The sequence below is a fragment of the Mesoplodon densirostris genome, chromosome 19 (assembly GCF_025265405.1).
Source record: "Mesoplodon densirostris isolate mMesDen1 chromosome 19, mMesDen1 primary haplotype, whole genome shotgun sequence".
NCBI lineage: Eukaryota > Metazoa > Chordata > Mammalia > Artiodactyla > Ziphiidae > Mesoplodon > Mesoplodon densirostris.
The window spans coordinates 6,414,670-6,480,229 of NC_082679.1; the positions used below are offsets into that span (position 1 = coordinate 6,414,670).

At 56.4% G+C, this 65,560-nt stretch overlaps 3 protein-coding genes across 7 annotated transcripts in view; 1 reads left to right on the forward strand and 2 right to left on the reverse strand.

Annotated features, from left to right (window-relative positions):
- Positions 1 to 8,610: 8,610 nt before the first annotated feature.
- CLEC11A (C-type lectin domain containing 11A) lies at positions 8,611 to 11,367 on the reverse strand. Of its 2 annotated transcripts, XM_060084251.1 has the most exons (4): positions 10,604 to 11,364; positions 10,161 to 10,350; positions 9,659 to 9,850; positions 8,611 to 9,280 (listed from the first exon to the last, which is right to left on the reverse strand). In XM_060084251.1, exons 1-4 carry the CDS (start codon positions 10,748 to 10,750, stop codon positions 8,835 to 8,837), a joined length of 975 nt encoding a protein of 324 aa, XP_059940234.1. In that variant the 5' UTR covers positions 10,751 to 11,364; the 3' UTR covers positions 8,611 to 8,834. The 2 variants fall into 2 exon arrangements, with proteins under 2 accessions (XP_059940234.1, XP_059940235.1); XM_060084252.1 differs by lacking the exon at positions 9,659 to 9,850 and having other exon boundaries at positions 10,604 to 11,367.
- Positions 11,368 to 14,402: 3,035 nt separating this feature from the next.
- On the forward strand, positions 14,403 to 60,735 carry SHANK1 (SH3 and multiple ankyrin repeat domains 1). Of its 4 annotated transcripts, XM_060083360.1 has the most exons (25): positions 14,403 to 14,814; positions 17,368 to 17,665; positions 17,869 to 18,072; positions 18,563 to 18,634; positions 19,546 to 19,611; positions 19,932 to 20,040; positions 20,142 to 20,293; positions 21,972 to 22,139; positions 22,601 to 22,717; positions 27,723 to 27,800; positions 28,044 to 28,110; positions 28,360 to 28,690; positions 29,590 to 29,783; positions 33,580 to 33,693; positions 33,872 to 33,947; positions 41,870 to 41,952; positions 42,168 to 42,292; positions 42,897 to 43,032; positions 43,317 to 43,397; positions 43,940 to 43,963; positions 44,172 to 44,240; positions 44,691 to 44,809; positions 52,961 to 53,057; positions 54,728 to 57,833; positions 59,795 to 60,735. In XM_060083360.1, the coding sequence occupies exons 2-25, from the start codon at positions 17,408 to 17,410 to the stop codon at positions 60,510 to 60,512; spliced, it is 6,564 nt and encodes a 2,187-aa protein (XP_059939343.1). In that variant the 5' UTR covers positions 14,403 to 14,814; positions 17,368 to 17,407; the 3' UTR covers positions 60,513 to 60,735. The 4 variants fall into 4 exon arrangements, with proteins under 4 accessions (XP_059939343.1, XP_059939344.1, XP_059939345.1 ...); XM_060083361.1 differs by lacking the exon at positions 43,940 to 43,963; XM_060083362.1 differs by lacking the exon at positions 19,546 to 19,611.
- A 2,543-nt stretch (positions 60,736 to 63,278) lies between these two features.
- The window catches only part of C19H19orf81 (chromosome 19 C19orf81 homolog), a 9,084-nt gene continuing 6,802 nt past the window's right edge, over positions 63,279 to 65,560 (reverse strand). The window contains exons 4-5 of the mRNA XM_060083093.1: positions 64,334 to 64,473; positions 63,279 to 63,474 (exon numbers count right to left, since the gene is read on the reverse strand). Of these exons, the coding sequence (XP_059939076.1) occupies positions 63,279 to 63,474; positions 64,334 to 64,473 (336 nt within the window). The remainder of the gene's footprint in view (positions 63,475 to 64,333; positions 64,474 to 65,560) is intronic.

The following is a 65,560-nucleotide window of genomic DNA, read 5'->3' on the forward strand; positions in this document are numbered from 1 at the left end:
TCTATTTTTACATTTGGTAGTATATATAAGTCCAAGCTTTATTTTCCATTATGGTTTATCCCAGGAGATTGGATATAGTTCCTTGTGCTATACAGTAGGACCTTGTTGTTTATCCATAATAGCACAATTTTTTTAATATGGCAAATGATCTGAATGGACATTTCCCCAAAGTACAAAAAATGGCCAAAAGTACATGAAAATATTAACATCATTAGTCATCAGACAAATACAAATCAAAACTGCAATGGGGAAACCATACCATTAGGACGGCTAGAAGTAAAGGTCAAATAGTAACAAGTGCTGACAAGGTTATGGAGAAACTGAAACACTCATACACTGCTGATGGGAATGTAAACTGGTGCAACCGCTTTGGAAAACAGCTTGGCAGTTCCTCAGACAGTTAAACATAGAGGGACCATGTGATTCAGCAATTCCCCTCCTAGGTATAGATCCAAGAGACATGAATACAAATGGTCACAGAGAAACTTGTAGACTTGTTCATAGCAGTATTATTCATAATAGCCAAAAGTGGGAAGCAACCCAAATGTCCATCAAATGATGAATGGATAAACAAAATGTGCTATGTCCATACAATCAAGTGTTATTCATCATTAAAAGGAATGAGGTACCTTACATACCACAACCTGGGTAAATCTTGAAAACATGCTAAGTGAAAGAAGCCAGTCACAAAAGACCACATATTTATATGATTCCTTTCATATAAATGGAAATGTCCATAATAGGCAAATCTATAGAGGTAGGAAATAGATTAGTGGTTTCTTAGGTCTGGGAGTGGATGGGGAGATAGGGAGGTGATTGCTGAATGGTATAGGGATTGAGATAGTGAAAATCCAATTCACTGTGGTGATGGTTGTACAGATCTCAATATACTAAGAACCATTGAATTGTACACTTTAATTGTGTGAATTGTATGGTATGTGAATCTCAATAAACCTGTTTAAATAATCCAAGTAGAAATTTATTTGCAATTGTATTAAATCTATAAATTATTTGTGAGGTATTGACATTAGAATAATATATACTCACCCCAACCAAGAGTGTAGTATGTCTTTGCTTTCATTCAATTCATTTTGGGGTCCTTTATTAGATTTTAAGTTTTTTCCACAGAATCTTATGTTTTCTTATTTGCCAGTTCCTAGATGGTTTCTAGATTTTGTTGGGATGGTGAATAGTATCTTTAATTACATTGTATGTTTGTTTATTGTTGGTGAAAATCAAAGGAATTGATTTTTGTAGATTAATCTTGTAACTGGGGACCTTGTGATATTTCCTATTATTTGTTCTCATAGTTTGTTCATTCCACTGGTTTTACTGGGTATGTAATTATATCATGTTCAAATAATGACAGCTTTCTCTATTCCCTTTTAGTCTTTACACCTTTCTTTTTCTATTTGACTATAACTTTGTATACTTCAGTAATTATTGGTTTACTCAAGTTCTCTATTTCTGTGTAATTTTTAGCATTTTATATTTTTCTAGTAATTTAACTGTTTCATCTAGATTTTAAATGTTAGCCCATTGTTAATCATAATCACTATTTTGTTCTTTTTTATATCTCTGCCTTGGTCAATATTATTTACTCTTTTACAGTTTGTATTTTATCTGCAGCCAGTCTCTTCTTTTCCTATTTGATTTTGCTAAAAGTCAGTTTATCTTAGTAACTTTTTCAAAAATTAAACTAGTTTTTGGTTTTGTTAATCTTCTTTTCTTCCCCCATTCATTTCATTGATTTCTGCCCATATCTTTAAAATCATTTCTTTTGCATTTGTTTCTGTGGTTTTGCTTTATTGCTTATTTTCCCACTGTTTGAGTTAGATGCTTAACCCATTGCAGAAAAATATATCTGTTGAATAAAGTTTTTATCAAATGCTTTTTCTCCATCTATGAAGACTGTCATCTGTCCATTAATCTGTCAAAGTGGTGAATTAATTAATTAATAGATTTTTCTAACACTAAACAACCTTGCACATCTGGTATAACCTCATCAAATATCATATTTTTAATATATTGATGAAATCAAATGGTAATATTTTTATTTAGGATTTTTTTGATTCATGTGAGAAATAGAAATAGCTTTTCCTTATTCATGTTGTTCTTGACTTTTTGTATTAACACTGTATCACCTTGGGGCAGGGAAGGATTTTTTAAATGATCCCCCAAAAGTACCAAGTGAAAACACTTGGAAATTTGACTACATTAAATCTAAGAACTTCTAATCAATAGACGACACTATCAAGAAAGTAAAAGAACAAGTCACATATTTGCAATGCATAATTGACAAAGCATTAGTATGCAGAATACATAAAGACTACCAAATAGTAAGAAGGAGACACCCGAATAAAAATGTTTCCAAATGTATTTAAATTTTTTCTTCCAGTTTTATTGAGATATAATTGACATACAGCACTGCATAAGTTTAAGGTGTACAGCATAATGACTTGGCTTATATTATGAAATGACTACCACAATAAGCGTAGTGAACATCCATAATCTCATATAGATACAAAATTAAAGAAATAGAAAAAAATTCCCCTGTGATAACTCTTAGGATTTACTCTTTTAACAGCTTTCATGTGTAACATATAGCAATGTTAATTATATTTATCATGTGTACTTTTAAATAGAGTGGTGGGTTAGTGGGTGGTCTTTTTAATGCCTCAATATTTACATATATGTTATTTTACACGTATCAGATATTACAAAATTGCCAAAGAGATTGTTTTTAAGGCAGAGCTGGTGTTCCTCTTCCTGTCATCTTTGTCCCCCGACTCCACCCCAGCTGTGGCTTCCTGCCCACAAGGCTGCCAGGAGCTGTCACTGCTCAGGATCAGAAACCAAAGTCCAGTTGTGTTTGGATCGGTGGAGAGATTCAGAGGGGAAGTTTACTTGCCTCCCCAAAGGAATTTCCAAAGCCCAAGCTCACGCCCACTATCTGGCCTGGCTCACACAAACCACCTGTACTTTGAAAAGAAGCACTTTGCTCCTGGAAATGATGAGGCTGGCATTCTAGGAGGAGGTGGTGGCTTGGGGCTGGAGGAGAGGAGAGGTTGTTCAAATGAATGAATGAAGAACAGGGGGCTAGCACAGGAAAGACCTGAGGAAGCCAGGAAGGAGTCATGTCCATGGAGAACCACTGACAACAGAAAAATAACTTAAAATAAGCCATCCCGTGCTTTGCACACTTCTCTCAACTGACCCTAAAATGGAAGGATACACTGACCTCATATATTCTGGTAGAGAACAAGCAACCTGAATCTAATCCTCATAAGGAAACATCAGGCAAACTCAAGTGAAGAACTTCTATTTTTTTTAAAAAGGAGAGAGTTGTTCTTCCAAATTGTCAATCTCATAAATACAGAAATGTTCCAGATTCAAGGAGACACGACAACTAAAGGCTTGATCCTGAACTGGATGGGGAAAGTGCTAGGAAGGACAGCATTTGGGTCAAGGGACAAAATTGGCAAATCACCAGTAGATTAGACAAGTATTATGTAAATGGTGTATTTACTGAGGTTGATCACAGGTGATTAGGTAAGAGAATATCTCTATTCTTAAGAAATACACACTGAAGTATTTAAAGGTAAAGGGCCATGATGTGTGTAACTAATCCTTACACGCTTTAGAAAATATATGTATATTGAGAAATGAAAACCAGCTGGGATTAAAACTCTGCCCCACCATCCATCTATGGACACAGATAAAGCCAGCTGTAGAGTTAAGAGGAAACATCTCTCCCGGGGCTATGCTGCAGCTGTAGTGTTCCAATAACTCCCTTTATGGGTGACTAGGGCTATTTTACTCACTGAGAAGCTTAGTTCTCAAAAATCATAGGCTTTTGGAAACTTTGTTATTTGAAATTATATCCATAAGAATTCAACAGGGAATTCCCTGGCGGTCCAGTGGTTAGGACTTGGTGCTTTCATTGCCATGGCCTGGGTTCAATCCCTGGTTGGGGAACTAAGATCCTGCAAGCCAGTGCCACGCGGCCACACACACACAAAAAAATTAAATATCCTACTCTTGCCTGTAAGATGTAAGTCACTTTGACACAGACAAGGAGCCTCCATTTCCAGCCCTGATACAGAGCTTTAGATAGAGTTTCTAGACACAACGTGCCACATTTGTCTTAACTTTGTAGTTTCCAAGGAAACAGGACCCTAAGTCCACTTTGCAGTCCAGACCTGATGTTGACTCATTTATACAAATCCCTGCTTTGCTCCCAAGCTATTAAAACACAGATTCACTTAAATTTCATTCAAATTCCTCTCCTCCTCCAAATTCTATAGCTCGATCCAGCTCCTTTTTTGGGATGTGGTCTCTTTCATTGCAGTGAGTCAATAAACCTGACTTTGGTTTGTCCCTGGTGACTGGGTTAGGATGGAGTGGTGGGTGATGAGTAGATGGATGGATGGTTGAATGGATAGACAGATAGAGTGAAAATAGAGGAAAACTTTACTTTAAATGAATTCAGAAAGCCCAGAAGAGAGAGCTCTCATGCATATAACCACACATTGCAGCCTGCATAAGCAGAAGGAAGAAAGAAGATAAAAATTATTTTAACAAGGTCTGCTCATATAGAATTCTTTGTACAAAGTTCTCTTGGTCTCAACGTCTTATGCATGATGATAAGAAAGTTACTTTTTTCCTTCTGGGACAGGAGAGTACATTTTTTCACATGGGAATTTCACCTCCTGGTTTTAAGAAAAGGGAGGAGGATTCCTCCTCGCCCCAGCAAGAACCACTAACCACTGCTTGCAGTCAACAAGAAACCACCACAGGGACTTCCCTGGCAGTCCAGTGGTTAAGACTCTGTGCTTTCAATGCAGGGCGCGTGGGTTCGATCCTGGCTGGGGGACTAAGATCCCACATGCCGTGTGGCAGAGCCAAAAAAAGAAAAGAAAGAAACCACCACAACCTCAAAGTCTTGTTCTTCTCCAATAAACTTTTATTCAAAACAACCCTCCCCAATTTCCTCCTGAAACTTAATAAAAGCTGACCTGCTGTCCACCTCTTCGGACTTGCCTGTGGTTCACCACAGCTTTCTCTGCTCGAACTGTAATTCTTCTGCTATTCCTGAATAAACTCATTTTGCTGGTAAAATAACTTGCTACTTTATTTTTTTCAGGTTGACAATAGATTGAGGATGATAAAGCTAAAGCAATGGGGTGAACTGTTAACAATAAATAAATCTGGGTAAAGGGCATATACAAAATATTATTTTTATTTGTGCAAGTTATTTGTAAGTTTGAAATTATTTCCAAATAAAAAGTTTTGGTTCTTTTAAAAGGGGCTAAATTGGTTTGGACTAGTTTTTAGCAAATCTTTTGCAGGCCAAGGAAGAACTTTTTAAAAAATAATTTATTTATTTTATTTTTGGCTGCGTTGGGTCTTCGTTGCTGCACGCGGGCTTTCTCTAGTTGCGGCGAGCGGGGTCTGCTCTTCGTTGCGGTGCATGGGCTTCTCATTGCAATGGCTTCTCCTGTTGCAGAGCACGGGCTCTAGGCGCACAGGCGTCCTGGCGTGCGGGCGTGCGGGCTTCAGTAGTTGCGGGTCGCGGGTTGCGGGCTCTAGAGCGCAGGCTCAGTAGTTGTGGCGCACGGGCTTAGTTGTCTGCGGCATGTGGGATCTTCCTGGACCAGGGCTCAAACCTGTGTCCCCTGAGTTGGCAGGCGGATTCTTAACCACTGCGCCACCAGGGAATCCCCCAAAGGGAGAATTTTCATGTTGTGTTTTATATTGTAATTCAGTACATACTCAAGAACTCAAGTTATGAGAACTCTTTCCACTTTCTCTTCATTCTGATATTTTCTATGATTTCACTTTTTAAAAAATGGTTATGATACATCCATGGAAATTCACTCATATTTTGAAACACTCTCGTAGTAAAGATCTGAGCACCCATTACACTCTAAGCCTAATGGACTGTTAGACTCCGCCGATTCATGTTTTCTCTCCGTTGACTCGGGACCGGACTACATTTCCCAAAGTACCTCGGGGTGAGACCTGGTGGGTGGGGAGCCAGGGTCTGAGCTCTGATTGGAGACTGGGTGTGATCCTCCAACTTGCAGGGAAATGTAGGCGATCCCCACGTGGAGGAGGGGGCGGGGCTTGAGAGAGGATCTGCATGAAGCCCCCGATGGCTGCTGGGAAATGTTGTTCTGGGCAGGAGGTGGAGGGCCTGCCGCTCAGCCTCCTGGGATTCATAGTCCTGGCAGGCCGGTGGAGCCCTGGTTCTTTATCTTCCCGCTGGGTCATTTCAGGCTTTGCGCCCTTCCTCCATCACTTCCCTGGGATCCCTTAACTCGCCTATCCCGACCAACTGCCGAGGCCTTCTCCGGTCCGCGGCTCAGAGCTCTCAAACGGCAGGGGCTCCACAGAGAGCCAAAAGAGGTGGCATTGGCAAACGCTGGCCCTTGAGAGGCCTGGGAGGGCTTCTTGGAGAAGGCAGCGGGGTTCCCATATGCAGACCGGAATCAGCCCAGAAAGCAGCGTACAGGCGAGCTGATCTGATGCGTTAACAGTCCTTGCAAATGCCCTCCACTCCCCACCCCGAACGTCTCTGTGTCCACAACTCTTTGTCCCTGGGCTAGTATGACAGATACTGACCAAACAGTGGCACCTAGAGTGACGGAAGGCTTGATGAGGAAAGCCCCCGACCCAGTGGGAGCCCAGGTGAGTCGCCCGACTGAGGCCTGGAGGACGCCAGGGAGGAAGAGAAGCAGGTAGAAATCCAGTTCATCTCAGGGTTCCCAACATGGCCCCACACAGGCATTTTCCTTCATTCAAAGAACTCCCACGTGCCAGGGATGCTGGGGACGCGGAGCTGGTCATACCCAGCCCTGCCCCACAAGGGTCCCCAGTCTGGCTGATCAGGGTTAGCTAGGTCATGAGAGGAGTCAGAGGTTCTGGAGCACCAAAGGCAGCACCTAACCCTGCCGTGGGAGCTAGGGGGTAGGCAGGTTGTTCAGGGTGACACATTAGCCAATTCTTGGAGGGACTTTTGCATATGCGAAGACAGTGACTGGAGAGAGCAAGCAGAGGTGAAGGTGAGGTTCAAATAGCCGAGTAAGGATCAGAGCCGATGTTACAAAGGCCCCCCTGTGTCTGGCAGTATTCTAGGAGGCAGATGTTATCACCCCCATTATACAGATGGGGACACTGAGGAACAGCAAAGTTATGTCTCCCTCAAGTTGCACAGTAGGTTAAGGGGCTGAGGTAGGATTAGAACCTGGGCCATCTGGCTCCAGAATCTAGGCAGGAAACCATTGAACTGCCCCCATCCACTGACTTCCCAGAATGTCAGGTCTGTGAGGGTGGACCTCTCCCAAGCAATAGCAGACATTCATCAATGTCTGCCTAATCTGCCCTTTGATTTTCTGTAAGACATCCTGCCGCCCCACTGCAACCCCGGGAAACAAGCTTAGAGGGGGGTTGAATTTTGAGCAAAGTCTTCAGTCCCCTGATCAAAGCCTTCCTGACCAGAGGCCACCCCCCTTCTTCTGTACCTCCTATGGGGCCTGTGGGGCTGAGAAGTGACTCCTAAAGGGAGTGGGTGGCTTGTGCTCCCCCCTTCTGGAGATGACGGAGTGGTTCATTCCTCCCACTGGAAGATCCAATGGTGAGACTTTAGGTGGGTGGTGCCATGGCTGATGAAGGCGAAGGGACAGAGATGTAAGGACAGACAGGGTCCCACTCCGATTCCTGGGCACTCTGAGGGTATCAGGGTCCCATCCCTGATGCCAGTATGTGGGGAGACACTGGGTGTTTCCAAAAGAGCTCTTCCCCCAGAGCGCTGTCCACAGTGCTGAGTCCAAGATGGGTCTGGGTGTCCTCACTGCCCCAGGGGATTAAGGTACGAAGAATGGTGAGGAAGAAAATGTAGTGTGTGGCTTATGCTCCACCATTTCCCAAATGCTCACTTTCCTGGGATCATGGGAACATCCCAAGAGCCATACAAGGTAGGGGTAATGTACCCACGTTCAGATGAGGAAACTGAGCCTCAGAGGGAGGGAGGGACTGGCTCATGCCCTCACAGGCAGGGAGAGGAGGATGGATCAATTGGGAGGGAGCCTAAGCTTCCAGGCTAGGTAGGTCCTCATGTTTGTGTCTAAACACATGCTCTGGAGTTGGGGGAAGGGGAAGGGGAAGGGAGTAGTCGTGACCATAATGTCATGACTTTACATGACATTATGGTACCATCTGGTGAAACAAGTTTGAGACACACTAAAAAAAAAAATTAAATGAGGGTCTTTCCTGCAGGACTTGTCAGAGCCTTTAGCTCCTTTGTGCCTCCCAGATCTCTTTGATCAGGACCAAGGCCAAGGCCTGGGACAATGACTGAGGCCCTGGGTCCCAAAGGCCTTGAGTGGGGCACGATGGGGGTGGAGGCGTCAGCAGCGTGTGCACTCGTGCAGTCCAAACATGTGTGTGCAGTAGCGGATGACCGTGTGTACATATGCACGTGTTGTCCATCACTCTGATATGGGGCTCAAACAATACCTGTAAAAGGGGGACGGGACCTTGCCCGTGCTGCCTTGCCCCGCAGAGAGATAAAGGCCAAAAGTGCCTCCACTGCCTGCTCAAGTCAGATCCACAAGGCTTTATTGGCGCCGGACCTAGCCTGGTGCCCACCGCTTCCAGTAAAGACAGGCAAGGAAGGGGTCCCGCCCCGCAGGAGCCCCCCAGGGATCGGCCAGCCAGGGAGAACACACTTTCATCCGCGGGCAAGGAGGAAAGGACGTCTCTGCGGGGTGCACAGCCCAGGCAAAGGGCGGATGGTGGGATGGAGTGGAGAGGCGGGGGGCCGGGCCCGCTTAAAAGGGGAACTCGCAGACGTAGTAGAGGCGCCGCTCGCAGTCGTGGTCCCACCAGGAGCCGTCGTCCGAGGCCTGCGCCACGCAGTTCTCGAGCGCGCCGCCGTTAGGCTGGTTGGGGCTGAGCGGGTGCGGCGCGGCGCTGGGCCGGGCGCCGGGCTCGGGGCTGGGGGCGCGGTGCCATGCGAAGAAGGACACGCGCTGGCCGTTCTCGAAGAGGTAGAGGCCCTCGGCGCGCCGGTCGTGCACACCCAGCCACACGGGCCAGTTGTAGGGGGCAAGCGCCGCGCGGAGATAGCGAGTAAGCGCTTCCATCTGCGAACGATCCGCCGGCTGCGCCAGGCTTCCGCCCCGCGCCACGCACCGCGCCTGCGCCGCTGCCTGAGCCTCGAAGTCGCGCGAGAGCAGGAAGCACTTGTGGCCAAGGCGCACCCCCTTCAGGCAGCCTGAGGGCGGGGCGGAGAGGAGGTGGGATTAGTGTCTCAGGGGCGGAGCGGAGGCGGGCTCAGAACCGCCAGTGGCTGGGAGATGGCGTCAGGGCCGCCAGGGGCGGGGCCAGACTGTTGGGGCGGGACTGTAGGGGGCGTGGTGCGGCCAGAGTAGTTTCGGCTCAACAGCACTGTGGGGGGCGTTCCTCCTCACAGCCCGTCTGCTCCCCGCATTCACCCTCTCCATCAGCCAACACACCCCCAATCTGCAAGAACCCCCTGCAAGGACACCCAGGGTCCTCACGTCTCCTCAGACTTTTCCGGACCCCTTTTGCCACCAGTCCCCCACCTGACCCGGATCGTCCCTCTTTCCCCGCCCCGCACGGTGCGACTCACCCTCTAAGCGGCCATGCTCGCGTTCGGAGCGGCTCTGCGCCTCCTTCAGGGCTTGCAAGGCGTCGCGGGTGTCACCCGCCACCTCCCGCAGCTGCCGCATACCCCGGCTCAGCTCGGCCACGCGGGTGTCCAACACGTGCAGACGGACGTGAACCTGGTGCAGGCCTGCGTCCAGGCCGGCCAGGCGACCCACTGCGTAGGGACAGGGCGCACGCTGGACCGTGACCCTGGAGGCGGAGCCAGGGGACCAGAAGACCTGGGGGGACCGGGACCTAGGGCTTATGGCGCGGAGTTGGGGTGGGGGTGGGGTACTCAGGACTCCTGGAAGGTAGGGGCCGGTGGCTTCGGGCTCTTGGGAGGCAAGGCCGGGGACCCGGAGCTCCTGGGGATATAGGGGCTCCGAGCTGGGCAGTGAGCAACTGAAAGACCCCGGGGTAGTGATAGGACGGTTCGTTTTTGAGAAAATGACCACGGAGGCAGGGCGGAGCTAATGATTACTCACGGATATAAGTGAAGGTGTCTTCAGCGGTGGGAGAGGGGCTGGGGCTGAAGTAGGGAGTTGTGGTTGGTTCCTTCTCGCCTTCCTCCCCCAGACCGTCGTTGTCAGTCGCCCAGGCCCCTTTGCCTTCAGGGTTTCCCTCAGGATTTTCGTCCCCCCTCCTAGCAGGCAGTCCCAGGGCTTCCTGTAAATGCTGAGGCAGGGGAGGGATGGTCAGGGCCAGCCTGGCAGCTGCATTCTGACCCCCCAGACACTCCAGCCACCCCTTTCCAGCTGTAAGCTGGCTCTCTGCCCCGAGCCCCTACTCTGAACCCGTCACCCTCATCCTCCGAGCCCAGCCCATCCCTCCCGTTGCCCATTTCCCTGACCCTCAAATACGCCCCTCCCAAGCCCACAGTCACCCAGCCGGGCCCCCCCACTAGAGTCCCAGCACTCCCCTAACTCACCTTCAGCATCAGGGCCTCTCTCTCCTGCTCCTCATCCTGGGGGACACCGCATCCCCCCTCCCGCTCCCTCTGAGCTCCCCAAGCTCCATGACTGAAGCCCAGGAGCTGGGGTACCACCAGAGCCCCGAGGAGCCAGACTGCCTGCATCAGGCTGGGCTCGGAGCACCAAAGGCTGCAGAAGGATGTCTCTGAGGAGAGGGATGTTTCTGGGGACTGGAGTGTGTGCAGGTCACCAGCCCCCTGGTCCGTGCCTCCCAGCTTCTCTCTGGTCCCTCTCCTCCCAACTCCCAATTCCTGTCTCGTCCGTGGTCTGTTGGTCTCCGCTCCTCTGTGTGTGTCTCTCCCCGCCTCTCCTGGCTCCCCCAAGGCCCTGCCTCTGTGGCCGGAAACCTCCAACGTTCCAAAGCTTGGATTCCGCCTGCCTTGGGTCTCCACACACACCCTGCTCTTCCCACTTTCCAGAGCTTGCTTCCGTCCTGTCCTGCTCTTTCCTTCTGCCACAGCCAAAGCTCTGGAAGGTCAGGAAGAGGATGGAGCCGGCTCCCCAAGGGATCCTGGGGCAGAGCCTCTGCCCAGGAACCTCCTCAGGGAGTCGCTGGGGCTGGGCCCTGCTCCCCTCTCTTCCCCTGGCCAGCGCTCAGGACAGGGGAGACCTCAAGGTCTTGCTAAGGTTGTTATTTTCCTGTGGCCACCGTGGCCCACACACCCTGCGGGAGGAGGCTTTCCCACCATTCGCAAGCTCTAGACCGCCTCCTGTCCCCAGATCTCCCATCCTGCCCTCCAAGCCCTTGCCCCAGATGCAAATGAGTGTCTGTGCCTGTCTGCAGGGACACATGCGAAGAGCACGCATGTGGCTGTGTGTGCAGCCCTAGAAGGTGGGGCTTTTAGATCCATCTGCCTTGCTTTCCTGGAAACCTCCTGCAGGCCGGGTCCTGGGTGGGGCGACGCTGGGGATTCCAGCTGTTTACAGACCAGCAGACAGATCCACAGGGTGAAGGGCTGGGGCAGAGGGGAGGGGAGAGGCTGGGTGGGTGGGGTCAGGAAAGCTTCTTCCGGGAGGTGGAGTAGACAGATGCCAGGCTGGGTGCACAGAGAGCTCTGAGCATTCAGCAAGGTACCTCAGCTCCCGCCTGGACCACTGCCGTCGCCTCTTCCTGCCTCTCCCGCTCCTTCCTCCCAAGCCCCTCCAATCCACACAGCTTGCCGCAGCCAAAGCAATGCTTCCAAACCACCATAAATCAGATCACATCACTCCCCACTCCCCTGCTCCCCCCAGCTTCCCATCATATGTGGGAGGGAAGCCAAGCCCTGTCCTCTGCACAGGGCTGGCCTGCCCAGCAGTGGGGGCTGGGAAGGATGGGTCATTTGCACCTCTGCAAGCTCATCACCCCCATTCCCCTCACGCTCTAACTCCTCCCATCCCGCCCCCACCCTCCACAAGCTCCAGCCACACTGGCCTCTTCGCTGCTTCCTGAACATTAAGCTCCTTCCCACTTCACAGCTTTTGCGCTAGCCTTTTCCTCCTTCTAGAAGGCTCTTCCCCCAGCTCCTTCTCATCATTGAGGTCTCAGCTCAGAGAGGCCTTCCCCAAGTTAGTTTATTCAAACACCTCATTTTATCTTTTTGGTTGAATCAAGACTGGCCTTGCCTTGTTTGTTTGTTTACTTGTTCAGTGTCTGTCTCCCGCCAACGAAGGCAGGCATCTGTGTTCATTGCTGTATCCCCAGAGGTAGAACGGGGCCAACTCCGCACGTAGTAGGTACTCAATCATTTGAGAGAGGAAGGAAGTAGTCTTTCCTGTGGGGTAACAGCTCAGCCAAAAGACTGAACACTGGATGGTTGTGTTTAGGTGGCAACTCGAGTTCCCCGTGGCACTGGGGGTAGGGGTGGAAGCCAGGGTAGAGGTGGTGAAGGCACTGGAAGAGAGGCTGCAGAGGCAAAGGAAGCAGGAGGGCAGGCCATGCCCACTCTATGCCGGACCCGTGAGTCATGTAGGGCTTTCCCAGCCTCAGCCCGGCTGGTTGTGCAAGGAAACATGGAGCTCACGGGCCAGGATCGCAGGGCCCACTCTTCAAGGGAGAAAACCGAGGCTCGGAGAGGGGCCGGCTCAGCCTGCTGGAGGTGACCAGCGTGGCGGCAGCTAGCCAAAGCTTCTGGCTCTAAGCAAAAGCAGGGCATCTGCCCTCAGCTGCCGGGAGCCCTAGGAGGGGCCTTGGAAATCAATGCATCCAGCCTTCCATTTTCCAAGAAAGCAGAGGGCAGTGTGACCTTGGGCAGGCTGCCCACCACCTCAGAGCTTGAGCCTGTCTCAGGCGCCCATGAAGGGCCTGGGGACCCCTCACTGAGAGAGAATACACAGGCCGGAAAGGCCTTGTAGGCTGTGGAAGGGTACACACCTGGGCCGGTGGATGTGCGTCCAGAACCGGGCCTCCTGGGGCTGGGCCAGCACCTGCTCCAGCTCATACCATGGTACCCGCGAGCCTGCAGCTGGAGGTGCACCCACAGGCTGCTTAGAACTGCCCTCTGCAGGTGCCTGTGCTCTGGCTGGCCCCGTTGGAGCTGGGAGAAGGGTAGGAGCCCGGGCTGCTGCGATGCTCTCACCGCTGCCCTACAGGATCTGCCCCGTCTCTGTGGGTGTGTCCCATGCACCAAGGAGCTGAGCTGCTGAGATGGTTGGGGGTATCCGTGTGAGGAAGGACAGGCAGCTATGGAGTGCCCAGTACTGGACCACAGCAGTCTGAAGGCTCTGAGTCAGGCTACCTGTCTCTGATCCACCACCTCTTTCTGACTGGGTGACCTTGGGCAAGTTACTTAACGTCTCTGGGCCTCGGTTTCCCCCTCTGGTAAATGGGGATGGCGCAAGTCCGCAGCCCAGAGGACTGGTGTGAGAAGCTGCAGAGTAAATCCAGAACAGAGCCTGGCCCACAGGGAGTGCTCAGGAAATGTCAGCAATAATCCTCACGAAGGGGAGCGAAGGCGCAGGGTCGTGCCTCTACATGCGCGTGTGCACACCTGTGTGACGGAGGGCCAGGTGGGTGCGTATGATGGAGATGCAAGCACACATCTCCCTCCGGTTCTGTGTCTCTGTTTCAGGGTTCCGTGTGAGCTGGAGCTCTGAGCAAGCACAGCCGGCTGCGTGCCCGTGTGTGGGGGGTGGGTAGATGCGTGTGCTCTGCCGTGTGCATGCTCCGGCACGCGGGTGTGATATGTACATGATGTAGCTGGGTGTGTTCATGGTAATGTACACTCAGCCCTGCATGCCCTGGAGAGAATGTACATGTTGAGATGTCTGCAGGGGCAGGGCCAGCTAGTGACTCTCTGCACCTGTGCCTCGGAGGAAGGTGTGTGTGTGTGTGTGTGTGTGTGTGTGTGTGTGTGTGTGTGTGTGTGTGTGTGTGTTTGGGGGGATAGGACAGGAATCTGTAGCTCTCACCATCCAATTTGGGCGGGGTAGAGTCTAGCAACAAATATTTAACTGCGCCCTACTGTGTGTAGAGGTGGTGGGGCGATCTGGGAAGGGGCGGTCCTGGGGGCGCGAGGAGAGGTACCCTGGGGGGCGGGTCCCCATCGTCGGGGTACAGGGGCAAGCAGGGGTGGAGTCAGGGTTCGGGGATCCAGGCGGCTGAGAGGAGCGGTGGGGGAGGGGGCGGAGCCGGTGGTGGCGGGGGGGATGGGCGAGGTTTGGGGGCGCGGGGAGGGGCGATGTCTCCTCCGCCGGCTCCCGGAGGGAGGGGAGAGGGCGGAGGGAGGGGAAGGAGGGAGAGAGGGAGGGAGAGAGAGAGAGACAGGGTGAGGGAGAGACAGCGAGAGCGAGAGAGCGAGAAGGGAGGCAGAGGAGGCGCGGAGCTGGCGGCGGCGGCGGCGGCGGCGGCGGCGGCCGGAGGAAGAGGAAGAGGAAGAGCAGGCGGAGACGCGGCGCCCGGAGCCGGCCGGACCGAGCCGGGGGCGGGCTAGCTAAGAGGGGCGCGGCGGCCGCGGCGGAAGGGGGGGCGCTCTGCGGATGGCCAGGTCCGGCCCGCGGGGGGGGTGAGGTCCTCGGACCCCCGCCCGCCCCCCCCGGCCCCCGCCCGCCGCCTCCCCGGGCCCGCTCGCCCTCCGGGGCGGTGGGGCATGGCCTGAGGGTCCCCCGTCTCCGGGGGGGTGGGGGGTGGGGGGAGGGGGGGAGGGGCCGCGGGCGCCGCCGACCGGGACTCAGCAGCCCCGCCAGGCAGGTAAGGGGGCCGAAAACCGGGGGTCTGGGGCAACGGCGGGCCCGGGGCCGCGGGAGGGGGCGGGGGCGCCCCGGACGTCCTTGGCTGAGCGCCGGGCTCCCGGCCCGGGTGTGCGGTGGGGGGGCGGGGGTGTGAGGAGGGGAGCGTGGCCCCGGGCGACGTCAAATTAGGTTACGCCCCGGTCCCCCGTGCCCCGTCCCAGATCGCAGACTTGGTGGGAGGATGCAGCCCCATCCGCCGCCGGCAGAGCCCCCTGCCCGAACCCACCTCCCCGCGCTCCTGGGCCAAGAGCTCGGTCGCTGTACCAGCCTCTTGGCCCTGCCCGGCCACTCCCCCGGCTCGCCCATCCCGGCCCACCTCGGCCCCTCGACCCCTCCTGCGGCCCCACCCCTCGAGGCCCCTTCCCCGGGTCATCCCGGTGCCCATCTCCGCCGGCGGGGCTCTGGGCCTTGGCCTCCTCCGCCCCCTTCGACCCCCTGTAGCTCTTGCTTCGCCTTCCAGGCTCCTCCAGTCCCCTCCCACCCCTTCACAAGCTCCCCCCGATCCCACCCTGTCCCCACTTCCTTCTCCACCGGCCGGCGCGCCCCCTCGGCTCCTGCCCCCGAGTCCCGCTCCCGGGTGCCCCCGCCCCCTCGCCCCGGACCGGGGCTCTCCCCCACCAGCTTCTCGGCCCGCCCCAGCCCCGGCTCCCTCTCCCCGCCTCTCCCCGCCTCTCTCCGCCTCCATTCATTCTCCCGGGCCGGCTCTCGGCCAAGCCAGCCGCCCCCCGTCCCCCCGCAGCCTCCCAGGGCACCCCCCTCCCCTTCTCCCCCCCCCCACCCCGCCGATTCCTCAGCCCCGTCTCAGTACCAGCTGCGTGCCAGCTATTCTTAGCCGCGGAGCGTTTGATTCATGCCGCCCCGGCGGAGTGTGCCCGCTCCCTCCCTCTGGGCCTGAGGGGGAGGGGCCGGGGAGTCGGGGGCCGCCGCACGCGCGGGGGGACCCGGCTAGCTTTGCTTTCAGGCCACTGGCCACCCCATTAGTGCCCGGTTGAGGCTGAGGGCCAGCCAGGGTCAGCGGAGGGGGAGTGGCTGCCAGCCCCAGGTCCGGAGGTGGGATGTGGAGTCGAAGGGTAGGGTAGGAGGAGGCCGGGGTTTCCGCAAGGGTAAAGCAGGGGCAGCTCTGCGGGGTACCTAGAGGGGGAGGGGGCTTCGAAGCCGTGGCCACGCTTGGGGGAGGGGTTGGCCTGCCCACGGTTAGATGCTGGCTCGCCCACAGCTCTTGGAACTCTCCTCCCCGCCACACATTTTGTCTTCCCTCCCCCAACCCCCCAGCCCATCCCCACTCCCCCAAAGTCAGCAGTACCCTCCACTGCTTCCCATCTCCATGGCAACGTGCAGGAGCCGGGCCTGGTGTGGGGGGGAGGGACAAGACCAGACATTCTGGTTTCCGGTGCTAGGGTGGGAGGGGGGGTAGAAAATGAGAGAAAAGGACCCCATCTGGGACTCACCCTTAGAAGACTCCCTCAGGGGCAAAGAATAGTGGGGATCTGGAGAGGATCTCTCACCCCAGTCCCCTGGAGTCTCACCCCCCTTCTTAGCCTCCCTCCCAGCCCCCCAGTCTCCCTCAGAGTGGGGCCACCAGTAGTACCAGGCAATGCCAATCCACCCACCCAGCAGCGCCAGGCCTCAAACACACTCACAGGTCATCTGCAGCCACCGTGCACTGACAGGGTGGCTATCACCTGGACAGCCCTCCCAGGGCCAGCCTCCCCACCCCCACACACCCTCTTAAGATGCCCCCAGAAACTTGCATAGGCAACCTCTTGTGGTTCCCCTGGCACACCCCTTGCATGGTACTCTGCCCCGTGACACCCCCATCCCAGTGCCCCTGCCCCCTGGGACACCGGTTCCCCAGCAGCCCTCTGTACAGATTGTCAGCCACACTTCAGCGAAGTCACCAGCTCCACCCTAGGCTTAAAGCACCTCCCTCTCCCCCTTACTACATCTCAGCCTCACCCCAGTTATCCAGGAGGAAGATGGGAGTATCTCAGGTGAGGGCCCTGGCTGGGGCCAGGAGGGCAGGATGCCGGTGGGTCGCCCACCTGTCTGTCCTCAGCTAATTTTAGCTGCCTTATCCGTGGCCTGGCAAAGTGGGCCAGTAGCTCCCGCGGTGATTCTGCGGTTTCTGGGACACCACCACGCTGGGTCAGCGGCAAAGTGGGGCGCAGGAGGGGTGGGGGGCTGCGAGCAAGGCCAAGGGCAGGGAAGGAGATGTGCAGGCAGCATGGCAGGGTTGTGTGTGTGTGTGTGTGTGTGTGTGTGTGCACGAGAGAGAGAGAGAGAGAGAGAGAGAGAGAGAGAGAGAGAGAGAGAGAGAGAGAGAGAGCGAGAGCACGCGCACGAGCTTGGAGGCCGTAGGAGTGTGGAGTGTCTGGGGGGTGTGTCCAGCCTCCTTCCTGCCTGCCTCGGGCAGGGTGGGGCGGCTGCCCTTGGCCATTTGTCCACTGAGTGCGCCTGTGGCCTCCAGGGGCTCTGGGTCCCTAGTCTGACAGCCGCCTTTGGCCCCCCGCAGCCGCCTGTGATGCTGCCGTCCCCCGTCGCCCCGTGGCCCCATGATGACCCACAGCCCCGCGTCAAGCGAGGACGAGGAGCGCCACAGTGCCAGCGAGTGTCCCGAGGGGGGCTCGGAGTCCGACAGCTCCCCAGACGGGCCTGGGAGAGGCCTCCGGGGGACCCGGGGCCGGGGCAGCGGGGGACCTGGTAGCCTGGCCTCGGTTCGAGGCCTCCAGGGCCGCTCCATGTCTGTCCCAGACGACGCCCACTTCAGCATGATGGTCTTTAGGATTGGCATCCCTGACCTGCACCAGACAGTGAGCCCGCTGGCCGGAGGAGGGGCGGGGCGGGAGAGGGACCCGAGCCTGCACGGGGAGGCCTCTGGTGCTGGGTGTCCTCACACATGGCCCCCAATTTCCAGACCCCCACGTATTGCCCCCAACACCCACTCTGTCCCTGGAATCACCCACAGCCCCTTCCCACACCACCTCAGGCCCCTTCCTGTTGCCTCCCCCACCAGAAATGCCTGCGCTTCAACCCAGATGCCACCATCTGGACAGCCAAGCAGCAGGTGCTCTGTGCCCTGAGCGAAAGCCTGCAGGATGTCCTCAACTATGGCCTGTTCCAGCCAGCCACCTCGGGCCGCGACGCCAACTTCCTGGAGGAGGAGCGGCTGCTGCGGGAGTACCCCCAGTCCTTCGAGAAGGGGGTGCCCTACCTGGAGGTGAGGCCCACCGCCTTCCTGGCCCCTTCACAGATGACAGAAAACGTGTCCTGAGACACATCTGCCCCCTCCCCGTTTATGCTCCCAGCCAAGACCTTGGCAAGGGAAAACTCAGTGGGCTCTTCTGGATTTTGGGGGGCACCTAAGAATCAGAGTCAGAGAGGCCTGAGTTCAAATTACCGTGCGTTCTGCCTCTGACCAGTGGGGTGACCTTGCGCAAGTCATTTTCCAGCCCCAAGCTTCCTGTTTTCTATCAAAGTGGGAAAGGATGCCCAATTACAGTAGGTCTTCTAGAACATTCCCCATGGGGTCCAGACTCCCTAGGGGTTGCAGTCCACATGCCCCTAGTGGCCCAGCACCACTCTGCCCACCCAGCCAAGGCTCTGGGGCTGTTTCCACCCTGACCCAGAGTTGACTCCTGGCTCAGAAGGGGGTCCAGACCCCTGATTTTGAGTCTCTGTCTCTCCCTTTACCCCACCCCTGACCTCAGTTCCGATACAAGACCCGAGTTTACAAACAGACCAACCTGGATGAGAAGCAGCTGGCCAAGTTGCACACGAAGGTGAGAGAACCCTGCTGACACTTGCCCTCCCACCTGGAGCTCCTGGCCCAACCATTTTCTCTCCTGTCTCTTCCCAACAGCCCTCTAAGCCTTCTCTGCCTCTGCCAGGGTCCCCCACTTAACTTGGGATGCTGTGTCACGTTTGGGACAACCCCAAATGCCCCTGCTAACCCTATCATAGCCTTTTTTTTTCTTTTTTTTTTTGCGATACGCGGGCCTCTCACTGTTGTGGCCGCTCCCGTTGTGGAGCACAGGCTCCGGACGCGCAGGCTCAGCAGCCATGGCTCATGGGCCCAGCTGCTCCGCGGCATGTGGGATCTTCCTGGACCGGGGCACGAACCCGCGTCCCCTTCATCAGCAGGCGGACTCTCAACCACTGCGTCACCAGGGAAGCCCCTATCATAGCCTTTTTTATCTCCTCTCTTTCCCCCTTGTGCCTCTGCTCAGGATCACACCATTTCCACCTGGGTCCCACTTTCTTCATCTTTGGATTCTCCCCTCTCATCTCCTAGGTCCCCTATATCCACTCAGGGTCCCCCTTCCTTGGCCTGTGACTCTGACATCTAGTATCCCTCTGCCTAGGGGCTGTTTCATAGACACCCTGCAGTTCCCACAGTGCCAGAACCTAAATCTCTACCAGATCCAAGGATGCTCTCCTCCCCAGACACGTTTATCCTCCTGCTTCCTTGCCCTCCAGTCCTCAGGCTATATGTCCCCTGCATCTCCTCTGGTCCCCTAAAAGCTGGGAAGAAGCCAGGGGGCTGCTTTGGTCAGAAGTGAAGCGAAGGATCCTTGACACTTGGGAAGAAAGCACCCAGGCATCTTCTCATCCCCATCCCCACCCCACCATGCATTTGTCTCTGTCCTCCCCCAAATATTCCATCTGTCCAGACCTCTACCATCCACTGCAGGTGCTTCCAGACACATACGGCCCCCCCGGGTACCTGTGGAGTGGCAGGTCCGAACTGAGCCTCGCTGTGAGTGTGAAATACACACGGGATTTGAAGACTCAGTACCCCCGAAAGTAAAATATCTCATTAATAAATTTCATGTGGATTACCTGTTGAACCAGTAACATTGTAGATGTAGTAGATTAAAAAGAGGTCATTAAAGTGAATTTCAATGTAATTGAAAGTTCCCCTTCCTTTTTAAAAAAACAAAAATGGCGGCTACTAGGGACTTTTCAATGATCTGTGTGGCATCCTGTGTATTTCCACTGGACAGCCCTGCTCCAGAACCCAGCTTTGCTCCCTTCCTCCCTGACCGGCCTGTCTTCTCTCTCTTGTCTATGCCTCAGACGGGGTTGAAGAAGTTCCTGGAGTACGTGCAGCTCGGGACATCCGATAAGGTGGCACGGCTGCTGGACAAGGGGCTGGACCCCAATTATCATGACTCGGATTCAGGAGGTAGGGTGGGGGCCGGGCGCTTTGGGAGGGCTGAAGAGTCAAGAACAAGGCCTAGGGGCTGCATGTGACTGGCCTTTCCCGTGCCCCCCCACCACCACCAGAGACCCCCCTGACGCTGGCTGCCCAGACAGAAGGCTCTGTAGAGGTGATTCGAACCCTGTGCCTGGGCGGGGCCCACATCGACTTCCGGGCCCGGGATGGCATGACAGCGCTACACAAGGCCGCGTGTGCCCGTCACTGCCTCGCTCTCACGGTGAGGTGCCAGATCCTCCCGGGACCCTCCCCAGAGCTCAGAGGCACCCCCAAACTACCACGTTTCTCGCCCAGACTGCATTGGGCCAATTGACCCAGACCCTTCCTCCACCTCTCCGCCATTGCTACTCCTCTGACTGAATCTGATACCCTCCTGGGACCTCCAGGAGCGCCCACCCGCCCCAGCTCAGGGCTCATGATCAGCTGTAGTTGATGGTCACGTGGACCCTTGCCCTACACGCAGGTCGGTCATGTTAATTTCCTGACACCCAGAACTTCTCCATTCCCTCTGACCCAGCTCTACACCAACACCTACCTCTGTCTCCCTGAGTGTAGACTCTCCTGGTGACCTTTAAAATGCAGTGAGCTCCCTGCTGTGCCCCCAGATACAGACCCTCCCCCACACACACCCTGCAGACACAGCTCCTTCATCTGCCTCCTCCAGGCACTGGCCCTCAGCCCCTCCATCTACCCTTTCCAACCTAGCAGCTCATCCCCCAAACACACCCCCTTCTCTCACAACCCCCTCCTCCAGTGCAGCGTCGAGAATGTGCCTTCCCAAATTGACGAGCCTCGTAGACCCTCAAAATACATACACGAAGTCAGCTCGCCCGGTCTAATTTTAAAACGGTCTTCTTTTCCCCCCACCCAAGGGCACTTGATCTATCTTCATACACAGGTCAGGCTAGACCGCCCCCAAAGTTCTTGATAACCACCAGGATTCATAGATTCTCCAGCTTAACGGAGCCTCTTTTGCTTTCTCCAACCCTTTCTTGAAGATCCCTAAACACCGGCCACAAAGGTCTGCCTTACAGCCCTGGAATCGACAGACCCTCTTTATGTACGCCCCTCCCCCAGACCCCGCACCTGCTCGCACCCCACCCCTACCCCCCAGGCCTGCGCTGTCCAATCCAGCAGCCACCAACCACATGGGGCTGTGTAGATGTCAATGGATTCAAATGCTGTAAAATGAAAACTTCCGTTTCTCAGGCTTACTAGCCACATTCAAGCACTCAGTAGCCCACACGCGGCTGCCATACTGGATCGTACGGTTGTAGACTATTTCCATCACCACAAATGTTGCGGATGTTCTGTTGGACAGTGCCACTGCAGACTTTCCTCACGCAGGGCTGCCGCCAGCAAACACGCCTTCCAGGCCCAGAGCTGTTACTTGAGTGGGACCACTCCCTGCCCCCGAGCCCCCAGCCCCTGTGAGGCTGGCCCAAGTGGCTTTAACCCAAGCTTGCCCCCTCCCAGACTTCCTTCTGTGCCTCATCCTCGGGATCCTGGTCCTAATAACACCTCCCACCCAGCCAGGGACCATCCTGCATCCAGACTCCGTTCTCTCATTTGCCCCCAAACCAGCCTGCTGGTTTGAGAGTAGGTGGGCACTGAGGCATTAGGCTCCTTCAATGGCTTACGGAACGTCGTCACCCATGGGGGAAGGTTGGGCAGGATTTCAGAGTGGGAGGGTTCTCTGGAGGCATCTTCCCCATCCCTTCATGGTTCACAGGGATGAGAGGCTCTGAGGGGAAGGACCAGTATCAAGGTCGCTCAAGGGCATCATGGCAGAACCAGCTCTGGCATTGGCCAGTGTGGGTTACCCAGGACTCCCCTCCCCACTGGCCCTTCAGCATGAGCCAGTGCTTGTCTGACTGTCTTCTTTTCTCCCTTCCTAGGCGCTCCTGGATCTTGGGGGTTCCCCCAACTACAAGGACCGCCGGGGGCTGACGCCTCTGTTCCATACGGCTATGGTGGGGGGCGACCCCCGCTGCTGTGAGCTACTCCTGTACAACAGGGCCCAGCTGGGCATAGCTGATGAGAACGGCTGGCAGGAGATCCACCAGGTGCTCCTGACTTGGCCAGGAGGGGCTGGGGGCTGCATGGGTGGTTGCTGGACCCTGAGGGCGCCAGGGATCAGGGACCCCAGTCCAAGCAGCTAGAGGGCTCCAGATGCTGGGGTCCTCACAGAGGGGAGGGGTGGGAGTAGCATGGTCCCCAAAGAGGAAAAGATGAGGGTGTCAACACCGGGACCCTAAAGGGGATGGCTTGGGACCTGGAAACCTCGATCCCTGAGATGAGTGGGGATGGCTTCTCGACCCTCCCGACCCTCCCGAGGAGCCAGCCCAGAGCCCTGGGCCTTGGAATGACTTGTGAAGCTGGCAGCGCGAGTTCCTAAGCAGGAATGGGGGTTGAAAGGAGAGGGGGAGGTGGATGCACAGCTTCCTGACCTCGAGGTGAAGGAGACAGACAGATGCCATGGCCAGGTGGGTCTGTTCCAGCCTCCTCCGCTCCCAATCCTCTCCAGGCCTGCCAGAGGGGCCATTCTCAGCACCTGGAACACCTGCTCTTCTATGGGGCTGAGCCTGGAGCCCAGAACGCCTCGGGGAACACGGCCCTGCACATCTGCGCCCTCTACAATAAGGTCTGCCCTGCAGCACCCGCCCCGGGCCCTCCTCCTGACTTCAGCCTCCCAGCCTCCCTGTGCCCTCTGTTCTTTCACTATTTCATTCATTCATTCAGCAGATATTTCCTGAACACCTTCCCTGTGTCAGGCTCAGACCTGGGTGCTGAGGACACAGTAGTGATTAAGACAGGCAGCCCCTCCATCAAGGGACACACCCTGCCGTTATGATCCCGAGTGTTCAGAGGGCGGTCACCGGGAATCCAGGTCCCTGTGGGAGCCCACATCTGGGCTTGGCCTTGGGGCTGGGGTGAGGGTGGGTCACTGGAAGATGTGCCATCAGTGCTAAGATGAGGAGTTGGCCAAGTAGAAGAGGGCAGAAAGGGTGTCCAGGCAGAGGGCATAGCCTGTGCCAGAAAACCAGAGGGGAGAGAGTCGGGATTGCTCCTGGAAATGCAAGAAACTCCAAGGGTCCTATTTCTTTTATTTTTAATTTCTATTTTATATCTGAGTAGAGCAGACGTTCAATGTTGTGTTCGTTTCAGGTGTACAGCAAAGCGAGTCAGTTATCCGTAGACATGCATCCCTTCTTTTTCAAATTCTTCTCCCATATAGGTTATTACAGAATACTGAGTAGAGTTCCTGTGCTATACAGTAGGTCCCTGTTGATGACCTATTTTACATATAGTAGCGTGTATGTGTTAATCCCTGAGGGTCCTATTTCTAATGGGTCTCCATTCAGCTGCCAGTGGAGCACCACCCACTGCAGGGGACAGGGGAGAGGCCGAACCACAACCCCTGAAGGGGACAAGAGTGTGTCGCAAGTTGTAGCAATTCAGGGCTGGGTGGACAGTCCGCAGTTCAGGAGTTGTGAGTGGAGGTGAGCAGTAAAGAACTGGCTGGCGGGGGCGGGGGGGCGTCTCACGTACCCACTCCAGCTGTGATGTAATGGCCAGTTGGGTTGGCCAGAGCCGAGGCTCTTAGCCTGCTGACCCCGGCCACTTTGCCACCTGTGCACCAGGCGATCCTGGGCAGGTCAGCCCCTGCCTCCGGTGCTTCAGTCTCCCCACCTGCTTCCCAAGGCTCCCTGCCCTTAGACGGTTGCTGCAAGGACTTCGGAGGCCAGGGCCTGGCATGCTGTGGCTGATCCATCAGCCTCTTCCCCCTCCTCCAGGAAGTCTTCCAGAACAGCCCCAGTCCCTTCTGCCTCATCAGAACTTGCAGTGCCAGGATGCGGCAGGTAGCCACGTGCTGCCTTGTGGCAGCAAGCAGTCTGCTCTGCGCCCGCAGAGGGAGAACTCAGAGTTTGTCAGATTGCCGTCACTTCCCCGCCCCCACCCACCGCCAGTGCATCTGTCTTTCCTACTCCCTGACACGGGCCTCGTGTCCGGATTTTCTGACTCAGTAGCCTGTGCACAGGCCAGGATGCCCCAAACAAGTCCCGTCCCCTCTCTGAGGTTCCATCCCGCTCTCCGAAATGAGAATAACGTCAGCTGATGGAAGGGGATGAAAGATCCTGTGTATTAAGTGCTCATCCCCAGAAGGCAGCTATAAAAATAAGTATTATTATTATCATTATCATTTCCATTATCAATCAGGATGAGGTCAGGAGACAGAAACCATTACCTCTGAATAGGGAATCAGTAATTCAGTAATCTGAATAGGGAAAATGTAGCATGTATATAGTTATACAGAGGGAACAATTACTCTAAGCGGGTCAGGTGAGCCAGCCACTTCCCCACCTTGTGCTTCTCCTTTCTCATCTGTGAAATGGGTCAGTAACACCTACGTTGCAAAGGATCAAGGGTGTGAATGTTTTGCTTGCTCTCGGCATGGTGCTTAGCAAATAGATGCTTGACAAATGCAAGTTCTTTTCCGACTTTCTCTCCCCTTGTCTTCCCTCCCAGACTTTAAGCTTCCCAAGGCCCAGAGCTGGGTCTGAAAGATTTCCTCCCTCTCTGCCCCTCTGGCCTCCTGGCATGCCCATCTAGCCTCTGGTGGTGAAGATCAGGCCCCTGTCCGGGCTGTGAGCTCCTCAGGGGTAGGGCCTAAGTCTGATCAATCGCTCTGTCCCAAGGCCCCAGAATATAGTAGGCTTAGATGTATCTTTGTTGAATGAATGATTGAATGAATGATGGATCAGATGCCTTGAATTTCCCCCAAGACCACGCACAGCACCCAGCTCAGAACATTCAACAGGTATTTGCTTTGAGATAGATTGAATGACTCCATGAATGAATGAATGACGAACGAATTGAATTTTGAATGACTCAGCGCCACATCCCCCATCCTCATCCTTTCCGTGCACATTTCTTGAGCACCTACTGTGTGCCCGATTGTGAGATGAATCAGACACCGCACGGCGCCTGTCCTCGGGAGGGTGGGGGGAGTTCACAGTCTGGTGAAGAGGCAGATGTGTAAACAAATAATTGCAATACAGTGAGATAAGTGCGAGCCCACCAGTAAATATGAGGTTCTCTAGGAGAGTAGTGAATTGCTGGTTAAGCTGAAAGAGATGCTCTGGGCCTGTGCTAGGCAAGGCGGCAGTGGGGGCTGGCAGATATGCAAAAACACACATGGCACTAATTTACAGTCTAGCTGGGGAGACGGCACGTGCACACATGGACACACACACTCGCACTCACAAACACATCCAGAAAACGAACCAGGCTAACTTTGTTGTCCAGTCGGAGGACCACTGGACTTGGGCAATCGGAGTTGTGCTTTCACAGGAGATAGATGAGCACTAAGATTAGAAGGCTTGGTTTGAGTCCTAGCTGCCCCACTGACTGGCTGTGTGACCTTGGCCATGGATTTGCCCTCTCTGAGCCTGTCCTGTAGGATGGACCCGTACAAGCATCCTTGATGGGCTTGTCACGTGAAGAGGGTGAGACCAAGCAGGTGTTTTGTGAATTCTGGTTAAATTAGCATCTTGGGGATCTGGAGTGGAGCTGAGCTGGGGGCCAGGTTGCGTTTGGCCAGGCCAAGATGAAGGGAGAGGACGTTCCCTCATCCAGCAAGTGTTTATCGAACAGCTCTTAGGGGCCAAGCACTATGCCAGGTGGTGGGTGCCACAGACAAAACCATGCCTCTCTGAAACGGACAATGTGGTGGGGGAGAGATGCTAGAGACGAATAAAATAGAAATATAATTTCAGAGAGGCAGTGTTATGAAGAAAATGAGTTAATTCTGGCTTAGAAGAATGCCCGGCACATAGCAGGTATCATGTAAATTAAAATAAAGCAGGGAACAGGACAAGGGGTTATTTTCCACAGGGTAGTCAGAGGGACCTTTTCTGAAGAAGTGGCATCTGAGCAAAAACATGAATCAAGTGGGAAAGTGAGAAAGTGAGCTGTACAGAGATCTAGGGGCAGAGAATTCCAAGCAGAGGAAGCAGCAGGTGCAAAGGCCCTGGGGCAGGAGCGTGCTTGTCAGAGTAAGGAGGCCAGTGTGGCTGGAGCATGGGGAGCAAGGAAAAGTGGTAGAAGATGAAGTTGGTGAGGCTGGGGGGTGGGGGGGCAGGGCAGGCAGATCAGCAGGGACCTCCTAGGCCAGGGCAAAGACATTGGGTCTGACCCAAAGCGTGAGAGAGAGTGACATGTTGTGATTGACATTGGTAAGGAATTGATCTGGATGTGGATGACATCCCTTCCCCCACTGCCCGACCCTGGCCCCACTGCCCCCTTCCTTCTGGGTCTAGCAGAGTGTGTGATTAGAGCAAAGGCTTTGGGAGTCAGAAAAAGCTGGGTTCAAATCCAAGTGCTGATCATCACCAGCCACACGACCTTGAGCTACTTTTGAAGCCTTAGTTTCCTCATCTGTAAAATGGGGACAATAATTTCCATCTCTTGGAATTGTTGGGCCCTTCGGTGGCTACCTCCTCAAAAGTGCTGAGCACCAGACATGCAACATAGTAAGCCCTCCAAGAGGTTTGAATTAGTGGCTCTCAAACTGGGCTTCTGCCTCCGAGGGGACATTTGGCAATGTCTGCAGACATTCTTGGTTGTCATGACTGGGGAGGGGAGTGCTACTGGCATCTAGTGGTAGAGCCCAGGGATGCTGCTCAAAGCCCTACAATGCGCAGGATGACACACACCACCACCTCCACCCCCGCTACAAAAACTTGTCTGGGCCCTAAATGCCAGTAGTGCTGAAGATGAAAACCCCTGATTGGGAGGTTGGGGTTAGCAGATGCAAACTGCTATATATAAAATGGATAAACAACAAGGTCTTACTGTATAGCACAGAGAACTATAGTCAGTCTCCTATGATAAACTATAATGGAAAAGAATATAATTTTACAAAAGGATATGTGTGTATGTGTAACTGAACTGAATCACTTTGCTGTACAGCAGTAATTAACACAACATAGTAAATCAACTATACTTCAATAAAATAATAATAATAATAAAGAAAACCCCTGGTTTAGGTTAGTGCTGTCCGATAGGCTAAAATCTAAGTCACGTGTAATTTTAAATGTCTCAGGAGCCACTTTTAAAAAAAGGAAAAAACAAACAGGTGACATTAATTTTAGTAGCATATTTTACTTAACCCAGTGTATCCAAAATATCCTTTCAATGTGTAATCAGTATAAAAATTATTAGAGGGACTTCCCTGGTGATCCAGTGGTTGAGACTTCTCCTTCTAATGCAGGGGGTGTGGGTTCGATCCCTGGTCTGGGAGCTAAGATCCCACATGCCTTGTGGCCGAGGAACCAAAACATAAATCAGAAGCAATATTTTAACAAATTCAATAAGGACTTTTTAAAAAATGAAAAAAAAATATTAGAGATGTTTAAATTACGTTTTTCATGCCAAGTCCTTGAAATCCGGTGTGTATTTTGTAAGCACAGCACCTCTCAGTTTGGACCGGCCACATTTAAAGGGCAAGTGGCTGCTGTCCGGGGCAGGACGGGTTTCCATCAGATGGTTCTGGAAGTTCTTAGCACAGTGTCTGTGTCCACTCATGGTTACCTTAACTGTTTTTTTTTTTTTTTTTCCTTTCACCCTGTGCCACTGACCATCAGGAGACCTGTGCTAGGATCCTCCTCTATCGAGGAGCTGACAAGGATGTGAAGAATAACAGCGGCCAGACCCCCTTCCAGGTCTGGGGCTGTCGGGGCTGGTTGGGAGGGGGCATGAAGAACACAGAGGGGGTAAGGGAGGTGGGAGACTTTGGGGTACTGGGAGGGAGGCCCTTGGTCTGGGAGAGGAGGAAGGACGAAGTTACGGGGTGAAGGTGTGGGGGGACAGCGGCCAGAGACCTCACAGTGTTTCCTGCTTCTTCCCTCTCTCTCTGTCTCTTTCTCTCTCCTCCTTGGGCTCCCTGTACCCACCCCCCCCGCCAGGTGGCAGTGATTGCTGGGAATTTTGAACTTGGGGAGCTGATCCGAAACCATCGAGAACAGGACGTGGGTGAGTGAGCTAAGGGGAGAAGCTGGGGGCCTGGGGGGTGCGTGGTGGGATTGGGGAGTCAGCGAACCTGATTTGGGGGCCAGGATGGGATCCAATACACCTGAGCGGCGGCAGGGGTGGGGTTCCAGGCACCCCACTCTTTCTTATCTCTGTCTTTCTCCCCTCACGCTCCCCCCACCATCTCTCGCCCGTATGCCCTCCCCACCTGCCTCTGCCTCCCTCTGCCCTCCTGCCACCATGCCCCCTCAGTGCCCTTCCAGGAGTCCCCCAAGTACGCAGCCCGGCGACGGGGAACCCCCGGCGTGGGGCTGACGGTGCCCCCCGCGCTGCTGCGGGCCAACAGTGATACCAGCATGGCCCTGCCTGACTGGATGGTGTTCGCCGCCCCGGGGACCTCGTCTGCTGGGGCCCCCGGCCCTACCTCAGGGCCCCAGGGCCAGTCGCAGCCCTCGGCCCCCAGCACCAAGCTCAGCAGTGGGACCCTCCGAAGTGCCAGCAGCCCCCGGGGCGCCCGGGCCCGCTCCCCATCCCGAGGGAGGCACCCCGAGGAGGCCAAGAGGCAGCCCCGTGGACGGCCCAGGTAGGGGAGGGCTCAGCCCTGATGCCACAGACCCCACCCCAGCCAGATCCCTTCCTCAGAGCCACAGCTCCTTGCCCCACCCCGGGCCAGCCCAGCTGCCTTCCTCCTGTCCCACATATGGCTGGTCCCCCATCCATCCACCTCACTGGTCCCAACCTCAGACTACCAGATCCCTCTCCTCACCCTTGAGGAGGTGAGGGCATCGTGAGCCACAGTCTTGCACCCATGTCCAAGTGCACCAACGTTTAGCTGAGCACCTGCTCCATGGGCCTGGGCGGGAGGTGCCCCAAAGAAATGTTGGACAGACAGAAAGACTGGGCAAGGTGAGGGGAAGCCAAACAGAGAGGGGGTGGGCGAGGGAGTCGGGGAGGAGTTTCCAAGCTTGGAGATGAGACCAGAGGTGGGGAGGATGGGCAGGGGGCATGCTGGGGTAAAGAGGCCAGGCTGGCTAGAGGAGGACGGGAAGGGGGTGCTGAGGCTGGCCAGCCTGTCCTGAGGACGTGGGCGGGAGGAAGATCATGGCGGGTTGGGGATGGCAGGCAGAGGAGTTGGGCTCAACCCAGGAGGAAGCTGGGAGTCGCTGAAGGCTTGAGAGCCAGGGACGACACAGTCAGAGCTCAGCTTCAGGAAGCTGCATCAGGCAGGGCATGCAGGACCGTGGGAGGGGACAGAGCTGGAAGCCAGGAGGCAGGAAAGAGGGCTGGAGCCAGGGGCAACGGCAGCCCGGCAGGGGGACCCCCCAGGTGCCCTCTTTCCCTGAGGACGCCAGAGCCGGAAAAGGCACTCAGACCCCCTCCCACTCGGATGCTCCATCTCCCCCCGACCCAAGGACCCCTGTTCTCCCAGAGGTGCCCCCTCCCTCCACTCTCCCCTGCCTCTCACACCCTCTGTGTATGCAGCTCCAGCGGGACACCCCGGGAAGGGCCAGCTGGGGGCACAGGGGGCTCCGGGGGCCCCGGGGGCTCCCTGGGCAGCCGCGGGAGACGCCGGAAGCTCTACTCAGCGGTCCCCGGACGTTCCTTCATGGCTGTGAAGTCCTACCAGGCCCAAGCCGAGGGGGAGATCTCCCTGAGCAAGGGCGAGAAGATCAAAGGTAAAGGGGCAGGGCCCGGCTGGGCTGTGGACAAGGGTCAGGCAGGTGAACTAACCCTTCAGGAAGGGTCAGTGACAAACAGTTCTCCAGCACCTAGAATGTCCAGTGAACGCCGGCGACCTCAGAGAGACCTAGATGCCCCTTCCGCCTCGGAGGAGCATAGAGCGTAGCTGGGATGAGGCCATCAGGCGGTGGTGTCCGGGCAAGAGAGGGGCGATGAGCATTTGTGGGAAGCTGACGCCAGCGGGCACGGCCGGAGCACTTCCCCTGCGAGGTCCCATCTCGCTCCCGACCGCCCTTCCAGGCAGCTGTCAGGAGCCCATCGTACAGTTGAAGGAGCAGGGGCTCACATGGGTGAAATGACTTGCCTGAGGTCCCCAAGCTGAGCCCAGGGTCTTTCCCGCTACCGTGTTTGGAGAGTGAGGCCACGCCGCCTTGAGTTTACCTCCTGCCTCTGCCAGGACTTCTCATCTGAGACACGGGGTGGTGCCTACTTCCCTGGGCTCTGATGAGACGGCCAGTGTGCGAAGCCCGGTCCGTGCTGAGGGCTCCCTAAATAGAGGCTGCTGTCATGGGGCTTTGCCTCTCTTCGGTTTTCCTGTCTTCATCTGTAAAACCATGCCAGTATCCCCCACGTGCAGACTTCGCCCCTCGCAGGGCCGTGGATGCGTGTTCTTGGAGAGGATGGTGCTTTGGAGACAGGAAGTGCCCTGCAGTAGTTAATTCGAGATGGGGGAGCAATTCTTTGCCCGACTCTAGGCTTGCAGAGGAGCCAAGTAGCGTAGTGGTTGAGAGCCAGGCTGATCGGGTTCAAATCCCAGCTCCACCACTTCTTAGCGGGGCGACCTCAGGTGAGTGACTTCTCTGGGCCTCAGTTTCCTTGTCTGTACAATGGGACCCTTGCGAGGATTAGAGTCAGTTCTTGTAAAGCCCTTAGAACAGTGATTCTCACATAATAAGTGCCAGCTGTCACTACCATAAGCGACCCCCACTACGGGCACTTAGAAGAGAGAGACCCTGGGCACCGAGGAAGCTGGGGGAGGGGGGTGTCCTCCCAAAGGAGACAGAGTTTTAAGTGGGCCTCGAAGCATGTGCAGGGATCAGAGTATCAGGCAGGCTGTGTAATTGCATCTCTTTTGTAGTCTGTCTCCCTATCGCCTGAGTTCCTGAAGACAAGGTCACATGTCACCAGGGGCTGGGTCACCAGGGCCCAGTTTAGTGTCCCAGCACACAGGAAGCCTCAGTGCACACCTGCTGAGTGAAGGGATGAATGGATGAATGATCAAATGCCCGAGTTAACTGTGGGAGGCAGGGGCAGTGCCTCTGGAGGCACCGTGCCTGGGGAGCAAGTGTATGGGGGTGTATGTTTGTGTGGGGGGGGTCTGGGGGGGGGTCAGGTCTGTGCTTTGAAGGATGCAAAAGAAGAAAGGGAAGCTGAGGCCAAGTGTGAGGGACCTTCTCACAGGCAGAGGGCCATGGGCTGTATCTTCCATGTGTCTTTTTGAATGTCAAGCCCAGCAATTCTATGCATTGCCCTGTTTTCATATCCTTTCCTTTCATTAAAAGATGCTTAATTGCCTCAAAGCACAGCCAACATCCACAACGTCACTGACCTTTGCCACAGCAAAGGTAGCAGGTTCCCTCTGCTCTCAGAACCAAAGCCTAGGGCCTGAGCCTGGCCTGCGAGGCCCTCCTCTGCCCGCCCACCACCCTCACCTCTTGCTACTCTTTCTTTCACCCACAGGGTTCCAGGGACCTCATCCTCCTCTCCATTCCTCAGATGCCCCAAGTCCGTTTTTTCTTTTTGTTTTTTGTTTTAGTTTATTTATTATTTATTTTTGGCTGTGTTGGGTCTTTGTTGCTGCACACAGGCTTTCTCTAGTTGCGGCGAGCGGGGGACACTCTTCGCTGAGGTGCGCGGGCTTCTCACTGCGGTGGCCTCTCTTGTTGCGGAGCACGAGCTCTAGGTGCGCGGGCTTCAGTAGTTGTGGCATGCAGGCTCAATAGTTGTGGCTCCCGGGCTCTGGAGCGCAGGCTCGGTTGTTGTGGTGCACGGGCTTAGCTGCTCCGAGGCATGTGGGATCTTCCCGTACCAGGGCTCGAAACTGTGTCCCCTGCATTGGCAGGCGGATTCTTAACCACTGCGCCACCAGGGAAGTCCTCCAAGTCCTTTTCCACAATGAACCCTTTGCACATGCTGTTACTTCTGCCTGGAAAACCTTTCCTTCCTCTCTTTGCCTCCTGTACTCCTAGCATCCTTCAGGTCTCAGCCTATATGTCACATCCTCTGAGACACCTTCGTGGTCCCCCTTTGCCAGCGGATTTATATACTCCCATCTGGCCTTTCTCCAAATACCCCTTCCTTTGTCCCTCAAGCGTTGACGTCAATTTCCAATCATGGGGTCACTTGGAGAGTTATACCTCTAATGGCTGCCAGTCTGGAAGCTCTGTGAGGGCAGGAACCACATTTAGTGTGTCCAACAGCTCTACCCAGTTCCTAGCCTGAGGTCTGACTCATGACTGGCACTAAATACATATTTGTTCAGTGAACAAATGATTGATTCCAAGACCACCCAGCCAGGCATGGCAGAGCTAGCCAAGAACCCAGACGCCTTGACACACATCTCCTGGTCTCTTCCATGACTTTGAACATCTCCTCCATTTGGTTTCCCCAGACCCTCTCAGAGGAGGTGTTTTGTGCAGGGAAAAGCGTCAGATGGCCCCAACCCCAATCCTAGCGTGGCTTGAGCCATCCCTGGGCAAGAGATTGTTCTGCTCTAGCTTCAACTTCATCTTTGAAATGGGAAATCAGTTGTTACCTACCAGGTAGGTGTAAGGATGAAGTGAGCAAAGGATGTGAAGGGCCGAGTGGGAACAGAGCTGTGAAAGATGCTGGAGAGATGCATGACTTTGGGCTTGTTACCACTGCCCTCATCATCATCAGAAACAGCAGCCGCAAAGTGCTGGAACAGAGAGGTAGCAAAACATGAATGACTAAAAATATCAGCTCTGGAAACAGCACCGTGTTCAAATCCAGGCTCTGTCGACTGCAAGCTGCAAAACCTTGAGCAGTTGACCTCGGCTCTCTGAGCCTCAGTTTCTCCACCAGTAAGATGGGGTGAATGAAAGTGTCCCCTCCCCACTTAGGGTCCTGGCCCCGAGCGAGAGCTGGATAAACATTAGCTTCCCCTGCTGCCCCTCTTTGCTGTCGGTCAGTGTGTGCTTGATGGTTAGGGGGTGAGGGTGGCAGGAAGTGGCCTCCAGTAACGAGCGGTGGAGAGAAGGAAAGAGGTGGTTCTAGTGTCCCTTCTAGAGCCAGCGGAAGCAAAGAGAAATGGAGGGGTCTGGGAACATCTGACAAAAGATTAAGTGGCAAGGAGACTGCAGGAGGTGGCAGGGGCAGTGATGGGGGTGTAGAACTTGACCTAGGAGCCTAGGAGGGTTTAGGGAAATTTGGGCATAACTGAGTTGTGCCTGGCTACCAGGGGAGATGAGAAGCAGTGGTGGACGCGTCCCTAACCTCCAAGGACCACGTCGTGGGACACAGCCCTTTGCCCCAGTGCCATTTTGATGTCCCCACTGGGTCCAGGAAGCTAGTATGCAGAAGCGACATGACTTGTACCTCCTCCTTCCCCCTTGCCCCTTTCTTGGACATTTATTAAGGATGCCCTTGGGCCAGGTTCTGTGCTAGGTGCTGAGAATTCTGGAAAGCCTGTGCATCGAGTGTTGGGAGCGGGTGGGGGTGTGGGCAGCACAGAAATGTAGAAATGTTTCTATGTCCCTGCTCCCCATCTAGTGCTTAGCATTGGGGAAGGAGGCTTCTGGGAAGGCCAGGTCAAAGGTCGCGTTGGCTGGTTCCCCTCTGACTGCCTGGAAGAGGTGGCCAACCGCTCCCAGGAGGCAAAGCAAGGTAACGAGGAACCCCCAATTGTCCCCGATTTACTCTAGGTTCTCATGTCCCTTCCCTTCCTCCTCCTGATGGGGGTGGGGTGCTGGGAGGTAGATGGGAAGGCTTGGGTCAGGACCCCAGGGGGTGGGCCCATGGTTTCCAGAGTGAAGGTCCAAGGTCATCCTTTGTCCCCCTGCAGAAAGCCGAAGTGACAAGGCAAAGAGACTATTCCGGCATTATACCGTGGGCTCCTACGACAGCTTTGATGCCCCAAGGTAAATGTCCTTACACCCTCGGGCGCCCCCCCACCCCAACTCCCTTACACGCCGCCTTTTAAATACTTCCACCGCCTCTAAGCCCCCTTTCTAATCTGCTCCCTCTCAAGTTTGATCCAGGGGTGGGGGAAGGCAGAGTTAGCTTCAGACTACATAGCCCAATCCCAAAGCGTCCTTGGCAGCCACTGAGACTGCCCAGCTCTGGGGTAGCCAGAGACCAATGAAATGGATTGGGGCGAGGTGGGGATGCCTGGGGGGCTAGGGAGCTCATGTGTATGGCTGGCTGGAGGCTCCGGCCTCCTTTATGTGCCATATCTCTGTGCAGTCCTGTGCAGCAGAAGTGTATGCATCCTGTGCTGGCGTAGGGAGAGGGGCGGGCAGAGCTGGGCCAGGCGGGGTGGGGGCGGGGACAAGGCACACTGACACCTTTCCCCTCCCTGGCTGCTGGCTGACTTGCTTCTGAAGCTTGATGGATGGGATTGGCCCAGGGAGGTGAGAGGGGAGGGGAAGGGAGGGGATGGGGTTAGGAATGGGACGGAAGGGGTGCCTGGGGGTTGTATGGGCGTGTGTGTGCACCACCAGAGCTGAAGTTTCCCTGTGCGTGAACGTCTTACACAGGCGAGCATCCTTGTACGGATTCCCCAAGTGTGTTCTTGCCCGTGTGTCTCTGTAGGTGTGCATGACACGTGTCTGTGTGCATGTGTGGCTGGAGGCCCCTAGATGTCTATCCTTGCACATATGCCCGTGACAGCGAGAGGGTCTGTCCTGCTCTGTATAGATGGGTGCATTTGTGGCTGTCATTTATGGGGGCACGATTGTGGCTAATCGTGCAGCTGACTCTGCACATTTCCCTGAATCTGTGTGTCTGAGAATGAGGGCCAGTGTTTCCGGCGATGTCCTGCTTACCACATGTGGCAGGTGGCTCTCTGCACATGCCTGTCCCTCTTGATGCATGTCACTGTGTGTGCGCGTTAACAGATAAAGTTGTGTGCATGCATTTGCACCTGTCTGATCTGGAATTCAGGACCTGGGGTGTTGGGGGAGGGGAGGGCAGAAGAGGGGAGGACTCCAGGGCTTGAGCTTCCAGAAGGGCAAGGCTGTGGGGGAGGGATGGTCGTAACTGGGCGTCTGAAAGGTGAAGCCTCCCCTCCCCCACCGCCCCCCCCAATCCAGGGAAGGGTCTCCTTGTTCATAGCACCCTTCCATTAAATGTGTGCAAATCTATGTGTCTGTGTTCTGGCCAGTGGGGATGGATGTGGGGGCGGGGGGAGAAATGACAATATGAGAAGAGGGGGCGGGACTGGGGTCCCACCCTGCGCCCCAAGTGTCCGAGGCGCTTGACCATTGTGCGTGTTCGCCTGGCACGTCTCCGGCTCTGGGCACTGGGTGAGTATCGAGGTCCCCACCCCACCCGGAGTCTCCCCATCAGCCTCTGCTTCTCGTCTCTGTCAGTGTCTCTCTGGGTCTCCTCTTGGCTTTGGGGGTCGCTTGCTCTACAGCTGGATGGGGTGGTCCCTCTTGCCCTCAGCTACTTCCTTCTCCTCTGTCTAGCTCTGTCTCGTCCAGTGCATTTTCTTCCCTCTGCTCCATGCCTTGTGCCCGCTGGCATGTGCTGCTGGGTTTGCGGCGTGTCTGAGCTTCTCCTTCTCCTGCCTCCCGCCCTGCTCTCCGCCCCCCTTCCTGGGGTGCCCTGGCCTGTGTTGTGACCCCGCATCCCAGCTGGAGCTGTACAGTCCTCCTAGCCTGTGCTGCCCTCTCTCCTCTCCCTGGGGGTCTGCGGCTCTCGTGTGAGCCGTGGAGTGTGAATGTCCCTCCGCCTGGACTTCTTTGGGGGGAGGGGTGTCTCTCACTGCTCTGGCGCCCAGTCTGAACGTCCTGGCCTTCCCTTTCGGGCCCTTGCAGACTGTGTTGGGGTGCACTGTGTGTCTGTTTGCGGTGGGGGGGGCTGTGTGTCCCCTCCTGGTGTCTCTCTCACCGTGTTGTCCCTGCTTGGGAAGTGGGGCTTGGTCCGCGCGTCCCTGCACGCGGTTGCGAGGCATCTTGTGTGATGTTGTGCGTCCCTCTCCCCCCTCTCCCTCGCTCTGCACCTGCGCGGGAGGGCTCTGGAGGGGGGAGGGTTAAGGGGGAGGGCCAGACCGGAAGTGCCTCCCCTTCTCCTCCCCCCCGCGCCTCGCCCCTCCCCCTTCTCCCGCCAAGGGGGCCCCCACGTTCCCCTCCCCCCTGCCCGGCCCCCTCCACCGCCCGGCGCAGGACGGCAAGGGGTTAAGCCTCGCGCCCGCCGCCCGCCTCCGGAGCTGTCCGCGGTGCTGAAGCCGGCGCCGTCCGCGGTCCTCTCGCTCCCGCCGCGGCCCGACCCCGCGCCCCGCGCCCCCGCGCCCCCCGGCATGTGAGCCCCCGGCCCTGCCCTCCCTCCCGAGGGAGGGTGCGCGCCCCCTCCCCCTCCCCCCTCTCGGCGCGGGTCAGCATGAGGCGGGGCCTGGGGGCCCGGACACGGGGGTTCGGCCGAGCGGGGACGGGGACGCGGCGGCGGCGGCGGCGGCGGGGGCGGCCGGCACCGGGACCGGGGCCGGGGCCGGGGCCGCGGCGGCGATGGCTTTGTCTGCGGGCGGCGGCGCCGGGGGTCTCGGGGGCCGCCCCGGTGGGGGCTCCCTGCCGCAGCCGCCCCCCGCGCTCTCCTCCAGCTGGCCGGCCCTGGGGCCCCGGCGGCGCAGCGTCTGGTATATCTACAGGTAACGGAGCGCGCCGCCCCTTTTCTCCGCGGCCCGACCAGGAGGCCCCGGCCCGCTGTGACGACCCTCCCCCAGCTGCTAATCCCCCATCCCTGGGACTCCTCCCCCGCCCCCAAGCCACCCCCTCCGCCCTTCTCCCCTAACCTCCTCTCAGCACTAAAGCCTTTCCGGACCCCTCGTCTCTACCCTTCTTTTTCTCATCCCCCTCCCTGGGCCTCTCTTCCCGAGCACCCCGCAACACAAACACACACACACGCACACACACACACACTCTCCAGGCCCCTCGCAGGCCCTTCCAGGCCCCCTTCAGCTCTTCCTCCAAGACCTCCCTCCAAGGGAGGCCCTCCAAACGGACGCCACTCCGGGTTTCGGGCCCCACTTGTCCTTTCTGCCCCCTTAGCGCCCCCATTCTGGAGCCCTCCGCTCAGGCACCTACACCCCAGGCCCGCGTTTCTCTGATTCCTGTATCCCCACACCCCTTCAAGGAGTTGGCAAGTCCCCCCATTCATACCCCTCTCTCCCATTCACAGTCACTCCCCCCCCCCATCACACACGCATCCCGCCCCCGGCCTCCCCTCCCCTCCCCTCCTCTTTTTCCGCTGCGTGTCACTGTGAGACTGTGTGTGTCCCTGTGTTGGTGTGCGTGCGTGTGTGCCTGCCTGCAGCCCTGTGTGTGTGTGTGTGTGAGAGAGAGAGAGAGAGAGAGAGGGATGGAGAGATGGTGGGCTTCCAGCCCACTCCCCAACTGTGTCCATCTGGGTGTCCCTGTTTGACGGCGTCTGTCTCTGTGTGTGACTTGGAGCGACAGCAAGGCTGTCTAGGGACTCGTGTGCGTTTGTGTGTGTTTGGGGGGGGGGTCTGTCCCAGGGACTGCGGCTACGTTTCCCAACACCCACCCTCCTTTGCCAGGGCTGTCCTCTCCCCGACAGCTCCCCCCTTCACCAGTGACTCCGTGTGTCTCCATCCCCATGCGCCCCTCTCCCTGCCCCCTGGGGGTCTATGCCTGTGTGGGGCACGTGTGCTGAGACACGGCTGAGCTTCTGCCCCGGGAGCTGCATCTGCCTGTGTGTGCCGCTTCTCAGCATGGGAGGGGGCTGGCTTCCCCGCGTGGGGGCCTGTGTGCAGGCCCTGGAGAGGCCGGCGGAGATGGGTACGCGGGGAGGGGCTGAGTACCAGAGGGGGGCGCTATGTACAGCAGCAGGCTCTGGGCTGTGGGATGCTGGGTGTGTGAGAGGGACCTTCAGGGTGGGGGTGGAGGGAGTCGATGCTGCTGCAGTCTGTGTGTGTGGGATCTGGTGAACAAGAGCTGGCCGCTGAGCTCCGGAGGCCGCTCAGGGTCGCCGAGGGATGGCTTGGGGGAGAGCATTGTGCGCGCTCCTGCAGGGCAGGTAGTCGGCAGTACGGAGCATGAATGGGGTGCTGCGTGGGTGGCGAACACTAGGGCAGGGGTGGGGTTAGAGGGTCTGGGTAGGAGGGCGACAGGATGAGAATGGAACGGGGGGGGGGACACTGAAGTGGGGGGAAATGGGGAACACCAGAGCATAGAGCGGGTGTGGAGTGTGCGGAGAAATGGGGTAAGGAGGGAATGCAGGGAATGTGAAGAGAATTGGGGGGTGGGGATTTAGGAGTTTAAGGAGAGCACAGACAGAGGATGCAGGGAATGTAAATGAAATGCAGCTGCAAGTAAAAGGGGGCGGAAGGAAGGGTGTGTGATGAAGTGAATTGAGGCTGCAAAAGTAGGAGGAGGCTTCCACGGATGAGAATGGAAGCGGGGAGCTGGGGAGTATGAAGGAAACCTAGGATGCTGTAGGGGACACAGTGGAGGTTCTCTACAGAGGCTCGAGAGGATGTGGGAGGGAGGAGGGCAAAGGAGGGGGAGAGGTGGCCTGAGAGGGGTGAGGAGGTCACAGAAATCAATGGAAGACACTTTGGGAAAGAGGATGTGGGGTGTGTGAGGGCTTGCGGAAGTGAGGGCTGGTGGAGGGTGGGTTAGGGTCCTGCGGAGCTTTCAGATGATTTGGAGGAGGGGGGATCGGGGTGCAGAGCGAGGTGGGGGCATACACAGGAGTGGGGGAGGAGGAGTACAGAGTTGCAGGAAGCTGTGAGGACAAGAGGGCCACTAGGCAGCTCAAGAAGAATGTACTGGATGAGAGAGACACCACCCAGAGCTGGGATTTGTGTGAGACATTCGTGGGAAGGAGAGAGGCATATGCCCAGGATGGGGAGACTTGAGAGGGAGGGACAGAGGGGGTGCTTCAATGGTCCGGGACTGTTTGGATATTATTGGGGTATATGGGTTGCCTGCGGGGAATTAAAATCTTGGCTTTGACATTTTTCTGGTGGTGTGAACTTGAGCAAGTTATTTCTCGGTGCCTCAGTTTCCTCATCTATAAAACGCGAGTGATAACAGTCAACCCCTCCCAGGGGTGTTGTAAGGACTGAGTGGATAAATAAATGTAAAGTGCTTGGAACACCATCTGGCATTCAGCAATGGTTCAATAGATGTTACTCCTTGTTGTGTTACTGGCATAGCCTGGGATAAATTTCAGGCACTGGAGGGGCACGTGCATGGTGAATTTGGGACAGATGTCTTTGTGCTGGGGTATTTGGGTGCAGTGGAGTGGAGGGTATTACTACTGAGTTACCCAGGTATTTTCTGGGGAATTGTTGAAGACTTTTGTTCGCTGTGTGAGCTCAGGCAAGTTGCTTAACCTTTCTGTGCTTCCGTTTCCTCACTTGTAAAGCAGAAATGGTACTCACACCTACCTAGAGGCTGACTGTGAGAGACAATTAAGTCACTTACCCGTGAGGGGTTTCAAATACTGCCTCGCACATAGCAAGTGCTCCTTCTTGGCATCTAAAGGATATGGGAGTTTTGTTGAATTGTATGGGGGATGGGATGTTTGGGGAAGGCTTATGTATGAAGAGTGAGGAGAATGTGTGGGTGAGAGATTCCAGGGGCAGGGAGAAATTGGGGGAAAAGTAGGGGTTTGTGGCATGCATGAAGGCAAGTGAAACTGCTGTAAATGAGGAATAAAGGGGATCTGAAGAGCATTACTGGCCGCTGGGGGGGCCCTGGAGATCTGGAAGGGCTATGGGGGTAGCAAGGATATGAGGGCTCAAAGGAGCACGTCCGGTTACGCCGTGGGCACAGAGGTGGGGACAAGGATGCCACAGAGCTCATGGTCAGGAGTAGGCAGCTCCGACTTCTCAACCAATTTCTGTCAGCCCCGTCCACTCGCTCTTGGAGCCTTCTTTGCCTCTTTCCTCCCCTCCTCTCCCCTCCCCCATCCCTTTCAACCCCTTCCCTCCGTCTCTTCCAACATCCCCTCTACCCAGTTACAAAGGTGGCCGGTGCCTGGGTTGAATATAAGGTCAGGAAGACATAGCGGGTATGGTGTAGACGTGTTTACTGGACCATCGTGAACTTTGAGCAAGGGCAGTTGTGGGCTGTGTCTACACGTGCATGCCTGCTGTCGGACCCACCAGATTATAATAAGGAGGGTGGGAGCAGGGGTGTGCAGACCACTGTCCCTACGGTACCAGTGTATGGATTTGACAGTGGATGTCATGGGGGGTCGTGGGAGTATCCGGCCTGCTTGTGTGTGTGGAGGGAGGGCGGCACCGAAATACAGTAGGAGCACCTTAAGTTTTATTGGCGTGTGCTGGTTTGTGTTCAGGGGGCGTGTTATGGGAATAGACTGAGATCAGAGTGAAGGGGAGTTACTATTGGAGCATACTGGGATGTGCCGGGGTGTTACTGAAATATACTGGAGTATTCCTGGAGGGCTGTTTTGCCAGATCTCTGGGGGTAGGTAATGGGAGTGCGCAGGGAGCCTGCTTGGCTGTTATCGGAGTGTGTTAGGGCCCGTGGGTATTACTGGGGTATGATGAGGGGGTCTGTGTGTGTGCTGGGCCGGGTTTCTGACCTGACTGCAGGATGCTCTGGATGCAGCAAGGCACGTGTTCTGGTGGCTCTGGGGTGGGGGTGACTGTGGGTATTCCAACGCGCCTGGAACCATGGTGTCTGGGTATTCCTGCTGTATACTGGGGTGCCTGGAATGGAATGGATGTGTAATCCTGATGTACACAGTGGTGACGTCTAGGGTTTGGGGCTGTTATCTGGGTGAGCCCCGGGCAGCTGTTGAGATACACGGAATAGGTTTGAGTTTAACTGAACTTTGCCGGGTATGTGAGCCTTGCCTAAATGTGCTGGTGGGCTTTGGAGGCCTTACTGGGGACCATCCACATATTCACACGCAGTTTGCATTTTGCTAGAATCTACCGACTGCTTGAAGGAGGTACATTTGAGATATACTGGGAAATAGATGTCAGCGCTGTCCGCTAGAATTTTCTGCGGCGACGGAGATGTTCTGTATCTGTGCTGTCCAGCGTGGTAGCCACTAGCCGCATGTGGCTGCCAGGCACTTGGAAACGTGGCTAGTGAGACTGGGGAACTGAATTTTTCAATTTAATTTTTAGTTAATTTGCATATAAATAGACACAGGCAGCTAGTGGCCACCATATTGGACAATGCTGAATAAGCAATGTTACAATATGTCTGGGGACCTGGGGAGTTGTTACTGTAGCATATATATAGTCAAGGAGTTGGGAGAGGTATTATCCAAGTACATGTGTCCTCTAGACCAAAAGACTTGACCGAAGACAGCGAATGAATTCTATGGCGCATGTGCTACGGTACCCAGCACTGAGCCGAATACTATATATACTATATATAGGGAACTTCCACAGCGACCCCATCAGGTGGAGCCTGTTATTGTCCCGCCTTACAGATGAGGAAACTGAGGCCCCAGAGGTTTAAGTCGTGGGCCCAAGGTCACAGACAGAAAGTGGCTAGCAGGGACTCCAGCCAGGCTGTCTGGTGATCTGGCAGTTTAGCTCTCCGTTCCCCACACTGTGCTTTGCTGAATGGATGGGTGGATGGATGCACCAATGGATGAATGAGGAAAGACTGAGTGGGAGAGCGAGCGCTCTGGGCTCTGAGGGGGAGGCTTGTCAGGGCTGCTGCGAGCATACACACGTGGAGTGGGTGAGGAAGCTCCTCGGAGGGGGAGTGACTGGTTCTGGAGCTTGGGCTCAGGTCACCAGGTGGCTGGTGGGGCACGGGCTCTGGGTCTCATGATCCCTTCTCCACCCGCCCCACCCCGGCCCCTCCCCCACCCTCCCTGCCAGTGATTACGTCATCAAGGAGAAGACAGTTCTGCTGCAGAAGAAGGACAGTGAGGGGTTTGGGTTCGTGCTCCGCGGGGCCAAGGGTGAGTGGCGGCCGGGGAGGGGGCGGGAGAAGGGCTCTCTGACCCAGGGGGAAGGACAGGGAAAGGGACCCCAGCTTGCCCACCACCCCACCCCACCCCAGGGTGCTGGTCCCGCAGCTACGGTGAGGCCTCCGTGACTTGGGTCTGAGCCCCACCCCCTGCTCGGCCTCTCCACCCCCTCCCCTCCGACCCCGCCGGCTCCTCCCCATCTGCAGCGCAGACCCCCATCGAGGAGTTCACCCCCACCCCGGCCTTCCCGGCGCTGCAGTATCTGGAGTCGGTGGACGAGGGTGGCGTGGCATGGCGAGCTGGACTGCGAATGGGAGACTTCCTCATTGAGGTGAGTCCCGGCCCCCAGCCCCAAAGGCCTCTCCAAAGACCCTACCCCTGGCCCACCTTCCACAGACACCGCGCTCTCCTCTGGGCCCCTAGCCACAAATCCTCAGACCCCTCGTGATCTATGCCAGGACGCGGCTGCCCAAATCCAGATTCTCCTTTGGCACCAAAGCTTCCCAACCCCGCCCCCCTCCCCCCCCAACCCCGCAGCCAGCCTCTGCTTCTTCAGTGACTCCATCTGAAAGCCTTTCTGAAGTATCTCAGATGACAGAGCTGTTCCCCGCCACCCCCCGCCAGGGCACGCGCTTGAACACATACACACACACACACACACACACACACACGCACGCACAATGCTGGAGGGCAAGGAGGGAGAGAGAGGCAAATAGGGTGGGCGCAGCCCCTTCCCCAACCCTGAGGCCAGGAGAGTTACAGGAACAGAGAGTTGGGGGCTTGCAAGGCAGAGGAGGGTCAAGGGGAGAGAAGGGTGACCAACAGTGCCACATACGGGACAAGGCAGGAGGAGGCCACTTCGACGGGGACCCTGAAGTGGAAAGCATCCGTCCCCTCACCTACTGGGTGTGCTCTGGGGGGTGTCTGTGCCACAGGTGAACGGGCAGAACGTGGTGAAGGTCGGCCACCGGCAGGTGGTGAACATGATACGCCAAGGGGGCAACACGCTGATGGTCAAGGTGGTGATGGTCACCAGGCACCCGGACATGGACGAGGCTGTTCATAAGAAAGGTGCTCCGCCCCCCACTTGTGTGGCCGGGCCCGGGTCCCCCGCTGCTACTAGACCACAATCCTCAGGGAGCCCTAATGGCCCAATGGTCCCCCCCACCAGCAGCAGCAGCGTTCCCTCCGCCAGGGCTGCTGGTTCAGGACCCTCTGGAGAGGAACTGAGTGAGGGCTCAACATGCGGATGGCACCTCTTCTCCGAGCTCTGGGAGCGCCGCGGTGCTGAGCGGGGGGCAGGTCACGGGCTTTCCTTCCAGGGTACTGACGCCTGACCCCGCTCGTTCTTCCAGCACCGCCGCAGGCTAAGCGGCTCCCGCCTCCAACCATCTCCCTGCGTTCCAAGTCCATGACCTCAGAGCTGGAGGAGATGGGTGAGCTTTGCGGGGCTGCTGGGGCCCAGGTGCTGCGGACGGAAAGGGGCAGCGGGAGGCTGGAGCATCCCTTGAGTTCGTTAGTGTTGTAGTGACCAGGGGTCCTCGTCCTGGTCCTGTCCCCCAGTCCATGGGTCAGACTCTCTCTGGCCTGCGTGTGTGTCGCTGGGAAAGGGCGTCTGAGAGCCGACTTTCCTTCGTCCTCTTACATCTGTTTCTGTGTCGGGGTCTCTGTCTGCGTCCGTACGTTCCTCTCTGCGGGTCCCTGTTTCCTTTCTAGCCCCTCCCCCTCTGTTCCACCTGAACCCCACCGCCATTCTCCATCTCTCCCTCCACCAGCTCCCCTCACTCCCACTAACAGAAAGGAAGGCGAGCCCCTCCCTCCAGACGGGGCAGTTTCCCCTGCCCGGGGCGGATCAGGCAGCTAGCTGACCGCCCTCACCCCAGGGCCCTGAGGGAGGCGGGCGTTCCAGAAAGGGGGCCCCTCGCCTCCCCCTGAAGTCCTAACTCTTCGCTCCTCTACTGCCTCTCCCCCGGGCTAGTCTCGCCCTGGAAGAAGAAGAGTGGTGAGTGGGCACAGGACTGGCGGGAGGGCCCCCGTCCCCATCCCACCGGCGGACTCGCCCCTCCCCCATCCCGGCCCCTCACTGCCCACTCGCGCTTGCGCACGCCTGCTGGCCACGCCCGCTGGCCACGCCCGCCGGCCGAGCACGCTCCGCCCCGCCCTCCGGGGGGCGCCCCTGGGCTTCATCCGCATCCTTTCTTTGCCCACAGAGTACGAGCAGCAACCTGCGCCGGTGCCCAGCATGGAGAAAAAGCGGACGGTGTATCAGATGGCTCTCAGTAAGATGGCCCAGCCCTGCTCCCTGGGCTGCCCAGGGCCCCGACCCCACAGCCCCTGGGGTGCCGCATCCGCTCCATTCCTCTCCAGGCCCGCGCCCCCTTCAGCCACCCCCGCACTGATCACCTTCACGCCTCAACTTGGCCCCAGACATCGAGTCTGAGTTCCCAGCTCTGTTCTGAGCCTCTCCGCACTGCCTTCTGCCTCCCTTCCACCCTCCCTCACACGATGGCTGTCCTATTCACCGCCCTCACCCGTTCCCATCGCTGGGTCCTGCCTGCCGGGCTGGAGACTGTGTCTCCAAGCAGGGCCATCGGGCCTCCGGGAGGGAGACAAGGGTGCCCTTTTCTGGTTCACACAAGACCCTGAATGGGCTCCCGGCAGCTGTCTCTGCGCCAGGCCCAAGCAAACCTCATTTCTCTGGCTCTCCGTCCCTCTTCCGCCTCCCCTAGACAAACTGGATGAAATTTTGGCGGCAGCTCAGCAGACCATCAGTGCAAGTGAGAGTCCTGGGCCTGGTGGCCTCGCGTCCCTGGGCAAACACCGACCCAAAGGCTTCTTTGCCACTGAGGTAGGCAGCCTGGTCTGGGGAACTGGGCCCTTCGGGGGAAGGAAGCTTGAGGGCTGCACAGGGCAGCTTGGAGCCTTTACCTCTCTCCTTGCAAATCCTTCCTGACTCCCCCGTGTTTCATGCCCGTCCTGCGGGTTCCCTCCTTTCTCCCCACTCTGGGCGTCCCCTTTCCTCCCAGCCCATCCTCTTCCTCCTTGTTGTCCCCCCAGATCCCATCTCTCTCATCTCCCTCCACTCTCCATCCTCTCTTGCCCAGCTCTTCCTGTTCATCTCCATCCCACCTCAGGGGTCTCAGGGAAGGTAAAACGATGTCTCGGATGGCGCTCCCTGGCCCAGGCACAGTGCATAATAATAGGTGCTCAACAAGTGGTAGTTATTAAAATATTAATTATCTCTGTCTGCGCTCTGCCTGCTAACCTATAGTGGGTGTTGATCACATTTCTGACGCTACGTTTCTACGTGGCTTATCTCATTCATTCCTTGGAATCATCCTGGGAGGTACACTCGGTTGTGATACAGAAGGGAAACTGAGGCTCAGAGAGGGAGCCGGGATTTCAACCCCAGGCAGTCAGGCAACTGGATCCATGATCCAGCCACGGCCCTGGCCCTTCGGGTGGGAACCTGCTGGGCCCTTCCTGGCTGCCCTCCTCACTAGACTGTGCCCCTTCATGGGGACACATCCCCCACCAGCCCTGCCAGTGCTTTCCCCTCTCCACCCTCCAGAGGCCACACGGGGCCCTACCTCTGTCTCAGCACTTCCTTCTTCTCTGCCCAGGCCCTGCCCTCTGACCCCACCCTCTGACTCCCTCTTTTTACAGGCCACACCCACCACTGGTGACCAAGGGACCACTGACTCTAAAACTGGGTGCTTTGACTTTTGCGGGACCATGGACCCTTTTGGCAGGCTGGCATCGTCCTCATAATAATGCTTATAAATGCATAAAATAAAACATAATTCGTAAGGGTCAAGAACAGTACATAACCGTGGGGAGTGACAGTGGAAGGGTGTAGCCTCACGAGGGCAGTGCGAGCCTGAGCAAAGAGTTCAGCTCTTGTGAGTGGATGAAGTTAGGTTACAAGTCCCTTGAACCAAAAATAAAATTTAAAAAAATACATGAGATAACAAAAGAAGCCAGTTACACTGAAATACAGTTATCAGAATATTTTTTGAAAGCAAAATTTGCAACATAGTAATGTCGGTGCCTTTTCTTCACCGTGGTAGCCAGAAAGATCTGGTGGTGGATCTTGACTACTCTAATTTCGAAGTCCTAAGAAGCATAAACACTATTTAGAGAAATCTGCAGCCTCTGCAGTGAAGGATACAGAAATACCTGTGATTTCTGTTGGGGATACAGTCGCAGGTTTTGCTAAGACTGACGTGGGCTGTTACCTACATCCTTAATTGAGCAAATGTTGTGTTTTAGTTGGAGAATAATGAAAATAAAGATGTAGGGTTTTTCTCCCCATCCAAGTAAGCATGCGGGGCACCCCTGAAATCTATCCTTAGCCCTCTTAAGGGCTCAACCACCTATTCTAGAAGGCCTAGTACTTTTTAAATTATTTATTTATTTATTTATTTATTTATTTATTTATTGGCTTCGTTGGGTCTTTGTTGCTGCACACAGGCTTTCTTTGGTTCCGTCGAGCGGGGGACTACTCTTCGTTGTGGTGCGCGGGCTTCTCGTTGCGGTGGTTTCTCTTGTTGCGGAGCACGGGCTCTAGGCTCGCAGGCTTCAGTAGTTGTGGCACGTGGGCTCAGTAGCTGTGGCTTGCGGGCTCTAGAGCGCAGACTCAGTAGTTGTGGCGCACGGGCTTAGTTGCTCCGCGGCATGTGGGATCTTCCCGGTTCAGGGCTCAAACCCGCGTCCCCTGCATTGGCAGGCGGATTCTTAACCACTGCGCCACCAGGTAAGCCCCCTAGTACTTTTACAAGAGCCAAAAATGCAGGTGGCAAATTTTGTATCGATACTCCTAGAATTTCTCCCAGATTTAGAGGCAGAGGGTGCTTGGCCACTTCTCAGGGCTCGGCAGAGGGCCCTGCATGCAGGAGCCCTCACTTCACACCCGTCCTTGGCTTTGCGAGGAATTTGAAATCTCTGGGCCTATTAGGGTCATCTTCCACGCCCACCTCCCCCCAGGGTCAGTGTAAGGATTAAAAGTCCATAGGTAAGGGGGAGGGATAAATTCAGAGTTTGGGATTAACAGATACACACTACTGTATATAAAATAGATAAACAACAAGGACCTACTGTATAGCACAGGGAACTATATTCAATATCTTGTAATGACCTATGATATAAAAGAACCAGAAAAACTGAACAACTGAATCACTTTGCTGTACACCTTAAACTAACGCAACATTGTAAATCATCTATACTCCGATATATATATAAAAAAAAGTACTGTCCAAAAAAAAAAGTACATGGGCAGTAGAGCTAGGCAAACCTGCCTTCAAAGCCTGACCACCTCTAACTTACTATGTCGCTTGGCCCACGCTTTTTAATTTCTCTGTGCCTCAGTTTCCTGTTCTGTAACAGGGGTAAAGCCAATCTTGCTGGTTCTTAGGAGGACTGAATGAGATCAGCTTCTAGCACAGAGGCTCTCAAGGGATGGTGAGCCTCCCCGTGCCATAAAAGAACAAACTGGAGACCCTACGGTGACCCCCGCATGCGCCCCAGAGACCCCACAACAACATTCCAGGCTCGGTACGGAGTCTCTACTAACAGATTAGGGCCAGTCCTGTTTTCATTTATTCAACAAATGCATGGAGTACCCACCAAGTGCCAGGTTGCCAGGGTGCCAGCCCCTCCATGCATGAACCTTCATTACAGGACAGACAAGATCCTGGCTCCAAAGACACCCCCAGGTGGGCCCAGACACTGGCCAATAATATAACCAGCTGCCCGCGTGCCCCCCATCTCCTAGAAATGAAACACCTGAGGGCTTCATGGGGCCTCCCTTTCCTCTGGATCCTGGAGGCCAGTGGTCATTTCCCCTTTTCTTCTCCCTCCTGGGGTCTGTCCCTGGGCCTCCCCCAAGCCCTCCCTCTCATGTTGAGGGCTCTCTCTGCCGCCATCTCTGCCCCCGCCTCCCACCAGTCGCCCTGATCTTTCTCAACCTCTGAGTCAACACAGGGACCCCTCTGTGACCTTCCTGCATCTCCGTGCCTCTCTTAGTGGGTGGTCTTGTTCTCCTCTGGGTCTCCATCTCCCATCTGTTTCGGCTTCTCTCCCCTCTTCACTCTCCCTCTTGGACTCCGCTGCACCTAAACCAAGGGGGGGCAAGCGGGCAGTGTGGAAGCCCAGTGCGGCCCCCAGGCTCCTTTAAAGGGCCTGCACCACCGTGGACAGAGCAAAAGATTGTGCAAGACGCCACTGTTTAAAAACTTAAGGATGGAGAGATTTCAACCCTCCCTGAAAAACACACCTCTGCGTAAAACCTAAGGGGGGCTGGGAGGACCCACTGCCCCAGCAGTGAGGGTGCGGACCCCAGGCAGGTCCGCTGTAGGTCGAGGCCCCTCTTGGGCTCTGTGTCCTCCTAGGGCTCTGCAGTTCATCTGTCTGACCTCCCCTCTGCGTGGCTTTGGTTTTCTTGGCTACTGTCTGTTACCTGGTGACTGACCGCCCTGGGGTGGGGGGGTGTCCCCTGATCCCCACCTCCCACATCTTGGCCTGGGTGGTCTGGGTTCTGGTTTCAGCCTTTCTCGGGACTCAGTTTCTCCCTCTGGTTATTTTTACCGTATCATCTGGGTTGCATCCTCGGCCTCTTCCCCTCCCGGGGCATGTCTGGACCTCCTGGCTGCGTGTCCTTCCCTCCTAGGGTAGCTCCGGCCCTCTCCATGGCAGAATCCCTCAGGACTGCCTTTTTCTCCCTGCCTTGCTGGGTCCCACTTTCTTCTCATGGCTGTCTCACGTCCCCTCCTGTCTCTCCCCGACACCTCTGGAGCCCCACCTCTGCCTCTGTCTCCCCACCTCTGCCTCTGTCTCCCCACCTCTGCCTCTGCCTCCCCACCTCTGCCTCTGTCTCCCCACCTCTGTCTTTGTCTTGCTCTGTCTCTCCATCTGTCTCCCCCTCCGATCTTTTCCCCCTCACCCCTTTCAGGGGCTGGCTCCCTAACGCGAATTTCCCAGCCTCTAGCCTGTGCACAGCACCAGGGCACACTCTGCCATGGAGGCACCAGACCCACAGCGACCCACGAGGTGGCACAGGAGTAGGGCGGGACCTCTGGTCAACTCGCTGGGGAGGAGTCTGCCCGGCCGTCGGTGATGTCACACGCACCTGGCAGGCTCTGATTGGCTGCCCCCTCTGCGCGGGAGAGACGGCTCCCCGTTTGTTGAGGGAGGTCAGCCTGTCTCACCTTGCGTCCGTCCACCCCTCAGGCAGTCACTCCTAGCCTCCTCAGATGCTATTATGGCTCCTGTCAGTCAGACATCTCCTCTGCTGCTATGACCCCTCTTGTGCCAAGCTAACCCATTATTTGATCCCTCTTTTTCCACTTGGAAGGTCTTCTGCCAGTGTGCCAATCGGACGCCTCTCCCTTGAGTCTGAACCCTCTTCAGCTGGGGGAACCCTTCCTCTATCACTCTATTCTGTCCCCTCCCCGTCACTCTGACCCCTCCCCTGTCACTGTGATCCTTCCCCATCGCTCTCTCAAAGGAACGGGACTAGGGTTATGTCATCGGGGTGCTCCCCCCATTTTGTCAAGGTGTCCTTCATTCTACAAATATTTATTGAGCAACTACTATGTACTGGACCTGCTGCTCGGCCCTGGGAGTATAGGAGGGAACCAGCCAAACAAAGTTACCTCCTTTAGAGAATTGACACTGGCGGGGGAGTGGGGGTATTTTGCGGAATTGGGTTCTGCTGTATATAAGAGAAACCCCCAGATAGCAGTGGCTTGAACAAACAAATGCTTATATCTCTGTCGTCTTGAACAAGTCTGGAGTAGGGAGTCTGAGGCAGGTGTGGTAGCCTCCATGGTCTTGAAGACCTAGGATTCTTCTCACCCTAGCCACAAAGTCACCTCATAGTCCAAGAGGCTGCTGGAGCTCCAGCTATTGCACCAGCATTCCAGGTGGCAGGAACAAGGAAGAGTGAAAAGGCAGAAGTGAAAAGGAGGGCACATTGTTGCTTCTTGGGTTACCTCTGATGAGACTTCCCAGTAGTAACACACAACACTTCCACTTATGCGTCTGGGCCGGCCTTCGTCCCATGACCACACCTAGCCACAAGGGAGGCTGGGAAATGTAGTCTCTCAATAGGTGCCAAATAAGATTGGGGTTTTCTTATCAAAGAAGAAGAGTAGAATGGGTATTGGGTAGGCTACATGCCCAGGGAGACAGTCAATAAACAAATAAGCAAATAATTATAACTCTAACCTAGGATAGGTGGAGGAAATTATGATGCAGAGTAATAGGAGGAAGCCTTTCCAGGGAGGACACATCTGAAGCTACCAGCTCCCATCCAGTGTCACCCTGCTACCACCTGTCTGATGTCATCTCCCACCCCTCAGCCCTTGGCTCACCCACTCCAGACACACTGGCTTCCTAACTATTCCTTGAACACAGCAGGCTCACTCCCACCTCAGGACCTCTGCACTTGCTGCTCCTTCTGCCTGGAATACTCTTCCCCTGGATACATCCATCCCTGGCTCCTTCCTTCAGGAGTTTGCTCAGGTTGTACCCTCTCAGCGGGGTCTTCTTGACTGCCTTATTTTAAATTATAGTCTCCCTCTCCTGTTGCTTACCTCCATCTGACCCACGTCGTATTTTACTAATTTATTTTGTTTATAGTCTGCCTGCCCTTCATGTGGGCAGGGACTTTTGTCTGTTTTGTTTACGGCTGCATCTGCAGCATCTAGAACAGTCCCTGGCATAAATCAGGTGCTCCATAAATATCTGTGGAATGAATGAATGAATGATGCAAACACAGAAATAGTCCCAGTCCAAGGTGAGGGCAGTGAGAGGGGTAGCACAGATGCATTCTATGATGGGCTAGAGCATCACTGTCCGGTGGAGCTCTCTGTGATGATGGAGATGCTCTCCATCTGCACTGTCCAATATGGCAGCCACCAGCCATGAGTGACAATTGAACACTTGAAATGCGGCCAGTGTGATGGAGGAAGGGAATTTTCAAATTCATCTTATTTAAATTTATTCAAATTAATTGAAATGTACATCTGAATGGCTAGTGGCCACTGGATTCGGAAGTGCAGGGCTAGAGGAAGGGGGTGGCCAGGCCGGGGTGGGGGCCAGGATGACAAGGAGTTTTCCCTTAGTAGAGAGTGGGGAAGGGATTTTCCAGGCAGAGGGAACAGCGGATGCTGAGGCTCTGAGGTGAGAAACAGCACAGGGAATTCAGAGAACTGGGAGTGGTTACAGCAGGGGGACAGGAGAGGGCGTGGTGGGGAGGTGAGGACAGTTAGGGTCACACCCCAAAAGTGGGGACCCCATCCAAAGAGGCCTTCCTTTCTATGAACTTCTGGTCTCAAAGACGGAGAAGGAAGACACATGGGGCCACCTGGCGGAAGCAGGGAAGTCGGGGCCCCGGAGTGCCTGACATTGGCTTGTTCATTTGACACAAGCTTATAGAACATCAGGCCTGTTTGGGGACTGGGGACCTAGCAGTGAACCAGACTGATAAAGTCACTACCCTCAGGAAGGCTGCATTATGAGTTCTGTGGGCCTTTGGTACTTTTGCCTTCATGAGCCCCTCCCTCCTTAAAAAAAAAAAAAGTTAAAAATCAATATTTTATGACTGTGTTGATGCAAAGCTGAATATTATCCAGGCTGAATTATAATTATTTTTCCTTCCTATTTGAAAAGAAATTAAAACATTTCCCCTAAAAGTATCGTGGGCCCTTGACCCTGTACCCATGGTGCCTGGGATAATGTCTGGTGCCTTCAGGGAGCTGACATTCTCACCAGGAAGACAGACAGACAGTAAGCAAGAAGTGAGAGAAGTGTCATGAAGAAAACAGGACAGGGAAATGCAGTAGGCAGTGACTGGGAGGGATATTTGAGCAGAGGACATAAAGATGGAAAGGAATCTGTGATGATTGGGAGGAAACCATTGCAGAGAGAAGATCCAGGACTTGTAAGTGTCCTAAATCAGGGATGAACCTTGCGGCACTGCAGGAGCAAGAAAAGGTGGGCGTGGTGGGACCAGGGTGGGAGATATAGGCAAGGGCTAGATCATACACGGTGTCTTAATCACCATGATTCTTAATCTAAAATCAGAGCCTGAGATAAGGATGCTTGAGACAACGATTTCCTAAGGGGGAACCTGTAAGGGCATGGTTGAGACAGGATGGGCTACAGAGAAAGTCAGCAACCCTGGTCCCCACTGGAGTTTGCCTTCAGCCTGATCCCTTGGGGAGCTCAGGAGTGTGAATTGCAGGATGGAGAGAATCCCTCCTTAGACCTCCCTGTCAGTTGGCTGCAGGCTGCTCCCAGAAGTGGGGGCACGTTAACAGCTTGGGCACGTCAACTCCTTTGGAGGGGGAATGACTCTTCAGAGCAAGGGGCAGCCAAGTGTTGCAGGCAGGTGACACAGTGGCTGGGGATGGGCACAGCATCCTGGCTGAGGAGATCTGCGTGGGCACAGGCAGTGTCTACCACAGGGGGCTTTGAAGACCAGACTTGGGAACTTGGATCCCTTCCTAACTGATGTGAGATGCTACTGTAGGATTTTAAGCAGGGCAATAGCATGACCAGAATTGCTTTTAGAAAGATCCCTCTGACTCTTGCGTGGAAAGCAGACCAGGAATGGGTGGCAGGACAGGGGTGGCAGCCAGGAGACCAGGAAAAGGCTACTGCTGTCATCCAGGCAGGCAACGGTGGTAACTTGGACCTGGGCAGTGACAGCAGGGGTGGAGAAAAGTGCCCAGGTTAGTGATGGGCTTGGGACGCAGAGCAGACAGGCTCCGGTGATAATCTGACTTTTCCTCCTCTCTCTCTCCCCGCTGCTGCTGTCAGGACTCAGAAACCTTTCCCTACCCCAGAATTCCCTTCCATCTCCTTCACACACCTCTCCCTTCCTGCAGAGGCTGGGGAAGGAATGGATGGCTGTGTGGGGAATCCATGGATTTTCATGCCCTGAGACTGATTTTTCTCTGCTCTCTATTCTCTCTCCTCCTCTGCCACCCCAAAGTCGAGCTTTGATCCCCACCACCGCTCCCAGCCAAGTTATGAACGTCCTTCCTACCTGCCTCCAGGACCTGGACTCATGCTCCGGCAAAAGTCTATTGGTATGTCACCTGCAAGGGTGGGTGTAAGGGATGCCAGTGGGGAAAGGGGAGGCTGGGAGGGTGACAGTTTACGGGGAAAACAAGGGAGCCTGGGAATGTTCTTTTCTCCTTCCATATGTGACCATCAAGTTGGGCAAAGAGCTCAGGCTTTGTTGCTGGGCAAACCTGGGTTTGAATCCTGGCTCTTGTCCATCCTGGCTGTGTGACCCAGGGCAGGCAGCCTAGGGTTCTGCATCTAGAAAATGGGGACATCATTGCCCCTGCCTGGATGCACTTAAGTCGAAACCACCACAGACCCTGGTTCATTCTCTCTTATACCAGACTCCATTCATTCATTCATTCATTCATTCATTCTACAAATGTTTATTGAGCACTACCATATGCCAGGCTAAACTGCTGGCGATTTGTCAGGGAACAAAACAGACTAAAGGGTCCTGCCCCCATGGAGCTTACCTTCTAGCTGGGGAAGACAGACAACAGATTATAAGGATAAGAAATAAGAAAATGATATAGTATGTTAGCTATGTTAAGTGCTATGGAAAAAAATAGAAAAAGAGTAGAGTGAGAGATGTCAGGAGTGCTGGGGGGCAGGTTTGAGCTGAAACTTGGAGATGAAGTGGGGAGCCATGGGGCTATCTAGAAGTAAGGCATTCCACACAGCAGGAACAGCCAGTGCAAAGGTCCTGAGGTAGGTAGGACTGAGCTGCCATTTGCTAAGAGAGCAGCTTGGGAAGATCGTGGGGAGGAGATCTGGAGCTCAATTTGGGGCCCGCTTAGTTTGAGATGCCAGTTAGACATCCAAGTGGATGCAGCATTTGGATATAGAAGCCCGGAGCTCAGGGGTAAGCATTGGGTCCGAGACAAGCATGGGAGTCTTCAGCAGGGAAGCAGTGAACGAAGCCATGTCACTGGTTGAGATAGTCAATGGAGAGCGAGTAGTCAGAGGGGAAAAGGGAATCAGGGACTGAGCCCTGGCAGTTGATAAGTAGGCAAAAGATTCCACTCCTCCAGTTCCCTCCAAGTTGTTTTGCTGTTTGGATCTAGCTTTTCCCCAGCTTCAGTGTCCACATTCCACCAGTGTGTGTCATTTGCCTAATGTCAGTTACCTATACATCTACCTGACATTGCTTACCTATGAATTGGCTCCCTCTTTTAAATATTAGCCTCATCCTAAGCAGTGCTATCTGTGAAATCATAGATTTGATGTGCTAATTACATTTCTTTTCTGCATGTACATGAAAAGAAATCTGTAAGTATACCCAGAAACACCGTATCTCTTCCTGGCTCAAGTCATTTTTGCTCATCCCAAGCGACCGCCAGCATATACCGTGCCTTTGGGCGAATTAGAAAAGGCGCCCCCTCCTGGCCCGGGAAGGAAGTTCAGCTGAATTCCGCCCCCCCAACACACACACACGCACACACGCACACACCACACCTCTCTTGCTCCCTCTGCCGTTTGCTGTTGTGCAGTGCACAACGTGTATTACTGTATCAAGCGGATTTGGATTTATCACATCTGGGTAAGCTCTAGACTAACCCATGTTCTTCTTAACATCTACTGGGTGTCATTATTATTATCATTGTAATATTGAAGTTCTGTGGGACAGGGGAACAGAGAGGCCACCCCTTCCCATCCCAACCCTGCTTCTGGATCCTCTGTGTCTTCCCAGGGGCTACAGAAGATGAGAGACCCTACCTAGCACCCCCAGCCATGAAGTTCAGCCGCAGCCTGTCTGTGCCTGGTTCGGAGGACATCCCGCCGCCGCCCACCACGTCCCCACCAGAGCCCCCCTACAGCACACCTCCAGCCCCCTCTTCCTCCGGCCGCCTCACTCCCTCTCCCCGGGGAGCGCCCTTCAACCCCGGCTCAGGTGTCCCCCACCCCGCCTCGTCACCGTCGTCCTTCGATGGGCCCTGCCCTCCTGACAGCCGTGTAGGGAGCCGTGAGAAGAGCTTGTACCACGGCGGGGCCCTGCCGCCTGCGCACCACCCGCCGCCCCTCCACCAGCCGCACGCTCCGCTCCCCCAGCCACACCACCACCACGCCCACCCGCCGCATCCCCCGGAGATGGAGACAGGCGGCTCCCCCGATGACCCCCCACCGCGACTGGCTCTGGGGCCCCAGCCCAGCCTGCGAGGCTGGCGGGGCGGCGGGCCCAGCCCGACCCCGGGGGCCCTGTCCCCGTCGCACCACGGCAGCGGGGGCGGGGTTAGCGGCGCCTCCCAGGCCCCGGCCCTGCGCTACTTCCAGCTGCCTCCCCGGGCGGCCAGCGCGGCCATGTACGTGCCGGCCCGTTCGGGCCGCGGGCGCAAGGGCCCGCTCGTCAAGCAGACCAAAGTCGAAGGCGAGCCCCAGAAGGGCGGCGGCCTCCCGCCCACGCCCTCGCCCACGTCTCCGGCGTCCCCGCAGCCGCCGCCGGCCGCGGCCGCCCCGTCGGAAAAGAACTCCATCCCCATCCCCACCATCATCATCAAGGCTCCATCCACCAGTAGCAGCGGCCGCAGCAGCCAGGGCAGCAGCACCGAGGCGGAGCCCCCGACCCAGCCCGAGACCGCGGGCGGCGGCGGCGGCGGCGGAGGGGGCGGCGGCGGCGGCGGCTCCTCCGCGCCGAGCCCCGCCCCGGCCATGTCGCCAGTGCCGCCGCCCCCCTCGCCCGTGCCCGCCCCCGCCTCTCCCAGCGGCCCGGCCACCCTCGATTTCACCAGCCAGTTCGGAGCGGCCCTGGTCGGGGCGGCTCGGAGAGAAGGCGGCTGGCAGAACGAAGCCCGCCGGCGGTCTACGCTCTTCCTCTCCACCGACACGGGGGAGGAGGATGGCGGCGAGAGTTCGCTGGGCCCGGGCGCGCCCCCGGGCCCCCGGCTGCGCCACTCCAAATCCATCGATGAAGGCATGTTTTCGGCCGAGCCCTACCTCCGGCTGGAGTCCGCAGGCGCCGGGAGTGGCGGCGGCTACGGGGGCTACGGAGCCGGCAGCCGAGCCTACGGGAGCAGCGGAGGCAGCAGCGCCTTCACCAGCTTCCTGCCGCCGCGGCCCCTGGTCCACCCGCTGACCGGCAAGGCCCTGGACCCAGCCTCCCCGCTCGGGCTGGCCCTGGCCGCCCGAGAGCGGGCGCTGAAGGAGTCCGCGGAGGGCGGTGGGGCCCCCCAGCCCCCTCCGAGGCCCCCGTCGCCCCGCTACGAGGCTCCGCCGCCCACGCCGCACCACCACTCGCCCCACGCCCACCACGAGCCCGTGTTGCGTCTCTGGGGAGCCCCCCCGCCGGACCCGGCCCGCCGGGAGCTGGGCTACCGGGCCGGGCTGGGCAGCCAGGAGAAGTCCCTTCCGGCCAGCCCGCCAGCTGCCCGACGCTCCCTGCTGCACCGCCTGCCCCCCACCGCCCCCGGGGTCGGGCCCCTCCTGCTGCAGCTGGGGCCCGAGCCCCCCGCCCCGCACCCCGGGGTGAGCAAGGCCTGGAGGTCCGCAGCCCCGGAGGAGCCCGAGCGGCTGCCCCTCCACGTGCGGTTCCTCGAGAACTGCCAGCCCCGGGCCAGTGGGGCGGGGGGAAGGGGGCCCCCCTCGGAGGACGGGCCGGGGATCCCGCCGCCCAGCCCACGCCGGTCCGTGCCCCCCTCGCCGACCTCCCCGCGGGGCAGTGACGAGAACGGGCTCCCCCTGCTGGTCCTCCCGCCCCCCGCCCCCTCGGTGGACGTGGAAGACGGCGAATTTCTCTTTGTGGAACCGCTGCCCCCGCCCCTGGAGTTCTCCAACAGCTTTGAGAAGCCCGAGTCGCCCCTCACGCCGGGGCCTCCCCACCCGCTGCCGGACCCACCCACCGCGGCCAGCCCAGCGCCCCCTGCGCCGCCCCCTGCCGTGGCCGCCGCCCCTCCCACGCTGGACTCCACCGCATCCAGCCTGACTTCCTATGACAGCGAGGTGGCCACGCTGACCCAGGCGGGCCCCGCAGCTGCTGGGGACGCGCCTCCGCCGGGCCCAGCGGCCCCAGCCGCCCCGCCTCCCCCTGCCCCACAGCCTGGCCCAGACCCTCCAGCTGGCACAGATTCTGGTATCGAGGAGGTGGACAGTCGGAGCAGCAGTGACCACCCGCTGGAGACCATCAGCAGCGCGTCCACGCTGAGCAGCCTGTCTGCCGAAGGCGGGGCTGGGGGCGGGGTGGCCAGTGTGGCCAGTGGGCCGGAGCTTCTGGACACGTATGTGGCCTACCTGGACGGCCAGGCCTTCGGGGGCAGCGGTCCTCCTGGCCCACCATACCCACCGCAGCTCATGACTCCCTCTAAGCTCCGGGGCCGGGCGCTTGGGGCCAGTGGAGGCCTGCGGCCTGGCCCCGGTGGGGGACTCCGAGACCCTGTCACTCCCACCAGCCCCACCGTCTCGGTGACGGGGGCTGGAACCGATGGGCTGCTGGCCCTGAGTGGTTGCTCAGGACCTTCGACAGCAGGTGTGGCCGGCGGTCCAGGGGCTGTAGAGCCAGAAGGCCCACCGGTGCCCTTGCCATCCGCCTCCTCCCTGCCTCGGAAGCTGCTGCCCTGGGAGGAGGGCCCGGGTCCACCGCCACCACCCCTGCCTGGGCCCTTAGCCCAGCCTCAGGCCTCAGCCTTGGCCACAGTAAAAGCCAGCATCATCAGTGAACTCAGCTCCAAGCTTCAGCAGTTTGGGGGCTCCTCGGCAGCTGGTGGCGCTCTGCCCTGGGCCCGGGGAGGCGGCGGGGGAAGCGGGGACGGCCACCACGGGGGAGCCAGCTACGTCCCAGAGAGGACTTCCTCCCTGCAGCGGCAGAGGTGAGCCGGGGGCTGGAGGTTGGCAGTGGAGGCCAGAGGGGCTGGCTGAGGGTAGCAGAGACCGTCTTCCACATAGCTGTGTCCCTTTAGGGTCCCAGGTGATAGAAAGGAAACAGAAGCTGGGCTGGCTTGGAGAAGTTTGCCCTCAAAGAAGCACGCTTTCCCAGCCACTTTAAATTTCCCTTTATCTCAGTAGCTTCTGTGGTCTCCTCCCGTCACCATGACAACCCACATTCCATGATGAACAAAAAGAGTGATCAACAAAGGAGATTGGAGCACAACTTGCCCGATGTCTGTTTCCTTGGTGGGTTGTCAGTTCTGACAATCCCTGGAATCTTCAAGTCGCTTGAGCCCCGTGTTGGTCAAGACAAGATGCTTTAGGGCACGGTCGGTGGTTACAAGTGTGCTTCTGGAGCCAGGGTTTTTTGGATCCTGGTTCCAGCCCCGCACTTTCTAACTGGGTGACCTTAGGCAAAGGGATCCACCTCTCTGTAGAAGAGGGACAGCATAGAACCCTTCTAAAAGGGTTTTGAGGCCATTGTTGTACCATGAGATGGGGGAGGGGAGGGGTGTCTTACAAAAGCCCAGCAAGTATAGATGGAGAAGTCCCGGAAGATGCAGAAGCTTTCTAAAGCAGCTAGCGAGTTGGAACTGCCACAGAGTTCAAGCTCATTCAAGACCTTCTAACCTTAGGGAAAGTATAGAGTCACATTCCTGATTCAGACACACAGAGCGAGTGGGGAGAGGTTTTTTTTTCAATCCTCTTGTTCTTCAAAGCTCACTCTAATGTTCCTCGAGGGTTTGATATCCACACGGTGATATTCTGAGGTGGTTTTTGAGGTCTTTGAGATCTTAAGGCATCTCACTGATGATTCTTAAGTCTTCTGGGGAGAGGAAAGGACGCGTAATTTAGTTAACAGATCCACCAATAATTGATTTGCCATCTGTTCTGTGCCGGGTGCCCTTCAGGGTGAGAGGGACCCCACAATGGACAAAACAAGCAAAGCGTTTCCCTCATAGACCTCACAGCCTAATGAGGCAGAGGTGGGGGCCAGGCAATAAACAAAATCATTGTCATCATCCTAGGGAAAAAAATGCAATAACGCGATGGTTAGAGAAAGTCTCTCAAATAACAGGCGAGCTGAGCAGAGACTGGAGGAGGGAAGGAAGCAAATCGTTTGGCTCCCTGGGGGAAGAGAGAGCTAGGTAGAGGGAACTGTTCAAAGGCCCTGAGGCAGGGACTGTTCTGGAGAGAGCTAAAGGGATGAGGGGAACCTTTTCCTCCCCTTGTTTCTTCTCTCTTTCATCTCCCTCTCCTCACCTCTCTCCCTCTCTCTCTCTCTCTCTCTGTCCCCGTCCCCTTCCATCTCTCTCCCTTGAATGCTCATCCTTTTTGTTCCTCTCTCACTGTCTCCCTGTCTTCCACTCTGCTGTGACTGGCCATACCCGGAAAGGCAGTATAGGGTAGTGGTTAAGAGCTCAGACTTTGGTGCCATATAACCGGGCTCTGCCACTTCCTGGCTGTGTGTCCTTAGGCAAGTTACTTAACCTCTCTGTGCTGCTGATAATAATAGTAACCTGCATCAGGGCTGTCACGGGGTTTCCATCGAGATGGCGATATGTAAAAGCACTTAGAACAATGCCTGGCACACGTGAGCATCAGTAAGTGGTGGTGATTATTATTATTATCACTTAATGTCTCTTTTTCTTTCATCTCTCTTGACTGTCACCCTCTCCCTGTCCTCTCATTTTTCTCTCCCTTCATTTTCTGTCCTCACATCCATCTTACCCCTCGCTTGCTCCTTCGATCTCTCCCCATCTCTCTCCTCCAACTCTCTATCCCTGCCCCATGTCTCTTTTCCTCTCCCTGTATCTTGACCTCTGCCTCTTTCTCACCCGCTTTTGCCCCCCCGCCCCCCGCAACCCTTCTCCTCCACCCCTGCCCCGTTGTCACATTCCAGACTCTCTGAAGACTCCCAGCCCTCGCTTCTCTCCAAACCTGTCAGCAGCCTGTTTCAGAACTGGTCCAAAGCACCTCTGCCGCCACTCCCCACAGGAGGCGGGGGCTCCGCTTCGGCCGCTGCAGCCCCGGGGGCCACCTCGCCATCGGCCTCCTCCTCCTCCACGTCCGCCCGCCACCTCCAGGGCGTGGAGTTCGAGATGCGGCCACCTTTGCTCCGCCGGGCCCCTAGCCCGTCACTGCTGCCCGCCTCGGAGCACAAGGTCAGCCCTGCACCCCGGCCCTCCTCCCTACCCATTCTGCCTTCTGGACCCCTCTACCCGGGCCTCTTTGACATCCGCGGCTCCCCCACCGGAGGGGCAGGAGGCTCGGCTGACCCCTTCGCCCCTGTCTTTGTGCCACCGCACCCCGGGATGTCCGGGGGTCTCGGCGGGGCCTTGTCAGGGGCTTCCCGCTCCCTCTCGCCGACCCGCCTGCTTTCCCTGCCCCCGGACAAGCCGTTCAGCGCTAAACCTCTGGGGTTCTGGACCAAGTTCGACGTGGCTGATTGGCTTGAGTGGCTGGGCTTGGCTGAGCACCGAGCCCGGTTCCTGGACCACGAGATCGATGGCTCCCACCTGCCCGCCTTGACCAAGGAGGACTACGTCGATCTGGGGGTGACCAGGGTGGGCCACCGCATGAACATCGACCGGGCTCTCAAATTTTTCCTGGAGAGGTGATGGCTGGCCCGGACGGACCAGCCCGTCCACGGAACCCTTGAGCCTGCTGGCCTCTTGACCTCTGAACCCTGACCTTCATTCTCTCCCTGGGCCAGGGACTCTGCTAAAACTGCACCCTGACTCTTGTCTCCCAAGGCTGGAGGTCACCAGGTGGCCTGATCTGGCCAGACATTGGCACCTCACAGGAGGGGGCAGCTGACACAAGACTGTGTGTGTGTGTGTGAAGCGGGGAGTGGAGTGGGGGGGGGAAGAAATCACAGAGGGGGATGAAGAAGGAGGGAAGGGTCGATTCTGGGGAGGAGGGGACCGACAGAGCCATAGAGGGTCAGCCCTGAGCCTCACCGGATGGGGGCCGTCCCCCAGGCCGCAGGGGAAGGCGATGCCCTCAGATTCCACCACCTGCCACCCTCTAACAACCCTCCCCCCATCTCCAGGCCCCTCGGCTCTCCCCACCCTCCCCTCTCCCCAGCACACACAGCAGCCCCCCAGCCCTTTGCACGCTCCTTTGCACGCCTGCTCACCTCTCTCCCCTCCCTGGGCTACAATTTTGCACAAATTCGCCCTCTCACTGTCTTGCACACTGCGCCTTCACTTCCGGCTTGCGAGGCCCCCTCAGCTCTCCAGCTCACACTCAGTTTCCCTGGCACACCATGCGTCTCTTTCCCCCACGCTCCACACTCCGTGCTCTGTCAGACTCTTGCTTGCACACGCTTCCTCCGGGGCGCCCTCCCTTCCACCCCTCACTCCTGAAAAATCTCTGGGCCCTTGCTGCAGACACACTTGGGACACCCTTCCCCTCACCTTCTCACAGACTGTGCGCCTCTCCCGACACTCTCACCTCCATTCTCTTGAAGCACTTTCCCCTCTTATTCTTGCACCCCCGCATTCTCACTCTACTCACCCCTCCCTCCCAGGGACACTGACGCCCCTCCTTGCCCCTCCCCCTCCCCCACTGTTGCTTGCACCCGTGCCTCCCAGGAACCCCCAGGAACCGGATCTCTCGCAAGTGCTCATGCCTCTCCGCTTTGCCAGGCTCCCGCCTCCCCTGCACCTTTCTTTCCCAAATCCTTGTCCACCTCCATTGCCAACTCTTGGGTGAACCTTCTCGCATGCTCGCTCCTGCGCACTCACCCTCCCCAGTACTTCCGCTGCTCTCTTGAAGCTTTCTTCTCTTCCTTAAACAATGTTCTTGCCTTCCGTGGCCCTGCTTGCACACTCATTCTTGAATTTCTACTTGTTCTTGTCAGCTCCTGGGTGACTTTTTCCATCTCCCTGGGGGAACTCTACTACCTCTTTCTTTCTGCACACTCATCTCATTGCACACGCGCTCTTGGGCTGTACTGTTGTTTCTTTTCCTGGCACTTTTTTTTTTTTTTTTTTTTTTGGTCCCGAAAGACCAGCTCTTCCGGTCATTCACACTCTGCCTATTCTCTTAGCTCTTTCTGCTCTTTTTCTCCTTCTGCCAAGAGAAGACCCTACGCACACTCACTTCTTGCCCACTTTGCTTCCACACTTCCTCCTCTCCCTTCCCGGGGCTTGGCCCTCTCACCTCCCCTCCTCTCACTCTCCCCAGCCTTCCGGTCCATCCATTTTGCACGAAGACACCGCTCCCTCATCTCCTAACCTTTCTGTCTCTTCAAGAAACTCCTCCCTCCAGCATGGCTGTTCCTTCCTGCACGCTTCCCCCTCCCTTTATTCCTGGGGCTTGGGAATTTTAAGCCACCCCTTCCCCTGGAAAACCCCCTCCCCTACTGTGGGCAAAGGGGGGAGGGCATCGCCCTCAGGTCCCCTCCGCCATGTTCAGCTGCCAAAGAAGAGAGCTCCCCCTCCTTCCCCCAATCCCATTCCCCCTCTGCTGCCCTCTACCCCCGAGGCGGGGGCGCTCCGTCCATGGGGGGAGGGTGCTTGCAGCCCTCTCCCCTCACCACGTCAGGGATCTGCGGGGAACCTTGTGGGAGGGTCGTGGGAGGGGGGAGGGATGGCGAGGAAGGGGGCGGAGGTCACGCTGGGCCCCTACCCGCCCCCTCCCCCTTGTCCGCAGGATGCCCCCCGTCCGCAGGGGGCCTGCGCGGCGCCCGTCTATCAAGGGCTTGTTCATTCTGGATGGGTGCCGCGGGGTTGGGGAGGGTACGGGGGGGTGGGGAGGGGGGAGGGGAGGTTGGGGTGGGGAGGGGGAAGGGACTGGATGGGGGGCAGCGCGGGGCGAAGAGAAGAGACAAAGCAAAAAGAGGAACGATAACAAAGGAAAATACAAAAAAAAAAAAAAAACTAGAACACACACGAAAAAATCCAGAAAAAAACCTGAAATAAAAGCCCGAGAATTGTCTTCCAAGGGGGGTGTGGGAGGAGGAAGAGGAGGGGGGCGGATGAGGACGTCTGGTTCTCGCTGGGACAAGGATCGCACGCGTTCAAAGCCCCGGTGCCCGGGTCTTCCCTCTCTCGGGCCTCAGAGTTCATCCCTCAAGGGAGTGGGACCCAGGCGTCCATTTCCAGGGACTGGGGGAAGATTAGGGAGGCGGGATTATATCATGGGGGCTCGTCCCTACCCCCCATCACCTCCCACCCCCTGACTCCCCACCAAGATTTTGCAGAGAGAAATGGCTTTTGTACCAGGTCATTCTTTATAATTAAACTCACAGTATCCACCCCCTCGAGCCGACCCCGCCTCCTTCCTGGGAAGGCGACGCCCCTTTCCTTGGGGATTCCGGATGGGTCGCCCGAGCCCGCTGGGCGGTGCGCAGGCGCAGCCGGGGCCCGCCCCAAACGTCAGTCTTCGTCGGTCGGCTCCGCCCCCAGAGCCTCGAGCATGCGCCGTCGGACCAGCGAGCGGCGCAGGTGCAGGCGGTAATCGCCCAGCAGCAGTTCGTCGTGGCGCACGAGAGGGTGCTGGAGCCCGCGGAGGCGGAGCCCCGAGCGCAGTAGGCGCGAGCGAGTCTGGAAGTCCGTGACCGTGATAAGCCACCTGCAAGGGGGCAAGGCCAAGAGGAGAGGTGCGGGGCGGAGACGGAAGGGGAATCGCTGGCTTTGATTGTCCCAGAGTCCCTGCCTGGTCCCTGTTCGTTTACCAACTCCAGTCCCTCAACCCGTCACTACATCCCTAAACTCTCCAACCCTGCACTCTCGCCGAGCTCAATCTGTACTTCGACCCTCACCTGGGTCAGTCTAGGTCCCGTCTTCTCTCTCAGCCTGGCTCTGTCGAGGCTCCATCTTTTTAAACCGCCGCTCCAGGGCCTTATCCTCATCCAGCAACTCCAGGTCCCCCCACTTCAGTGTGGCCCAGCCCCGCCCCCAACTAGACACTCCAGGCCCACCCGATCACTGTGGCTCCGCCCCTGCAAAGTGCTCAGTCCCGGCTACGCATCCGCTCAGAGCTGATTCCCATGCTCCGACCACACACCTCGGTCTTGCGCATCCCCTTCACCACCTGGGTCACTGAAACTCCGGTTCCTCACTCCAAACCCCACCTTCTTTTCCGATCTCACCTGACCCTGCCCCTTCACGGCGCCCATTCTCGCCCTAGCCCCTTCTCGGCTCTCACTCTCAGCGGGGTCTGGATCCTTATACCAACCACGCCATTCTCCGGGCGCCCCTGGCCCCGCCCCCTCACTGCCCTCACTTCTCCGCCCCGCCCCTCACGGAGCTTACTGTTGGCCCACATCCCCTATTAGCTCCCGGCCACGCCCACTCAGAGCCTCCGCCCCGCCCCACCTCTCGCAGCCTTCACTCCCCTCCCGGCTCCCCCATCGCGTTCACCGCGGTCCTGCCAGTTGCGGTCCTGCCCCTCCCGGCCGCTCCAGGCCCTGCCCCCTCCAAGGACTCACCGGTTCCGGCGCCCAGCAGTCCCACAGATGACGTTCATGTTCTCAAAGCGGATGCTGCTCACACGCCCGCTCTCTATGGCCCCGGGTAACTCGACCTCCAGCGCCTCCAGCACCTCCAGGTGGGTAAGGTCCTCTTCAGGCTGGGGATGTCAGAGAGAGAACCTCAGTCAGTGACACCCGGAGTTCAGTCCGGGTGCAGAAGTCCCCACCCGAGACCCCACCTGCAGAACCTGCCACAGCGGGGAGGATAGGAATCGTTCAGGTAGAAAGGCCATTCTGGGTCATTCTCCAAAAAAAAAAAAAACCAGTTCTCACCAAACCGATTTGCCAAAAGTCAATGAACAGCTGACGGAATGATTCACCAATTTGGCCAACTTTGCCAATCTACTGAAAACTTTTCCAGCAACCTGCGTCGGATGGCGAGATTTTGGCAGCCCTTGAAGATTTTCGCAAGGATTTAAGCCGTAATTTTTTCCTTTTTTAGTCATATTAACATTTTAAGAACTATTCAGTTCTCAAAGAATAAGGATCGTAGGAGGATTTGACATCTTGTCAATCTATTTTACATTCAGAAACATATATTGATCATTAACCACGTCTTGAGTCTGAGATTACCATGTCGAAGGCGATACCATATGTCATGACATATAAAATTGCTGAGAAGCCACAGTGAAATCATGAAACTGGTCACCTCCAGGAAGGCAAGCCTTGGATGCATATGTTGGGTGTGTGTGTCTGTGTGTGTGTGTGTGTGTGTCTCATGTTGAAAAACAAAGAGGAGGAGCAATAGGGTGGTTATTGGTCCCATAAACAAGAACAGCAATCCCTGTGTTGAGGTCAAGTCACACAGATGAGCTGAGGGAACACTTCCGAGGCTTGTGCCTGGCAAGCCTTGTTTAATTCTCAAATGGGTGAGACCTTAATAGATACCTCTTCTGAGGCAGGAATGCCCAAAGGATCCGTACACCGAATAACCATGTCACTGAATCTGTCCAAAAACGGGCTTTTTGAAATGAATTTTTGCGATATCTGTAAATTTTACAGAATTTCATAATAGGTGGATTAGCAGGGCTCCCTCTGTCCTCAGCGTCCCCTCTCTCTGCCTCTCGGTCTCCCCTCTGGGATCAACAGTGATAAATTTGATGATGAACCCTTTGACAAATTCACAATCAATTTTCAGCCACTTATCCTGGTGCCAAGCCCACAGCTGATAAGCTGCAGAGCCTG

Coding starts and splice junctions, on each gene's coding strand:
- CLEC11A (XM_060084251.1), bottom strand. CDS start 10,750: ATGCAGGCAGTCTGGCTCCTCGGGGCTCTGGTGGTACCCCAGCTCCTG. Junction 10,351..10,603: donor GAGAGGCCCTGATGCTGAAG/GTGAGTTAGGGG, acceptor CCCCTGCCTCAG/CATTTACAGGAAGCCCTGGG. Junction 9,851..10,160: donor AGACACCTTCACTTATATCC/GTGAGTAATCAT, acceptor GTCCCTACGCAG/TGGGTCGCCTGGCCGGCCTG.
- SHANK1 (XM_060083360.1), top strand. CDS start 17,408: ATGATGACCCACAGCCCCGCGTCAAGCGAGGACGAGGAGCGCCACAGT. Junction 33,948..41,869: donor GACAGCTTTGATGCCCCAAG/GTAAATGTCCTT, acceptor CCTCCCTGCCAG/TGATTACGTCATCAAGGAGA. Junction 43,033..43,316: donor CGAGGCTGTTCATAAGAAAG/GTGCTCCGCCCC, acceptor TCGTTCTTCCAG/CACCGCCGCAGGCTAAGCGG.